This window comes from Haliotis cracherodii, unplaced genomic scaffold (assembly GCF_022045235.1).
Source record: "Haliotis cracherodii isolate W230 unplaced genomic scaffold, xgHalCrac1.p SCAF_26, whole genome shotgun sequence".
NCBI classification, from domain to species: Eukaryota; Metazoa; Mollusca; class Gastropoda; order Lepetellida; family Haliotidae; genus Haliotis; species Haliotis cracherodii.
The window spans coordinates 6,105,593-6,174,096 of record NW_027266282.1 but is presented as its reverse complement, the minus strand read 5'-3'; the positions used below and the strand labels follow the sequence as shown (position 1 = coordinate 6,174,096).

The following is a 68,504-nucleotide window of genomic DNA, read 5'->3' as shown; positions in this document are numbered from 1 at the left end:
GAGTGAGTAAGTGAGTGAGTGAGTGAGTGAGTGAGTGAGTGAGTGAGTGAGTGAGTGAGTGAGTGAGTGAGTGAGTGAGTGAGTGAGTGAGTGAGTGAGTGTGTCAAAAGTTGTGCCTTGGACTTGACCACCCGTGCCTGCAGAGAGAATCATAGTGTGTTAGACAGGGTCACTCAATCCTGCAGTCAATAGTAGTTTGTTAGACAGGGCCACTCCATCCTGCACAGTCAATAGTAGTGCCTTAGACTGGGCCACTCCATCCTGCCCAGTCAATAGTAGAATGTTAGACAGGGCCACTCCATCCTACAGTCAATAGTAAGTGTTAGACAGGGCCACTCCATCCTGCACAGTCAATAGTAGTATGTTAGACAGGGCCACTCCATCCTGCACAGTCAATAGTAGTGCCTTAGACAGGGCCACTCCATCCTGCACAGTCAATAGTAGTGCCTCAGACGGGGCCACTCCATCCTGCACAGTCAATAGTGTGGTCCTTAGACAGGGCCACTCCATCCTGCACAGTCAATAGTAGTTTGTTAGACAGGGCCTCTCCATCCTGCAAAGTCAATAGTGTGGTCCTTAGACAGGGCCACTCCATCCTGCACAGTCAATAGTAGTTTGTTAGACAGGGCCTCTCCATCCTGCACAGTCAAAAGTAGTGCCTTAGAAAGGGCCATTCCATCCTGCACAGTCAATAGTAGTATGTTAGACAGGGCCACTCCATCCTGCACAGTCAATAGTAGTATGTTAGACAGTGCCACTCCATCCTGCACAGTCAATAGTAGTATGTTAGACAGGGCCATTCCATCCTGCACAGTCAATAGTAGTATGTTAGACAGGGCCACTCCATCCTGCACAGTCAATTGTAGTGCCTTAGACAGGGCCACTCCATCCTGCACAGTCAATAGTAGTGTTAGACAGGGCCATTCCATCCTGCACAGTCAATAGTAGTATGTTAGACAGGGCCACTCCATCCTGCACAGTCAATTGTAGTGCCTTAGACAGGGCCACTCCATCCTGCACAGTCAATAGTAGTGTTAGACAGGGCCACTCCATCCTGCACAGTCAATTGTAGTGCCTTAGACAGGGCCACTCCATCCTACAGTCAATAGTAAGTGTTAGACAGGGCCATTCCATCCTGCACAGTCAATAGTAGTATGTTAGACAGGGCCACTCCATCCTGCACAGTCAATTGTAGTGCCTTAGACAGGGCCACTCCATCCTGCACAGTCAATAGTAGTGCCTCAGACGGGGCCGCTCCATCCTGCACAGTTAATAGTAGTGCCTCAGACGGGGCCTCTCCATCCTGCACAGTTAATAGTAGTGCCTCAGACAGGGCCGCTCCATCCTGCACAGTCAATAGTAGTGCCTCAGACTGGGCCACTCCACCCTGCACAGTAAATAGTAGTGTTAGACAGGGCCATTCCATCCTGCACAGTCAATAGTAGTATGTTAGACAGTGCCACTCCATCCTGCACAGTCAATAGTAGTGCCTTAGACAGGGCCGCTCCATCCTGCACAGTCAATAGTAGTGTGTTAGACAGGGCCACAGCATCCTGCAGAGTCAATATTGGTGCCTCAGACGGGGCCACACCATCCTGCACAGTCAATAGTAGTATGTTAGACAGTGCCACTCCATCCTGCACAGTCAATAGTAGTATGTTACACAGTGCCACTCCATCCTGCACAGTCAATAGTAGTATGTTAGACAGTGCCACTCCATCCTGCACAGTCAATACTAGTGCCTTAGACAGGGCCATTCCATCCTGCACAGTCAATAGTAGTATGTTAGACAGTGCCACTCCATCCTGCACAGTCAATTGTAGTGCCTTAGACAGGGCCACTCCATCCTGCACAGTCAATAGTAGTGCCTTAGACAGTGCCACTCCATCCTGCACAGTCAATAGTAGTGCCTTAGACAGTGCCACTCCATCCTGCACAGTCAATAGTAGTGTTAGACGGGGCCACTCCATCTTGCACAGTCAATAGTAGTGTTAGACAGGGCCACTCCATCCTGCACAGTCAATAGTAGTATGTTAGACAGTGCCACTCCATCCTGCACAGTCAATAGTAGTGTTAGACAGGGCCACTCCATCCTGCACAGTCAATAGTAGTGTTAGACAGGGCCACTCCATCCTGCAAAGTCAATAGTGGTGTGTCAGACTGGGCCATCTGTGCCGCAAATGTTGTTCAGCAAATATTGTCATATGAGCTATAAATAAGCAACTAGTTGTTGTAGGAAAACATTAACATTTTAATATACATGTACAGTTACATCAATGAGCTCATTGACAAAGTGAAAATATTGTCATTCCTGTAACCTGCACATATTTCCCACAGAACCTCTTTCTCCTAGCAATGCCCAGATCTTCCAGACAAAATGAGACTGAAATTATATCATGACAAAATAAACAATTGGTCACATACATACAAGCACAAAACAGTTAATATTGCTTTACAACCATAATACACAATGGTATAAACCCTTGGAATGTTGAAAATCACATATTTTTGATTATATTATAAAAAATAGCCCTGGAAAACACAAAGCATAGAATAGGTACTCTAAAACAAGTCTATTCTGTATTAATGTTCAGACAAACTTCATCTGTTTCTGTTTACAAAATGTCATTCTCATCCTGAATTGCTGAAACAAAAAAGTGATACAGGTCTCAGACGTTCACCACACTAGTGAAACCCACAGGCACGGGTATGGTGCTGAAAAACCTAAGAACATAATCGCTGCAAACCGGGATTTGAACCCATAATCATAGGTTTCTGGCATGCCTAAGTAAGCAACTCTGCACAGCTAATTGTGGGGCCTTGGTAGGCCACCCGTGCCCTGTGTTTTCAAAAGATACAGGGGAGTTCTGATTGCATAAAAAAAAGAAAAGTTGTCACTTATTTTTTCTCAAGGTGTGCACAGATATCTGTGAGTGAGTGAGTGAGTGAGTGAGTGAGTGAGTGAGTGAGTGAGTTGTGTATAACGCTGCTTTTAACATTATTCCAGTTATATCACTGTGTGTCAGCTTAATGTGGGAGGAAAGAAGTGATGCAGGTCTCAGACGTTTACAACTTCGGTGAAACCCATGAGCACGGGTATGGTGCTGACCAACCTAGAAACATAATTGGGGAGAACCGGGATTCAAACCCACAATCATAGGTATCTGGCATGCCCAAGGGATGCAACAATGCACAGCAAATCGCAGCACCTTAGACAACTTGGCCACCTGTGGCCCCCCTTTGACTAGAAGTGTTGCAAAAGAACTGGTAGAACTGGTGCAAAACAACAATTAGAACAGATAAACTTGCAAACACAATTGCAGTTTCACTGACATGGCAAGCTAGACCCTTGGTATCACAATTATTATTTAATAATGCTGAATTATTCAAACTTACTTTGTACAGCCCTTGAGAGGGGAGGTAACTCTGTCAAACTCAAAATTTGTGACCTTCACAGAACAATACCATGTTCAGACTGAACTATATCAGCACTACAAAAGTGAGTGAGTGAGTTGGGTTTAACGCCGGTTTTAACAGCATTGCAGTCATATCGCGGCGTGGCAGCTTAATGTGGGAGAAAAGTCAGAAGTGATGCAGGTCTCAGTTACCACTTCGGTGAAACCCACGAGCATGGGTATGGTGCTGACAAACCTAGAACCCACAATCATAGGTTTCTGGCGTGCCCAAGGGACGCAACTCTGCACATTGAATCGCGGCGCCTTAGACGACTGGGCCACCTGTGCCCCCTCGCCTCTTACAACATGCAGGGGTTCCTGATGACCAATCTTTCCTAGCATGCTGCCATCCAAACGGGTTATTCCTCCTCCAGTTCCAGACATCACAGCTTTGGACATGGGAAGAGCTCAGAAACAACCAGCTGTAAGAAGTGTCACAGAAGCCAGGATAAGTTTTGTTCATCAGACCAGACCAACTTAATTACCGTATTCGACATAATAAGCGCCCCGCTCTAATAAGCGCCCACGGCGATATTTGCTGATATATTAGAAGTGAACAATACCAATTATCACCCCTTCCGATTGATCAATGTACACAAGACTTATTTATTCGTGTATAATGCGCACTCGTGTGTTATATGCACCCTTAATCATGTTAATTATGGGCAATTAATTTTTGGAAAATGTATCTGTCGTGTATAATACGCACAGACTTTTCCTTTGTTTCATTTCAGGCTGTTAGCATAAACCATGAAATTTACGATCTTTCAACTCTGTTTTTTTTTCACCAAAATTATATTTTAATAAGAGCCCCCTATTTCTAATTTTGAGAGCGCCCTGGGCGCTTATTACGTCGAATACGGTACTTGTTTTACAGAGACAAAAATCTGTAAACAAGTATTTGAACTGTTACGGCCTTATCTCTATAAAGTCTAAATAACCATTTATTTCACTTGATTGCAATATGTTTGGTATTACCAACACTAAACAAGGTGAAAAAGAACAAAATATGCCAACCTGGCTAATCGTGATGACTGAAAAAGAAACACAGTGAAGAAGGGTTATTAAAAAAAAAATGTATCCTATTTTAGTTTAACATAAACAATCCAGGCCCCCACTGTGCCAAAATGGTATTGTAACCATGGTAACATTTAATTTAACTCACACTTTGCAAATCTCTCAGAAAATGGTATGTAGCTGTGACTAAAGGGAGGTAACTCCATCTCTGACTTGATGCCTCATTTATTTTGCAGAGCTCCAGATAAGCTGCGTATCTGCGTAAAATACGCATCAGAAATGCAGAAATATGCAGTAAAATATAATCCAAGCGTATCAAATATGCAACGAACATTACAGATACGCTACAAAAATAAAACTTGTGCGTATCATCAAAATATTGTGAAGTAACCCTGCGTATTTGATTAGCAAATCAGCAACTTATTTTCAAATTATAAACGGGCATTCCGTCAACCTTGCCAAACTCCTCGATGACAGTCACATAATGATCATTTGCCATCATACCTTCTTGTGGAAGTATCGTGGTATTTTTTAGTCCTATAAAGCTCTCGAACCCACAAGACACCAGTTTGCAGGGACTAGATGAATAGTGTTTTTAAATATTTAACTTAAATACCCACATGTGTAAAAACTAGTGGGTAACAGAAATGTGAATACTCAGATAGAATTACTGATCCCCTATGATTTTAAAATGCATGTGTAAAATACCCACAACACCAAAAGCATATCTTGAGCTCTGATTTATGTAAATTTCTATACAGATAATTGAAACCATCCAGTGGAATAAACTTAGTCATTCGTCATCACTCGCCCTCTTCCGTAACATGCAAGTAGACTCTTGGCGCAGGGGGTGCGGTTGAGTTAATGTAAAGACGTCTAACATATATTTGTTAAACCCCAATCCCTCCCCCCTCCCCCCTACCCACACACATTTAACATTTTATCACAACACCCCATCCCACAAATCCCCAGTCCATAAATAATGTTCAAATTTATATTTGGAAGACCTAAAAAAAATGTGACTTCAATGTCTTTCAGCACACAACACTCATGTAGTAAGTACAAGCCAGGGCTTCGCACGGACAGACATGGCAACTTGTCCATTACTCCGAGACTAGTGACAATCCATACTCCAGTAACCATACTCCATAACTACTCGTCCAAGACAAAAATTCTGCAGAGATTAGTGTAACCCTTCCTGGAGAAAAACAAACTTTGTTGTAAGTTTCCAGATGGTAGAATGACAGTGAGATGGACTCTAAGGTCACATTATGAAGAAGACACTGGTAGCAACGTATTTGATTTCCAACTATCATAAAATAACACTTGGTCGAAATATCAACAGATAACACTTGGTCCACCTATCACCAGATAACACTTGGTCCACCTATCAGTGAATAACACTCCGTCCACCTATCTCCAGATAACACTTGGTCCACCTATCAGCAAATAACACTTGGTCCACCTATCAGCGAATAACACTTGGTCCACCTATCACCAGAAAACACTTGGTCCACCTATCACCAGATAACACTTGGTCCACCTATCACCAGATAACACTTGGTCCACCTATCACCAGATAACAGTTGGTCCACCTAACATCAGATAACACTTGGTCCACCTATCACCAGATAACACTTGGTCCACCTATCACCAGATAACACTTGGTCCACCAAACATCAGAAAACACTTGGTCCACCTATCACCAGATAACACTTGGTCCACCTAACATCAGATAACACTTGGTCCAACTATCAGCAGATAACACTTGGTCCAACAATCACCAGATAACAAGTGGTCCACTGATCACAATTGGTCCAGGCTTCCTAAGCTTGTTACAACTGATCGTAACATCTCCAGCTATCCAATGGTCCAAACACATTCACACAACACTTGGTCCAACTATCACCAGATAATACTTGGTCCAACAACCTCAGAATATCCTCTCAAAGTGTTGTGTCTGAGCCACAGGTTTATTTGGCAGAGGCTGTGGAATTGGCCCCCTGCGTCTCGGCGGTGCCAGATACTCAAACATTGACGTTGTATGCCTCGACAACATGGGCATCAAGTCCGCAGGCATCGGGTCCATCCAAAAGAAGTCGTGATTCAGAGACGTATCGCTATCAATCCTCTTTGAGGGGTCAAGGTTCATAAGTTTATCCAAAAGGTCAAGGGCATATTGATCCTTTACATACGACTTCAACCTCTCCTTCACCTTGCGTTTCTGAGTCTTTGGTAGCTCGAGCTTATCATACAGCTCGAGCTTCTCAACGCCTGGCCAGACTTCGGGCGAGATGGACCCACATAGCTGGGTAATTAACAACAGCTGGTGTTGCTCTGTGTTCCCTTGCATGATCGGACTCCGAGTCCACATTTCCGCCATGATACAACCTGCCCCCCACATGTCGATGGCCGGACCGTAGTTCCTCTCCCCGAGCAACAGCTCCGGGGGTCGGTACCACAGCGTGACCACCCTGTTGGTATACCGGTTGGGCTGGCCAGGTTTAGTGGCACTGAAGGCTCTGGCGAGGCCGAAGTCGGTCAGCTTCAAGATGCCAGTTTTGGTGATGAGGATGTTGGCTGCCTTCATGTCGCGGTGGAGGATCTTATTGCTGTGGATGAAGTAGAGGCCGTTGAGGAGCTGCTGCATGACCTTCTTGACCTCACCGAGGGTGAACTTGACATTGGCATTGCTCAACAAGCCCGCAAGGTCGTGTTCACAGAACTCAAACACAAGGTAGAACGTACTCTTGAATCTGTTGTAGGGGGATACTGGAAATAAAGACATTGAGTTATTGTCTTGTTCTTATTTCAGTGTCTGTACCAAATGCACACACAGAGGCAAATGCCTATAATTTGTTTGTTTGTTTGTGGTTTAACGCTGCTCTCAGCAATATTCCAGCTATATGACGGTGGTCTGTAAATAATCGAGTCTGGACCAGACAATCAGTGACTGACCCATGAGCATTGATCCACGCAATAGGGATACGATGACATGCATCAACCAAGTCAGCGAGCCTGACCACCCGATCCCGTTAGTCGCCTCTTACGACAAGCATAGTCGCCTTTTAAGGCAAGTATGGGTTGCTGAAGACCTATTCTAACCTGGGTCTTCACGGATCAGCACCAAATGTACACATAGAGGCAAATGCCTATAAGCGACTTCTGGGTGAGTGAGTGAGTGAGTGAGTGAGTGAGTGAGTGAGTGAGTGAGTGAGTGAGAGAGATTTGGATTTTACGCTGCTTTTAGCAATATTCCAACAATATCACAGTGGGGGACACCAGAAATGAGCTTTACACATTGTACTCATGTGGGGAATCAAACCCAACCCCCTCAGCAAGACGAGTGAACGCTTCAACCACTATGCTACCCCACTGCCCCAGCGACTTCTGAACATGCTGAAACATATTCAAATATCTTGAGGGAGATTGATCTGTATAGTTTCCAGTGTTCCCATTTACCGGTAATTACCAGTTTTTTACCAATAAAATTAGGCTAGGACCGGTAATTCAGGTGACTGCCAGTCCCTGAAGACCGGCAAATAGAGTACCTTATAAATCTTGAACAAAACATCGGCAATATTCATAAATAATAAGTCTGTTTTTCGAATGAAGTCAGCTTGCCTGTTACATTCAGGGTTTCCCTTTGTCAATTTTAGTGCAAGGAAATAACATTGTGCCTTGCTTACGAGTTTAAATATTTATTTTTAGCGACTTAGTCTCGAAATATTAAAAAACGGAGAAATTCGTCATTGGAGGTGAGGTGAAATTGGGTTTAACGTCGCGTCCAAGATTATTGCACTTATAGAGCGACATGCATGCATGTGTGTGTGTGTGTGTGTGTGTGTGTGTGTGGCTGCTTGTACTAGTCCGGACTGATGCCGATTTATAGTGCTAGCTCACTGAGATACCATGCCGCAGTTTAACATGAATACCCCACTCAGACACAGTATACTGACTCCAAGCCGACCAGTCCTTGTTTTAGCCCCTTAATGCCAAGCGCCAGACAGGGTAACAACAAGTACCATCTTTTAACATCTTTTGGTATGATGCGGTCGGGGATCGAACCCCGGACCTACCGCTCTCTGGGCAGACGCTCTACTAGACCACGGAGACCGTCCTTCGTCATTGGACTTTGTGTAAAGGATGTGTAGATCTAACTAAGTTACTTCTTTAGAGTTGGCAGTCCACCAGGACTGGCGGTTTCAAAAGCCAGCGGGAACACTGGGTTCACTAACGTAATCATAAAGCTGATTCTCTGCCAATAATAATCAAAGCGCTAAATTATCACCCCCGTCAATGGATCAGTTGCACTCGACTTTCATTCTCAACTCCCTGGAGAGTATACATCCAAAGCTATCTGTGAGGCCCTAGGAGGTTTATAGTCACATTAATTCTCATCCTACCGGGTACCCATTCCTAAAGAGAGGCACATTTCGAAGAAAGTCACTTGCCTGAGGAGATACCACTAGAGATTAATATATATTAGTGTGTGCCCACTGGAACTTAAGAGTGCCAACAAGAGGAATACTTTTGATCCATATTCCAACCCAGTGAATGTCATTTCCTCATCATATTTAACACCTTCCTTTTCATTGAGATTAACAGCCCCAGGTTTATTTCAAGGATTCTGCTATGCAGTTGTTAACATCCATTATCACTTCCAGTAACTGGAGTTATCTAGTGTTATCTCCCTTTGACCATAAGATGGTTACAACTTACAGTGAATATGTATGCATATGTAGCGGCCATAAAATTTCCGAGTCCTGTGATGGGACGGACCTTCTGATCAGAGGTCGGACACCCTGTCGACATGACCAAAGATGACTCCACGCCCTGCTACACATACATTTCAAATGTTTGCTTAAATAGCTGGAGATTATTTATTGGTGGCTTAGTAAATTTCAGTTATATAATACCATGTCAGCTTGGTGTGGGAGGAAAAGCCGAAGTTTTGCAGGTCTAAGACGTTTATCACTTTGGTGTAACCAGGTAGCATGAGTATGGGTCCGACAAACCTAGAAACATGGTTTGGTTTGTTTGTTGTTTAACGCCACACTCAGCAATATTCCAGCTATATGATGGCGGTCTGTAACTAATCAAATCTGAACCAGACAATCCAGTGATTGAAAACATGCGCATCGAACCACACAACTGGGATATGATGACATGTATCAACCAAGTCAGCAAGCTGTCCACTCTATCCTGTTAGTTGCCTAGAAACATGAACAGGACATGACTGGATCCATTACTTTGGTTCTCCAATCTCAAATTACCTGCCAGACCAACCAATGGTTGGTCCAAACCATTGGACATGCCGACACAATCAGCCAGGTACCACAGTTAAACCTGAAAGGTTTGGCTCTTTAACAAAGATGGGACACCTGGAGCCATGCACAGCTACGGGGTACACGGGCCGCCGAGTCATCTAAGGCACTGAGATTTCCTGTGCAGAGTTGCGTCCCTTTGGCACGCCAGAAACCTATGATTGTGGGTTCAAATCCTGGTCCGCCCCGATTATGTTTCTAGGTTTGTAAGCACCATACCCATGCTCATGGGTTTCACCGAAGTGGTAAACGTCTGAGACCTGCATCACTTCGGGGTTTCCTCCCACATTAAGCTGACACGCCGCGATATACCTGGAATACTGTTAAAAGCGGCGTTAAACCCAACTCACACACTAACTTACCACATCTCTAGCAACCTACGAAACTCAAGAAATTGGAAATCTTTAAAGAACGAGGCAGGAGAAGTGCCATTTGGAAAGTTGGGAATTAATGGAAAACATTGAAATTTAGTGAAAGTTTAAGATCTATTCTGACATGAACGAATGCTTGTTTTGCACTCCTGACATGATCAAATACTTGTTTTGCACTCCTGACATGATTGAATACTTGTTTTGCACTTCTGACATGATCGAATACTTGTTTTGCACTCCTGACATGATCAAATACTTGTTTTGCACTCCTGACATGATCAAATACTTGTTTTGCACTTCTGACATGATCGAATACTTGTTTTGCACTCCTGACATGATCGAATACCGTATATCGCTGTGTATAAGGCGAGTTTTTAGTACCTAAAATGAGGGGGCTAAGAAGGGGGGTCGTCTTATACACGGAGTCGAAGATCTCACATTTTTTTCCACTGGCGATGTCAACCGGCGTCCGATAGCCAGCCCAGCATTTGACAATAAAACTTCGCATTTCGTCCTAAATAACTGTTCCAATAACTATTTCCATACATAAACATGATTTGTATCTCTTTTCCTTGAATAAAGTTTAATAATTTCTGCAAATAAAGTTGAAATGACCCTCGCCTCGATGCAGATTGTCAAACCACCTGACACGGTAAAACAATCAACATCCGTGAGCAGAGAGCCGGAAGTACCGGTAAGCATTTGCATATTGCACATGTGACCTAACATGTGATAACCGGTGAAGCTGAAATCAATTCCCGCTGTTTTTACAGTTGTATTAACAAGTGTTGGAGACGGTGTGTACAAGTGATTGTGGAATAAACACGCTGAATGTGAAGCAAACATAAGCCTAGTTAGTTACAACATAGTTAATTGGCCATTAAATTACTCACCATTGTCTCTTATATGTTATTACTTCATAAATGAATTTTATTTTACGGGCACCAATTTGGTGTCGTACCGTGTAAACACAAAATGGCGACGTGTGCTGGAGTTACACACGCGACCTATCATTGTAGAAAAAAAACAACGCAAGATAAACATATTTTTATTGCATATATAATGTTTGTGTGCGCACTTGTTGATGTGTGCGAAATACGCATCAGTCGGAAAGCGCACATTAAATCTCCAAAGTAACCAAAGAACTAACTTGTGATGTCCGTGTGCGAAATACGCTACAGTCAGAAAGCGCACGTTAAATTGTCTATATCAGTCAGACTTGTGATCTTTTTCATTCCCGGTCGCCTTATACACGGAGTATAGGATTTTGGGTTGATTTTTAAGGCGTGTACAGGGGGGTCGTCTTATACGTGGGGTCGCCTTATACACAGCGATATACGGTACTTGTTTTGCACTCCTGACATGATCAAATACTTGTTTTGCACTCCTGACATGATCGAATACTTGTTTTGCACTCCTGACATGATCGAATACTTGTTTTGCATTCCTGACATGATCAAATACTTGTTTTGCACTCCTGACATGATCGAATACGTGTTTTGCACTCCTGACATGATCAAATACTTGTTTTGCACTCCTGACATGATCGAATACTTGTTTTGCACTTCTGACATGATCAAATACTTGTTTTGCACTTCTGACATGATCGAATACTTGTTTTGCACTCCTGACATGATTAAATACTTGTTTTGCACTTCTGACATGATCGAATACTTGTTTTGCACTCCTGACATGATCAAATACTTGTTTTGCACTCCTGACATGATTGAATACTTGTTTTGCACTCCTGACATGATCAAATACTTGTTTTGCACTTCTGACATGATCAAATACTTGTTTTGCACTCCTGACATGATCAAATACTTGTTTTGCACTTCTGACATGATCGAATACTTGTTTTGCACTCCTGACATGATCGAATACTTGTTTTGCACTCCTGACATGATCAAATACTTGTTTTGCACTTCTGACAAGATCAAACACTTGTTTTGCACTCCTGACATGATCAAATACTTGTTTTGCACTTCTGACATGATCGAATTAGGAGATAAACCTCGCGCTAAAGCGCTTTAGCATGAGGTTCCAAATTATAATAAAGAGGTATCTATTCTACAGAGGGACTACATCAAATTTTATAACACAGTAGGTTTATCTCCATTCTACCATGACGGCTTTGAAAACGGCGCACTCTTGCAATGCGTAATGACACAGGTGCACAGGTCTGCAATCTTAGAACTTTCCGAAAAGTGGTCACAGGTAGTTATATATGTAACAATTATTACTAAAGTTCAAGATTAAAAACACCATAATCGTGAGTAGTTCATAATAAGTGTTCAAAACACATAGTTTTTCAAAAGATGTTGACAATTAACACTCCTTTTGCGAGAGAGGTCATTTGTTGGAAATCGAACATGCCATCATTTCTATTGTAGACGTGACGGGTAATAGAAAATCATGAGCATCGATCTATGCGATTGGGATATGCTGACATGCATCAACCAAGTCAGCGAACCTGACCACCTGATCCCGTTAGTCGCCTCTTACAACAAGCATGGGTTGCTGAAGACCTATTCTCCACCGGATCTTCACGGGGATGTGTATTTATGGCATAGGCGTAATAAATGACTACCTTTTGTCCGGCAGATCTCAATGAGACTGACGACATTCTCATTCTTCAGAAGTTGCAGGATTTTGATTTCTCTGATGGCTGTGATTGGGAACTGAAACAAAGAATATGAGTGAGTGAGTGAGTGAGTGAGTGAGTGAGTGAGTGAGTGAGTGAGTGAGTGAGTGAGTGAGTGAGTGAGTGAGTGAGTGAGTGAGTGAGTGATTAAATGATTGATTGAGTGAGTGAGTGAGAGAGAGTGTGAGTGTGTGAGTATGGTTTTACGCCGCTTTTAGCAATATGCCAGCAATATCACGGCAGGGGACACCAGAAATGGGCTTCACACATTGTACCCATAACAGGAATCGAACACGGGTCTTCACCATGACGAGTGAACGCTTTAACCACTAGGCTACCCGACCGCCCCGAGGTGAAATGGAGTTTAATGTCGCCCCCCTGACTATTGCACATATATAGTGACATACATACACTTGTGTGTGTGTGGCTGCTTGAACTAGTCCGGACTGTCGGTTTTATAGTGCTAGCACACTGAGATACCATGCCGCAGATTAACATGGATACCCGACTCAGACACAGAATACTGACTCCGAGCAAACCAGTCCTTGTTTTAGTTCCTCAATGCCGAGGACCAGGCAGGGTAACAACAAGTACCATCTCCTAACATTTTGGTATGACGAGGTAGGGAATCGAACCACTGACCTGCTCCCCGGGCTGACGCTCTATCCACTAGACCACGGAGGCGGTCACTTTCTGAATGAAATGCTGACATGCCAAGGGTTTCAAATGATAATAACGTACTCCCTCTTTTTCATTTTCCATCAGCACTTTCTTCATGGCCACAAGTCGTTTCGTCTTTTTGTCTTTGGCCTTAAAAACCTCACTGAAAAGAAAAACCAATGAATGTAGAGAAATATCATGAGTCAGTGAGTGAGTTGGGTTTAACGCTGCTTTCACCAGTATTCCAGTTATATCATGGCGTGTCAGCTTGATGTGGGAGAGCCCGAAGTGATGCAGGTCTCAGACGTTTACCACTTCGGTGAAACCCACGAAGATGGGTATGGTGCTGACAAAACTAGAAACATAATTGAGGGGAACTTGGATTCAAACCCACAATTATAGGTTTCTGCGTGTCCAAGGGATGCACATCGGGAACAACCAGATTATCATGGTTGGTTGGTTTGTTGTTTAACGCCGCACTCAGCAATATTCCAGCTATATGACGGTGGTCTGTAAATAATCGAGTCTGGACCAGACAATCCAGTGATTAATGTCATGAGTATCGATCGACGCAATTGGGATCGATGACAGGCATCAACCAAGTCAGCAACCACCTCATCCCGTTAGCCGCCTTTTACGACAAGCATAATCGCATTTCACGGCAAGCATGGGTTGCTGAAGACCTATTCTACCCCGGAATCTTCACGGGTGCAGATTAACATGAGTGAACACAGGTATTAAATCTTTAAGTGGGGTTGAACTTTGCTATGAACAGTACTTCTGTCATATCACAGTGTGCCAGTTTAATGTGGGACGAAAGCCAGAAGTAAAAAGTTTTATAGTAAAGCATTGCATGGCATGAGCACAAGGAAGAATGTTTTGTTTGTTTAAATTTTGTTTAATGCCGCACTCAGCAATATTCCATCTATATAATGGCGGTCTGTAAATAATCGAGTCTGGACCAGACAATCCAGTGATTGACGTCATGAACATCGATCCACACAATTGGGATCGATGACATGCATCAACCAAGTCAGCAGCCTGACCACCTGATCCCATTAGTCGCCTCTTACGACAAGTATAGTCGCCTTTTATGGCAAGCATGGGTTGCTGAAGACCTATTCTACCCCGGAATCTTCACGGGTCCCCACTTTTGTAAGTCAATGTAAAAACCCGACTAATCTTCCAAGCTCAAATTTGTAACCTGTAACTTCATGGTTACACTACCAGTCACTAATGTTCGCATTTCTTTCTTACTATTCACGCATTTCTTCTGACTAAAGCTCCTGTCAACTTAAGTGTATGCATGACGAGATCAGTCTAAATACTTTTTGCCAGGGCTGGAGAACAAAATTACCAATCAGACATTTTGTACCCAACTCTTGAAACCTACAGTAGGTATCCAGGTAGGGTCGTGTAATAGGGGGTCGGGTACCCGTGCATTAAATTTGGACTAGTCCAAGCCCTACTTGGAGGCCACTTGGGTCAGAATCTCTTTATTTATGCTCAATGTAGGACTAGGAAGAAAGCTTCACAAGTGAAACAGGCCTGAGAATGAATCAGTGAGTAAATAACTGCATTGAAATATATTTCAGTTATATCATGGCATATTGGCTTGGTGTTGAAGGAAAGCTTGAAGTGAAGCAGGTCTTAGAAGTTTACAACCGTGGTCTCGCTCACAAGCTTTGTTTGTTTTTTTTGCTTGGGTGTTTGTTGTTTAATGCCGCACTCAGCAATATTCCAGCTATATGATGGCAGCCTGTAAAAATATCGAGTCTGGACCAGACAATCCAGTGATTGACTTCATGAGCATTGATCCATGCAATTGGGATATGATGACATGCATCAACGAAGTCAGAGAGCCTGACCCTCTGATCCCGTTAGTCGTCTCTTACGACAAGCATAGTCGCCTATTACGACAAGCATGGGTTGCTGAAGACCTATTTTAACCCGGATCTTGGCATGGAACTGTGTGATTGATTTAGTTCCATTTGTAGTGGCTTTGAGCCATATTCCAACAATTCCATAAGAATGGACTCCACATGTTAAGCATCTCAACCCTGTCTTCAATTTGATGAGTGAACACTTGAAGTTCAAGTGACTCCACTGTCAACCAGTTATACCGACAACTGAGTGAGTATCGTTTTACGCTTCTTTTAACAACATTCCAACAAATTACAATGTCATGCAGGGTGACCAGAAATGGGCTTTACACATTGTAACCATGTAGGGAATCGATCCTGGGCCTTCGGCTTGAGGAGCCACCCTTTTAACCACTAGGCTACCCCAACGCCCCCTATGGACCACTGAAAAAATAATACAGCTCAATAAAACACAGGGTTACATTGACACATGTTCAAGGACATTGACTGATTTTCACCAAAAATAGTTCTTGATATTATTTTCAAATTTAGTAATGACAGAGGACATGTATCAAAAGTTGATAAAATTATCAAAAAGTCCTTAAAATTATCTAAAGCTATATCACCAATTATTTATATTCGGGAACAAATTGCTATTAAATATTTAGCGATGTTGGTCTGAAATACAATGTACGATAATAAAATGTGATAAAATTTAAGTGTTCCTTTCAACATCTGTTCGGTGTTCATTCATAGCATGCAAACAAAAGCCTACAGAATAAAAAAAAATACAGCTTATCACTGAATAATATATTTTACCCGAATGTACCCTGTCCAATTTTCGCAAGTTTTTCATATTTTGTTTCATCTTCGCAATAGGGGAATACTAAGTCTTCGTATTTGCTCATTGGTAATGAAGCAGAAATATTTATTTCGTATTTGACAGTTCACACCGACCGGCACCTGGCCATGCGCTTCCGGGTCTGACGTCATCAAAGTTTTGCCTCGCTTGCAACAAAATAAAATCAATAAACATGTTTCTTGAATCAGTATCTGTGAAAAACGTTGCAAGTACACACAACAACGTACACCTTATTTGTCAAAATTGATCCTACTGGTCGTCGATTTGAGATGCGTTTATTGTCAATGTCTCCCGGCATTGATGGGGATGGTATCACCAACACTTTAGAGAAATTACACTTCGCATTTTTTTTGGGGAAATGCAAAACAAGAAAACTTTGAAGCAAGGTATCGACACGGCGGCAACAAATAATCATGTCTTAATCAAAATGGCAAACAAATCAGATTTCCAATGAAGTAATTCGCCCAAAATGTTTAATCCGCATAGGCAATATATGAACAATAATGGTTTCAATTCATTCCCTGTTTTAAGTCGTGAATTTTGACTACTATGCGATTACCTCCCTTACATACTGAATTTGAAAAACATCGTCTTTCAACAGTAAACGAGTAGCCTATTCAGGTCACATCTGTCGCGATCAAGCACCACGTGGGCACTCTCTCCCTCCCATTGTTGCCTCCTCCCATTAAATTTTCAAATGTCATGCATTTCTGAGTTCAAATAGAAATAACTCTGAACAACTAACAACACATGAAATAGACGAAATATGACATGTTATAAACAATTAATTATTGTTTCAAAAAACATGCATGCATTTTGTATTAAATTACCCATAAGTCCTCTCGGTTACTCATAAGTCATTTTCAGGAAAACTATTACAAACAGCCCACAGCGGGAACATACGATGAACGCTTTTAAAATGAATTTGAAACAAAGAAGAAACAAGTACGAGAGAATACGATCTTAAGTCAGTGCGGTAAAACTGAATGTCAATATTATACAAAACACCTAAGTCTAAGTGTGTCAGTACAACCTGAAAACGCATACTCTTTCACGTTTTAATGAGACGTCATTATTAGATTGATTTCAAGAGCGAAGGATGGATGTCAATATTTTAAAAAATCAAATGATTTTTTTTTTAAAATTATTCTCATGAAAAATGTAAAAGTGTTGGTTGGATAAAATAAATAATACATACGAAAGAGCCATGTTGTGAATAGCTCTCAAAGAGTTAATCACTGTTATTTCTTTTTATATATTGATTTACTTTAATGTTTTCACATTGTTAAACTTAGTTAACGTCTTTGGCGGGAAGAAAAATGAAATGTTCTCAAATTTGAGTTAGAATTGGATAATTTTTATGTCGGTGGTTATGTAAACCATGCAATGTAAAAAAAGATAATTGTTGTTGAGTGAGTTAAGTTTACCGCCACCGATGACAGCCCAGTCATCACAACCAGACTGAATCTAGTCTTCGAAACTACGATCATAGGATCACGTCACATCCAAGGGACGCAACTCTTCACATTTGTGGCACCCGGCCTCTCGCCCAACGGCAAAGTTGGTTGGTTGGTTGGTTTATTGTTTAATGCCACACTCAGCAATATTCCAGCTATATGACGGCGGTCTGTAAATAATCGAGTCTGGACCAGACAATCCAGTGATTGATATCATGAGCATCGATCCAGCAATTGGGATCGATTACATGCATCAACCAAATCAGCGAGCCTAACCACCCGATCCCGTTAATCGCCTTTTACGACAAGCATAGTCACCTTTTACGGCAAGCATGTGATGCTGAAGACCTATTCGTCCCTGGAATCTTCACGGGTCCCAACAGCAAAGTAGTCACCCAATGATTGTATAAAGGTCAAAACAGAAAAAAAACCGGACACGGATTCGAAGCATTAGGTGTCTATTGACGAACCGAGGTTCCTTGTCGACTGATGGTGAGAGTCGTGTTTGGAGACGTCAGTGGACTTGTTTTGAATGAAAGATTAAACCCAGATACTGACTTGACCTGTTTCATCTGTGGGAAAAACGTGGACGTCATGTTTGCCAACGTTGTGCATCACCGTCGTCTCTCAGAGGTGTGGCTCCAGAGATCAAGATCTACCACCAGAATCCTCATCCAGAGCATCTGCAAACAATGTTACACACTTGTCCTTTATGAAAGGGCTGAAATGTTGATACCATGCATTCACAGGTCCATCCTTGATATTTCATGGCTGTCACCATTGATTTCTAATTACACTGAGTGATTAATGAGTGATTGCAAGTTGGGTGTGTCGGCGTCAGTTTCCATCATTTGTGTCGGAGAAAGTGAGTGAGTGAGTTTGGTTTAACGCCGCTTTTAACAGTATTCCAGTTACATCACGGCGTGTCAACTTAATGCCAGAGGAGAGCCCAAAGTGATGCAGGTCTCAGACGTTTACCACTTCGGTGAAACCCACAAGCATGGGTATGGTGCTGACAAACCTAGAAACATAATCCGGGCGAACCGGGATTCGAACCCACAATCATAGGTTTCTGCCGTCCCAAGGGAGACAACTCGGCACAGTGAATCGCGCCGCCTTAGACAACTGGGCTACTCGTGCCCTTGTGTCGGATAAAGCCGATTGTCGGATTAACGAGTGTCGTATAAACGAGACGATTGCAATTCTATTAAATTAATGCGATTCCTTATGTTTTCCATAGGCATGCCCCTTCCTATGATAAATAGGATATTGCAGCTATTTATAGGATATGCTTTAGTCAGAAAGGTGAATTAACGATAGCTGTATCAACGGTGTAGTAAGAGAGACTGAAAAAATTGTGGAACACGAGTTTCATTTTCTGCTTGTGTGTCCTGCACATGATCATTTACGACAGATTCCTTCTTTATGTCCAAGAGCGGTCGGGTAGTCTAGTGGTTAAAGCGTTCGCTCGTCACGCCGAAGACCCGGGTTCGATTCCCGACATGGGTACAATGTGTGAAGCCCATTGCTGGTGTCCCCCGCCGTGATTTTGCTGGAATTTTGCTAAAAGCGGCGTAAAACCACACTCAATCACTCCAAGCGCGTACGTTTTTGTCCTCGGATGTTTTGTGGACGACGGAAGACAAAACTCAATGTTTCCGGGGCTGAGACCTACTCTGTCACTTGCGCAAAGGCAGGAAGTCGGACTGCGAATCTTCATGACATTGTCGTTTGTGTGGCGACGGTCTTAGCCGACGCCAAGACTAAACGTACATTCCGTACGCTTCTGTCGTTGATCTGGGCTCGTCCTCTGAATGTCAGTCAGGTTTGTAGATAGAGGAATAACGTAGCATGGTTCAAGGTCAGTGAACCACGTGCATGTACATACGTAACATCCGGCGTCGTAAGGAGTTTTAATTGGGCCTGTGCTCATCTGGCCTACACCTCATATCGCCTACACTACTATCAAAACAAATTTATGGATGAGTGCACATCACACTTGTACCCTTATCCCTTAACTAAAATGAACTCTTCCAACAAGATAACAAAGAATGTAAATGACTTTTGATACTGTAATTTCATTTTGTATATGAGATCATCTTCACAACTCAAATGTTTTCGCAACATCAAATATCATAAATACACATGTATTATCACAGCACTGTACATTTATATCCATCATTTTAATGTTTTATAACATTAGCACTACATCATTACTAGCAAAATTACTGTAATTTTATGAAATGTCTAACTGCATCCAGAAACTGGATCACTGATCTTCTGCCAGTAGCAAGCTGCTGCTTCAGTCTCTCGATCCTTGCATCTCGGTCTCTGTCAGCACGAGCACGAGGTCTCATGGCACCACCAAGTCCAATCTTGACCGTCTATCTGCTGTCTCGATCTTCTTGAGTTCTTTGACAAACTGGAAGATGTTGGGTGTAGGCCAGATGAGGTCAAGCCTTTAATTGACATTTATAGATAGCGCTGGAGATTAAGGGTCCTGCCCCGAGGGGGGTTATGATTAGAGGGGATACGCTGAATGTTTGATGAATACAAAGAGGGTAGAATTTCGGTGCACTTTGGAAACATATTGAATCAATTAGGTATTTTGGATAAATGGAATTTTAAAGAGAAGTATTGAAATGGTTTGCACTATAACACTTATACCACATGCATCCGAACATCCATCAATTTAATGGTCTCCGATCGCGATCTTCTACAAATAGAAATTGTTTTTGTTAATCTTTCTAAATTCTTATTCTACAGTAAACGACAACAAGCCTGTGCATGGTCACTGTGACCTTGACCCTATTTATTATGCTCTGTTCACCCATCAGTGAAGGGGTACCCGGTAGGACGAGATGGTGAAGTGCATGTATTAATATCATTATTATTATGATGATGATGATGATGATGGTTATTATTATTATTACCCCCTGGGTCAAACTGCTTACGTGATGACTGTAAAGGAAGGTGTGGGTCAAGGCTTGCACAGGCACGGCTCGTCCCAGATAGATAAGGCGACAGAGCGGACCGCCACGTCACACGTAGTACTTCGGCATTGTTCATGTAAGTATGTATCCTGGGTTTTCAAAATAGCAACATGTATGTTTTCATACATGGAAGCCATAAATTAAAACCTACAACCGCTGCTGGGCATTAAGACCAATTCTGTCTTTTATCGATGTGCAACAATACTTCGTGATGCAGTGGATGTGATAAGCTCAGTTAAAAAGTTGTTTGTGTGCTTTTTACTTTGTGTGTTTGTTGTTTCAAGCCGCTTAGCAGTATTCCAGCTATTTGTCGGCGATCTGCAAATATTCGAGTCTAGACCAGACAATACAGTGATTGATATCATGAGCATCGATCCTCGCTATTTGGATACGATGACATGCATCAACAAAGACAGCGAGCCTGGCCACCCGATCCCGTTAGTCGCTTCTTACGACAAAGCATAGCCGTCACCTTTTACGGCAAGCATGGGTTGCTTAAGCACTAAAAAAGTGATTCATAATTCTAGAGACTCTTTTCAAACGTATCTGATTTCTTGAGTACGTAAACATACTTATGCAAACTATAAATGTAAACTTCCTTTTAACACGCAAAGGGGATTGTTTTAAAGTTAAAAAAATAAATGCTTTCCAGGAAGTTACAAAAACTTACAAGATTAGTATAACAAATTCTGATACTTTTATCGACTGTTCTGAGAGATTTGGCAAATGATTGGAATACAGTGAGTGAACGAGTCTGTTTTTTACGCCGCTTTCAGCAATATTCCAGCAATATCAGGGCGAGGGACACCAGAAATGGGCTTCACATATTGTACCCATGTCGGAAATCGAACCCGGGTCTTCGGCGTTACTAGCGAACGCTTCAACCACTAGGCCCCGGTTGGAATAGAAAAAAATATGGAGACAGAGAATTCCAGAAATAACCCGAAAGTAACTTTACATTGCGAGTGAGTGAGTGAGTGAGTGAGTGGGTGAGTGGGTGAGTGAGTGAGTGAGTGAGTGAGTGGTTTTAGTACTATTTCAGGTACACCAGGGCAGAGGGCACCAATAATTATCTTTCACAGCAAACTCACCTGGGAATCGAACCAGATTTTGTTTGCATGATCAGCGAACCCCTTTCCTAGGCCAATAAATGATAAACTTTTAATTAACTTGCGTACAGAAACGCATGCATTCAAAGAAAAGCTAAAATGTATTAAAACAGCACGCGTAAATACAAAATGAAGCTTTTTCAGCATGCGTACAAGGAACTAATTTCCGAAACCCAATTACGAGCTAATTTACTTTCCGATTCAAGCCTATATATTTAAAACAGTTATATACATCTAAAACATTAAAAAAAAAAATTCTTAAAATGTTCACTAATTTTGGGGAAAAAACCCAATAGGGTGATGAATAAATGAGTGACAATCTCATTAAAATCAGATCTAAGTTCTTGCTGCCCCCAAACAAGAATCTGAGGACATCCCATTACGGGTCACGTCAGGAACGACCTTTCGCGAACTTTGACCGCCCACTGAAATGACTAACAAGAAGTCGACATCAGTCAGTTAGAAAGCAGCTTTCTCGAGCTTTACGGCACTCGTTTCAACCTCCATTTCAGACTACGCTTACAGTTCTCGATTAAAATTTTTAAAACTGAACAAACGAAAATTCCGGAACGTCTTATATATGGTTGAGATTGTATGGCAGTGCTTCCCAAGTACTGTGCAACGCCTCCTCCGTTCAAAAGTTTATCCTACGCAAGCGAGAGACAGACGATAATCTTGTCGGAATCAGTCGTACGGGCCGTAACTGTCGTTAGGAATACCCCGTGTTAACGTTTTCGAGGTTGCATGATTAGAAAACACACTCAGCCTGTCACTTTCATGATCTGGTAAGCGACGCATTGATTGGTCAGATGAAATGTTGTTTTGACGTGACCCGTAATGGGATGTCCTCAGATCTTTGTTTAGCGGTAGCGAGAACTGAGATCTGATTTAAATGAGATTGAGATGAGTGAAAAGATATTGGTTACCCTATGAAAACTGTGATAACCCAATCAAAATAGAAAACCTAGAGTAAAAATTCAATTGCTCAAAAAGTTATCTGGTGCTCTGTAAACATCTATTTAATAACAGACCGCCTCCGTGTTCTAATGGTAGAGCCTCCACCCGGAGAGCGGAAGGTTCGGGGTTCGATCCACAGCCGTGTCATACCAAAAGACGTTAAAAGATGGTACTTGTTGTTACCCTGTCTGGCGCTCGGCATTAAGGAGCTAAAACAAGGACTGGTCGGCTCGGAGTCAGTATACTGTGTCTGAGTTAAACTGCGGCATGGTGTCTCAGAGGGCTAGCTCTATAAATCGGCATCAGTCCGGACTAGTACAAGCAGCCACACATAATAAGTGCACACAGTGCAATAATCTTGGACGACGTTAAACCCCATTTCATCTCACCTCACCTATTTAATACAGGTGGACAGAGTGATGTCAAGTACACTGTACTCTGTTACAGTTTAAAGCACATAATGTCCAATCTTAGACCTCCCACGATGGCTCATCGTTATGTTTTATTATGATGATACTTTTCCTTGCAGAGTATTTTTTGCAACCGCAATGGCAAGATCAGGTGATTATCGATTTTTTGTTTTCATAATGGTTGTTATTGATCTTCTCGCTATTATTATCAATGCTAATGTTGATCGTGAACAAGTCATAATATTGATTGACACGTGAACAGAACTTGCCCTAGAATGAGTGAGTAAGGGAGTATGGTTTTACGCCGCTTATAGCAATATTCCAGCAATATCACGGCGGGGGACACCAGAAATGGACTTCACACATTGTACCCATGTCGGGAATCGAAACCGGTCTTCGGCGTGACGAGCGAACGCTTTAACCACTAGGCTACCCGACCGCCCCTGCCCAAGAATGAGTGAGTGAATTGGCTTAACGCTGCTTTAAAAAAGCATTTGTATGTCACGTTCGAATTTCCACCTTGTGAATCTGGGATACCAAATGTACAAATCCATTTTGTGTAGCTCCCTCCGAAGGAGTGATTGAGTGAGTTGGGTTTAACGCTGTTTTGATCAGTATTCTGGTTATATCAGCTGAATGTGGAAAGAAAACCGCACGTAATGCAGGTCCTTGACGTATACCACTTTGGGTAAACCCACGTGCACGGTATGGCGCTGATGTATCTAGAACCATAATCGGGGCTAACGGGGATTCGAACCCACGACCATAGGTTTCTGATGTGGCAAGGAATTCAACTGTGTACAGCGATAAAGGCGCCTTAGACGAATGGACCACCAGTTTCGCCTCACAGCTACGGATCAGTAGGGGAAAAGCCTTTAACAAACGATAAACAATGACATACAAGTATATTTGTATTCCGACAGTTTGTACAACATTATGTGCAAGGAGAAAGTGTTGATTGTTTTCAGTCTTATAAAACAATACTCGTATACGTAAACATCAAAGTTTTACTTCAAAAGCACTCTTAATGTTTCAAATAAGTATATCAATATATCAGAGTGTTTACATAGTGACATTTCGTCCTTGTTTATGCAAATGTGTATCATATATATGACAAAGAAGATGTTTTCTTGAGCTAATTTGTTTAATAAACATAATTACGTTTTTTAGAGTTCAACTACAAAGCCCCATTTAAAGTTACTGAAGAAATGAAAGAATCGTTTGACGAAAAAGGCTATGTTCTTATAAGGTAGGTTGTACTTTAGAAAGACGCATTTAAAGATGCATAACGACATTTGAGGGTTCTCTTTGACTGACTCTTTTTTATAAGTGGTATGTCGCTTCTCTATTGTTGTGTCCAAGACTCCATTTGGAGCCGAAGACAGTGTCGGCGAATTGAGTGAGTGAGTGAGTATGGTTTTAGGCCGCTTTCAGCAACATTCCCGCAACTTCACGGCGGGGGACACCAGAAAGGGGCTTCACACATTGTACCCATGTCGGGAATTGAACCCGGGTCTTCGGCGTGACGAGCTAACCCTTTAACCACTAGACTACCCGACCGCCCCTGTTGGCGAATTGAAGTCAATCATTACGTTAACAAGATTTTACACATGTAAGCCTGTCCCTGAAGCTTTTGTTCACGGTTTTACTCATGTAAGTCTGTCCGTGAAGCTTTTGTTCACGGTTTTACTCATGTAAGTCTGTCCGTGAAGCTTTTGTTCACGGTTTTACTCATGTAAGTCTGTCCATTATGATTCTTTTAAAAAACATATTGTTCCCAGAGTTATACAGTATTCCGTCAAAAAACATATTGCGGATTGCATCGAAAGACACAATACATTCTTAAAATTTTTAAGAAACATTGTCACATTTCAAACCCAAAAAGGTTGCAACACACAATCAGACTCAAACATAACATGTATAAACGGAGAGCTAAGAATCAAATGCTGAGAATAAAAGTGACCATTTTTTGTTAAAGTTATTTTTTCATCCTTTTTTTTTATAACAATAAATGTCTCGATTGAATATATGTTTTAAGTAGTTTTAAAGCATATCTTTATTGGTTTTGATTCCTTTGATTCCATATACATGGACATATGTTTTTTTCCAATAAAGGTATATGATTGATTAAAATTGTTTAGTTTCATTACATTCCCCATTTGGCTGATGTCCTCACTGACAGCATTACAAAAGCTACAAACTTATTCATGGTTTTACTAATGTAAGTCTGTCCATGATGTTTTTGTTTATGGTTTTACTAATGTAAGTCTGTCCATGATGTTTTTGTTTATGGTTTTACTGATGTAAGTCTGTCCATGATGTTTTTGTTTATGGTTTTACTGATGTAAGTCTGTCCATGATGTTTTTGTTTATGGTTTTACTGATGTAAGTCTGTCCATGATGTTTTTGTTTATGGTTTTACTAATGTAAGTCTGTCCATGATGTTTTTGTTTATGGTTTTACTAATGTAAGTCTGTCCATGATGTTTTTGGTCACGCTTTACACATGTAAGCGAGTCCTTGGTGTCATTGTTTATGGTTTTACACATGTGAGTCTGTTCCTTATGGTGTTACTCATGTATGCTTCCTCGTGATGTTTTTGAGCATTGTTTTACAGGGGCCTTCTGGAGAAGGACGAACTACAGAAAATCCAATCAGTGTTTGAAGATAACGAAGAAATAAAAAGAAACTCCTTTATTGTGAGTTTATAAAGTTGTTCAATTTTAGTTCATGAACGGGACAAAAGAACAAGATAAGGTGTTTTGGCCTGGATACGTTTGAGGCTGTATACGGACCTATTCCAATGAATTTGGTATTTTATCAATTTCCATGACGGCCTCTACATATTCCGGGTCGTACCATGGATGGACCTCTGTGTCAAAACCACAAGCATGGCGAAGGCGGAAATAGAATGATTGAGCCACTCGGTCATGTCGCTTAAGATACCGTGTTTGTGCCAAAGCTGGGCATCCACTTACAATGTGTTGGACAGTCTAATTAAATTCATTACATAATCTACATTCCATATTTACATTTTGATGCAAAATCACACATTGACGGTTTCGAGTGGGAAGTGACTGGTCCTGAGCAGCAAACAGAAAGCCTTCTGTTTCACTTTTCAGGCCAGCCGACTTCATCTAACCGAGGACTCTACAGGGTTGCTGACCATCTCAACACACTGCACATAAACTCGATGCAGTGGTCGTTCAGATAGCCTCGCTTTGAAAAACTGAGTCTAGCCTGATTTGATATGGCACTTCGCTTGGTTGACACTCATTTCCGTACCGCCCATCAGTACAGAACCATCAACAAAATCAACACTGACATTGTGATTATGTCCCACATAATCATCATTTAAGCAAACTATGGAATGCCTTGTTTTCATTATGAGCCTTGACATGCTTCACAAGAGGATCATCAGACAAATAAATGTGTACAAAAGTCCAAACCACGCCCTCCCATCATGATTTGTGAAGATCGAAGATGGAAGAGCGAGGGTGGTGGGATCTATTGTCTGACATGATTCTATTATTATTATTATTATTATTAAAGAAGGTTTTAGGATTAATATCACTTGCAAGTGTATCCAGCGATGTGTGACGTCTAACCCACAGACTGATGACAACGAGGGGAGGAAAAGCCGCGTAACAATCTGGAGTCAACCAGGAAATGACGTCACGGGAATGCTGTCCCGAAGTCAAAGAATTGCCGGAACCTGCGCCGAAGTAAGAAAATTCGAAATAATTTTATTGAATTGTAAATAATCTTAATATTAAAAATAAATAAATTATGATATTACATAAACGAGAAATTAAAGCATATCAAAGCTTTTACTTTATGTAAGGATGTACAGGATGGGAGCAACTTTTTACGGAATATTAATTTGTTATTGGCACTATTAAAATTTTAAATATTGGCATGATAAAAATTTAAAGATGTTCAAGATGATGGCTCCACAAGGCCTGTTTTCATAGCGTACTCTTATTTCCCACGATCGTTTTTTACGAACTCCTTTTGTGGCTACAACATCCTCGCTAATTCAGTGTATTATATCGCCTCTCAACTGATAAATACCCGCTACAACAACGCGAGCCCTATTTTAATGAAATAGTGCGAGGGAATCGCCAACGGTGTGTTTGTGATGTAGATGGTGACGTCACGTTTCAACGAAGCTTTGGTGGCGACTGTGTCCAGGGTATTTATCGTAAAAGCATGGAGATATAATAGCCTGGACCACCGAGGATGGATTATACGGAACTTGAAAATCCGTGTTAATCAGTATGTGCAGAAAACATTGCTCTCTATTTAAAGGGGCAACAGGTGGGTATTCGTCGTCATGCTTAATGTGCGGAGTTATGTCCCTTACCTGTTCGTGGGTTCGAATCCCGATTGATGATGGTCTGTCTGCACCACAAACTTAATGTGCAGGGTATGTGTTCAGCTGACAGGATCCCTGGGCTGGAAAAAGTGCTTCATTTATTATAATAGCTTTGGAGCCGGGGTGGTTAAAGCACGTCTTGCTGTGGACCCGGCCCCGGCTTCAATTCCCCAAATGGGTAAAATGTGTGTGAAGTCTGGTGTTCCCCCTCGTGATATAGTTGGTATATTGCAAAATATGATGTAAATCCTCACAGACACTCCACACAACTGAAGGAATCAGCTACTGAGTGTGTGAGTGAGTGAGTGAGTGAGCGAGTGAGTGAGTATGGTTTACGCCGCTTTTAGCAGTATTTCAGCAATATAACGGCGGGAGACACCAGAAATTGGCTTCACACATTGTACCCATGTTGGGAATCGAACCCGGGGTTCGGCTTAACGACCGAACGCTTTAACCACTAGGCTACCTCACCGCCCCGCTACTATCTGAAAAATACTCCGACACAGTATACTGACTCCGAGCTGGCCACTCCTTGCTTTAGCCCTAAATGCCGAGCGCCAGGGTAACAACAAGTACCATCTTTAAACGTTTTACCAACACCAAAAGCGGCCAGGGATCGAACCACCTACCTTCCTCTCCGGGCAGACGCTCTATCCACTAGACCAAGGAGGCAGGGTAACAACAAGCACCATCTTTCAATGTCTCACTAAAAGAAACGGCCAAGGGATCGAACCACCTGCCTTCCGGTCTCAAGTCAGACGCTCTATCCACTAGACCAAGGAGGCAGGGTAACAAGTACCATCCTTTAACGTCTTACTAAAAGAGGCGGCCAGGGGATCGAACCATCTGCCTTCCAGGTCTCCGGACAGACGCTCTATCCACTAGAGGAGGCAGGATAACAACAAGGTTAACGTCTTATTAAAAGAAGCGGCCAGGGGATCGAACCACAAGCATAGTCGCCTTTTACAGCAAGCATGGGTTGCTGAAGACCTATTCTAACCCGGATCTTCACGGGTCACTGTGATATACACTGGGTCCACATGTACTCTATTTTGGGTTTCAGCTGCTGGGAGGCGAGGTGTATCACTACCACTCTAAACTCATGATGAAGGAGGCAAGGACTGGTGGCCGATTTGTCTGGCATCAGGATTACGGGTTTGTTTGTTTGTTTGTTCTTTTAACGCTGCACTCACCAATATTTCAACTAACTAACTAACTAACCAACTAACCAACAAACCAACCAACTAACCAAACAACTAACTAACTAAATAAATAAATCAGGACTAGACAATCCAGGGCTTGACACCATGAGCATCAAGGGATACGATAGCATGCATCAAACCGTTAGTCTCCTCTTACGACAAGCATGGGTTGCGAAGAACAGTTCTAACCAGGATCTTCAAGAGGGTAATTGTCCAAGAGATGCGATCACTATTTTGCAGCTGTCTTGGATTCGAACCCTTACACATCGCATGACATTTCTCAAATGATTCTCAGCTCGCTACCATTTTGGCCACTGAAGCCTTAAAACAGTTTACAAATGTTTATAAGTTATGCTTTTATATTTTGTTAAAAAATAGTGGCAGCGTAGGATACAATAAAATTGTTTTGTTTTTGGTAAGACAATTATCATCAACTGCTATATGAACGTCGATTATTGATTGTGCACGTGTAAGATAATGGTACACATGAGGTACATGTATGTATCTTACAGGTACTGGTACAAAAATGGGATCCTTTTCCCTGACATGATGAGTGTGTTTGTCGCCATCGACAAGTGTGAGAAAGCTAATGGATGTTTACAGGTAAAAACAAAATTAGTTTTTGTTTTGTTTACTCCACCGTCAGCAATATTGCCGGTAAATAATCGAGTCAGGTCCACAAAAACCATTGTTTGATATCTTGAGCAACGACCCAAGATACGCAGACAACGAAGTCTTTGGTGACGTTTCATTAGATCTAATTTCATTGTCTCTTCCCGAAGCCGGAAACTATTCCAAACCGGGGTCATACAGGATGAACAGTCAAAATAATTGACCCATAACGCGATTTAAACAAAAACATTCATTTGTAAGTAATTTCATGACCGTTAACAGCGTCAGTACATTACCAAATGTACGGTTTCATCTTTAAGATTCTGGAAGGTTCTCACAAGTGCGGTCGTATCGAACACGGCATGGTCGGAGGTCAGACAGGGGCGGATGTAGACAGGGTGGAACAGCTCAAGTCAAGACTGCCTCTGAAATATGTGGAGTTGAATGCAGGTATTGTCACACGACAGCTTCTTCAAAAGATAGATTAAATTAGATCTGACAAGTTATACTAGATCTACAGCACTCAAACCTATGGCCGAGTAAAACTGACGCGATCAAAGGGCATTCTGCAAAATTATGGAGAAATTATATATCAACCATAACTTGGTTTAAGTCGGAGAAGGGGGCACAGGTAACCCTGTCGTCTAAGGCGCCGCCATTCGCTGTGCAGTGTTGCGTCCCTCGGGCACGCCAGAAACCTATGATTGTGGGTTCGAATCCCAGTTCGCTCCAATTATGTTTCCAGGTTTGTCAGCACCATACCCGTGCTCCTGGGTTTCACCGAAGTGGTAAACGTCTGAGACCTGCATCACTTCGGGCTTTCCTCCCACATTAAGCTCACACGCCGTGATATAACTGGAAAACTATTAAAAGCGGCTTTAAAACAAACTCACTCACTCACCTAAGTCGGAGAAATCACTCAGATTGATTCCGGAAGTGGAACTCCTCAACTGATGCCACCATCTCCTTTCCCTGACGGCAAAAAGTTTAAGGTGATGTCATCTTCTTTCACAGTCTACAACTCCTTTACAGGTGACGTCACCATCTTTTACATAATACAACTCCTTTACAGGTGACGTCACCATCTTTTACATAATACAACTCCTTTACAGGTGACGTCACCTTCGTTCACAGTCTACAACTCCTTTACAGGTTACGACACCATCTTTTACATAATACAACTCCTTTACAGGTGACGTCACCATCGTTTACATAATACGACTCCTTTACAGGTGACGTCACCTTCGTTCACAGTCTACAACTCCTTTACAGGTGACGTCACCATCTTTTACATAATACAACTCCTTTACAGGTGACGCAATCTTCTTTCACTGCAACGTTCTCCACACCAGCAACGCCAATCTGAGCGACAACAGACGCTGGGTGTTCATCGCCTGCTACAACAAAGCCAGCAACGACCCCGTTGTCGAGCATCACTTCCCTCGTTATAACAAGCTGGATATCGTAAGAAATATTTTCAATAGAAACTTAGTTACATATATTGTTGCGCGTCTTCGCTATATGCATAAACGTTGTATTTTATAAGTGGCTTTTTTCTAAGAAAGTGTATTTAAGTAAATAGGGTAACCATAAGATTTAAGAAAATGCCCGCTTGCAGAGACAGCTACCATTACATCACGCCTTTTCTTGCAGGTGAGCGATACTGCAATCCGTGAGTGCACTAACTTCACGAACATGGATGGCAAAGCATTCATGAACCCTGCTGACAATAAGACAATCATAGCTTCCAGAGGATAGGGCTTCCCTAGAGATGCTTCTACGTTGCTTCATGACTGCTACATTGTTGCTTCATGGCTGCTACATTGTTGCTTCATGGCTGCTACATTGTTGCTTCATGACTGCTACACTGTTGCTTCATGGCTGCTACATTGTTGCTTCGTGACTGCTACATTGTTGCTTCATGACTGCTACATAGTTGCTTCATGACTGCTACATTGTTGCTTCATGGCTGCTACATTGTTGCTTCATGACTGCTACATTGTTGCTTCATGAATGCTTTAATGTTGCTTCAATACCGCTTCATGACTGCTACATTATTGCTTCATGGCTGCTACATTGTTGCTTCATAACTGCTACATTGTTGCTTCATGACTGCTCCATTGTTGCTTCATGGATGCTTTAATGCTGCTTCAATGCCGCTTTATGAATCCTTCTCTGCTGCTTAATCTTCATAAAAATCAAATAAAGTTTTTGATGAAATGCAATTATCCTTGTCCCGAAGATGATGAGAAATGTACTATTCGTTTTCTGAAGACACATTTGGGTGTCCGGTAAATCGTTCATTTTCTCGCCATAACACCCCTTGTGATATGGGCATGGTGGATGTATTTACCCTTGACATCATGTCGAATAAAGCCGGAAAGTGGTGTAGTGAGTGAGTGAGTTGGGTTCAATACTTCAATGAGTATTTTAACAGTATTACAGTTATATCGCGGCGTGTCAGCTTAATGTGGGAGGAAAGCAAGAAAGGATGCGAGTCTCAGACGTTTACCACGTCGGTGAGTACCCAGCACGGGTATGGTGCTGACAAACCTAGAAACATAATCGGGGCGAACCGGGATTCGAACCCACAATCATAGGTTTCTGGCGTGCCCAAGAGTCGCAACTCTGCACAGCGAGTCGCGGCGCCTTAGACGACTGGGCCACCCGTGCCCCCGCATTTGATGGAAGATAAGGCAACCATCTAGCACTCATTCAAAGCGCTGCTTAATCCCCGGATGAGTGCTAGTACGCCTCTATGCATTTATCCTTTGTGGGAGGTTGTATTGTGTAGCAAGGGAATTCAATACTAGTGTGACGATGGGTGGCGATGTATGGCTTCCTTTAAAGGAATTTTCATACTCCTGGTGGATACTCATATCGGACTTGATCAAATTTGAGACCTTTCAAAACCTTTTTTAAGGCAATGATAAAAAAATTGAAGAAAAAGTAACGCCCCAGTGTGCTTTCAAACAGATTTATCTTACTTTTTTAAATCTCATAATTACAATGAAATACACTTTTACACATCAGTGTTTTTTAATTATTTATGGAGCAAGATACACACATTATCACACATTAATAAATACTAATTATTTAACAGCAGAGTAAACAATGGCTGCCAAACTCAAGGCATTTTCGAATTTTAAGGCCTAATCAGGGTTGAATCAACTGTAAGGTAGTTTCAAGGTGGGAGTGGCAAACTTAAAGCTCATTTAAAGTTTATAGGTGAGGTGACGTGAAATGGGGTTTAACGTCGCGTCCAAGATTATTGTACTTTTATAACGACGTACGTGTGTGTTTGTGTGGCTGCTTGTACTAGTTCGGACTGATGCCGATTTGTAGTGCCAGCTCAATGAGATACCATGCCGCAGTTTAACATGAATACCCCACTCAGACACAGTAGACTGACTCCGAGCCGACAGTTTTCAGTGCCTTTGTACAACGTCAATATGTGACTATCGAACTCCAAGATTTCATATTTGTATCTATGATATTAAATGAAATATATCGACTTTATTAAGTACAATAAATTTACTAAAAATCTACCTGTGCGTTTCTTTTTTTTAAGAGTGTATAATCAAATATCTGCTTAAAGAGTCTGTATTATGGAGAGGTGAAATGGGGTTTAATGTCGCGTCCAAGATTATTGCACTTATATAGCGACGTGCATGTACGTGTGTGTGTTTGTGTGGCTGCTTGTACTAGTCCGGACTGATGCCGATTTATAGTGCTAGCCCACTGAGATACCCCACTCAGACACAGTATACTGACTCCGAGCCGACCAGTCCTTGTTTTAGCCCCTTGATGCCGAGCGCCAGGCAGGGTAACAACAAGTACATGTACCATCTTTTAACGTCTTTTGGTATGACGCGGCCGGGGATCGAAACCTGGACCTTCCGCTCTCCGGGCGGACGCTGTACCACAAGACCACGGATCTTAAAAAATGGAATTTATTTACTTGAAGTTATAGAATCTCGGGGCAAAAGTATAAATTGAAATAGAATTTACATTCGCAAATCAGCAGGACTTTTGTTTCTAAGAAAGGATTTCGGAACGTAATGTGTGTGTGTGAGAGAGAGAGAGAGAGAGAGAGAGAGAGAGAGAGAGAGAGAGAGAGAGAGAGAGAGAGAGAGAGAAAATTTGAAATGACATAAATGAAGCTGTAATTAGTTCGGATCTGTAATGCCAACGTAGTCAATTTGAACTGAATCTGTATTGACCGTGGCATCGATCAAAAGCCTGCTTCTTTTTGCAAACTGTGCGAGCGGTGATCGTTAATACTTTTACTTCTCCATCCTCAAAGTTTGAGAAGAATGATTTAAACATGATATCCTCTAATGTGTATTGAGAGAAAACACACATGAAACATGAATCGGACATACTGCTGGGATTGGCAAAGTCAGAACATCGTTCAATAATTGTGAAATAGCCAACTGAATTAGAAATATATTATCCCCGCTTCATTTTCTTCATGTATATATTTCGGTATTTGAGACATCCAAGTTCGATACAACGAGTGTATGTATAATTATGTTCGACTGTACGTAAACTACGACAAGCACGGGCTGCTGAAAACCAAATTCGAACTCGATTCTGGGGCGGTCGGGTAGCCTCATGGTTAAAGCGTTCGCTCGTCACGCCGAAGACCCGGGTTCGATTCCCGACATGGTTACAATTTGTGAAGCCCATTTCTGTTGTCCCCCGCCGTGATATTGCTGGAATATTGCTAAAAGCGGCGTAAAACCTCACTCACTCACTCACTAACTCGAATCTCCGCGGGATGATTGTCATGAACTGACTGAACAAATGATATGTTGTTTGACCTAGATGGTCAGGAACAGTCGCGAAAACAATACGGTTGTTAGAAACTGTAACTCGTTCCCTATCTATTACCAAATATGGCTGTCAAGGTCTAGAGTTACAATTTCATATACAGTTGAACCAAACGTGCAAGAGCACATAATATGGATGTTGTCACGAGGACACGGTTTCATCATGCGGTGGTCTTACTGTAAAAAGATAGCCGTCAACACGATAACGTAACACGTGTCTATTGTCCCACTGTCTCTCGTTAGGCCACAGAAACAAATTCCTGTTTCTCATCATTTCTTGAAAGTAAATGTCAAAGTAGGTCAAATAATATTCATATTTATGACGTTTTTTTTAACTATTCACCTTAAATTCAGATTACCAACCGAGAGCGAGGTTATTAAGGAGTATTGATAGAGGATAACCTTTATTAGAATATATACGATAGCTACGAGATAAATCGCAACGAACAACTAAGAACGAAGCGTGGTTTATTTCACGAAAAAAAAAAAATCTTTTATGACGTCATTTCTGGAGATTCGAACATGGGCCCGAAACATGATGACGTCGTATGTTTGACGACGTTGTTTTGAGAGGGGAGTGTCAAGTGATTCGTTCCCCATAGATGTACCAGGGCAACGCAGATAAACGCGAAGGCCGAACGATCGCGTCCAAAACTTGGAGAGATATGACAATCGGTATTGGGAAAATAAGTACAGGCAATCGACGTTATTCGATTGTGAGAATATACGGGGAAACCCACTTGTGCATAAAATGGATTCTATTTATACAGTCATAATCATTTAAATAGGGGTTAGTATTTTAAAGCTTGTGCATTTTATCAACATCCTTAAAGAGGCTGTACATAATGTTTATATCTCATGTTTTTCACGACATTGTTTGTGTCTTTTATTAGCAAGCAAAGAAAAACAACAAATAGGACTAATTATTTTGCTCGATGACAAAAAACGATATATGTACATGGGCGGATACAGCTTTTTTGAAAAGGGGGGCTGCACAATTAAGATCTATTTATTGTCTTTGGTGGTAATTTATGCAGAAATAAAGATTTTTTTCAAAATAAAAAGGGGGGGGGGTGTGCGCAACCCCCCCCCCCCCCCCCCCCCCCCCACACACACACACACACACACACCCCACCCTCTGTATCCGCCCATGATGTGACCCACCAGGAGAAAAGGGACCCTATGGGAGCAAGGATGCAAACGTGCTGTGACGTCATAAGAAAGACGTTTGACGTCAACTTACTTCCGTCGAAAATGCCATGTGTGGTACAAAAATATCGTTTTTTCTCTCGTTAGTTCGTAATGTAATAAAAACATAATTTCAAAGCATTTCAGCATACATGTCGGCTTTCAATTAATCAGACAGCATATCTTAAAACTGTAATTATTACATATACAGTCATAAGTCCGAAAATGGGACTTTGTAGAAAATGAGTCCAAATGTTTGATGCCAAATGTATCTGTAATAAGTATGAATTTAAACTTATAAATTGTACTTTTTTGGCCTTAAGATACTTTTGTTTTAAAATATAAGTCAAAAGTTGATTTTTTACCCATAAGGTCCCTTATCTTATGGTTGTCACATATTTTTTATGTGTCCTAAACTTGTCCTTGACCCCCAATTCAGGTGGATCATTTTGCTGTTGTGTGAGTTTTAACCTTCATTGACCATGTCGGCAGGTACGTGAAACGCTTTTTAGTTTATGAGATTCAGTGAACTGCGTATGTTGAATGAACTGAAATATGAATGTCGTTAGTGCAGTTGATAAGTGACTCGATGAACAATATATCAAATATTTCTTGACAGCTTTGTTAGAGGAAGACGAAGCGGTGCATAGACGTTTATGCAGAAACTCTGTCAAACGTGGAAGGTTTGCTGTAAAATAGACTACTACTACTACCACCACCACCACCACTACTACTACTACTACTACTACTACTACTACTACTACGTCGTCGTAAGATGATCGGGTGGTCAGGCTCGCTGACTTGGTTGATACATTTCATCGTATCCCAATTGCGTGGATCGATGCTCAGTCTATCACTGGACTGTCTGGTCCAAACTAGATTATTTACAGACCGCCGTCAAAGCTAGAATATTGCTGAGTTCGACGTTAAACAACAAACAAACTACTACTAACACTACCGAAACTACTACCACTACTACTACTACTACTACTACTACTACTACTACTACTATAACCACAACTACTACTACTATTACTACTGCTGATGCTACTACTACTGTTGTTACCACAACCACTACAACTACTTCTACTACCATTACGACGACTACTACGTTAGCCTCCATACACTCAATGCATGTTCAAAGTTTTGCATTATTACCCCGGTCTTTCGATCAATGCGCACTCGTTTTCCATTCTCAGCTCCCTGGGGAGTATATAACCAAATCTGGGCTAGAAGGTTCACAATCTCCATCTCATCCTCCCTGACGCCAATTCACTGTGGGTGGTCAGAGTCATGTTAGGATCGAAGCACTTGCCTCAAGAACTACATGTACTTCAGTGTGTGGAAATACCGAAGCCCTTGACACTCTAGATATATATAGATATCTTGTTAGCCTTGTTTTCTGCGTTGTCTTGTTATGCCGAATGCACGAGTCCATTCCCGACATGGTATCCGTTGTTGTGTTTATGACGAATATCTTTTGATATACACGCCAGCTCCTAGTGCTACATATATAGTAGCAGTATCCGAGCAGTATCACGGCGGGGGACACCAGAAATGGGCTTCACACATTGTACCCATGACGGGAATCGAACCGGCGTGACGAGCGAACGCTTTAACCACGAGGCTACCCCTCCGACCCTAGAGCCTATTACATGTATGTGACCTTGTTGACATTGTCATCATGATCATGATCATCATCATCATCATCATCATCATCATCATCATTATTATATAATGAACCTCGGATCCTAGTACGTATAAGGGACGGAACTCTGCACAGCGCATTGCGGCTCCATAAATACCTCTCGTGAGAAATGGGCAGACGTGACAATTGTATTTAACACATAAACGTTTTTCTCAGAATTCCAGTACGATGAGGCGTTTGATGTCACTGACGACGTGAAAAGGGTCTATGATGAACATGGCTATATTCTTATCAGGTAGTGTTTTTGTTTGGTTTGTTGTCTAACGCGCCACTAAGCAATATATCAGCGGTATGACGGCGATCTGTAAATGATCGAGTCTGGACTAGACAATCCAATGGTTGACATCATGAGCATCTTTTCACGCAATTGGCATACGATGACTTCCATCAACCAAGTCAGCGAGCCTGACCACCCGATCCCGTTAGTCGCCTCTTAAAACATACGACAAGCATGGGTTGATGAAGACCAGGATCTTCACTGGTATTGAACAAATACATATATCTATGTCAAAACATCGGCTTATTATAGATATCTTGGGTTGTTATTTTCTAATCGATTGTGTTCCAAGGGAATTAACTCACCTGTACATAAGGCAAACAAATGGTAATTTGTTAATCAATGCGGCGCCGGGTTTAACTGTTCTTCTCAAAGCTTCGTTGGGATAACGATATACACTCTTCAAAAAATGAAACGCACAGGAAGATTTTTAGTAAATTTATATATTGAATTTAATATCATAGATACAAATATGAAATTTTGAAGCTCGATAGTCACATGTTGTCGTTGTACAAAGGCATTGAAAACTGTTTCATGTCATGTCATATAAGGCCACAAGGTGGCACTGTACGTGCTTTGCAAATCCTGCAATCGGCCAAAATCTACACGACAGTTTACTGACCGGATTTCGATTTCGTTGCGCGATTTTGATTGGACTATGCATAGACTCTTTAGTCCAGCCAAAATGTAACTCCATAATACCAGCCTAGTCCGGCAAGGGTGGAAACTGGACTTTTATAGTCAGTTAACTCTCTTGCCCCAGGAAGATGCTAGACCCCAGAGGAGGTACTCTTTTATGTCACAGAACTTTGTATGTGAAAAGAGAAATTTCAATATTGACCAACATGGTCTACATGCGGCATATGGTACTATTATAGCTATGTTTCAAGTTTTATCTGTTGAAACACTATACCCTCAATTCAGAGGACTTTTGGACTCTGAGGAAACGGCACATCTCAAGAAGTCCGTGGAAGAATCGGATGCATTTACCAAGCATTCACAAGGGGTAAGAGTGAGTGAGTGAGTAGGTTGGGTTTAACGCCTCTTTTAACAGTATTCCAGTTATATCGCGGCGTGTCAGCTTAAAGTGGGAGGAAAGCCCGAAATGTTGCAGGTCTCAGACGTTTACCATTTCGGTGAAACTCACGAGCACGGGTATGGTGCTGACAAACGTAATCGGGGCGAACCGGGATTCGAACCCACGATCATAGGTTTCTGGCGTGCCCAAGGGACGCAATCTATGCCCAGCGAATCGCGGCGCCTTAGATGACTGGGCTACCCGAGACCCCGCAAGGGGGGAGACGTCTGGAGGGGTATATACTGAAACTTACTCAGAGGACATGACAGTTTTAAAATGTAAATTTGATTTAAAGTGTTTCGGATCCCCTGCCTTAACTCCGGACATAATGAGTGGGGAGGTGGGTGGTTAAGTGGATGGTTGTTTGGGTTAGTGGGTAGGTGGTTAAGTGAGTGGGTGGGTGGATGGTTATACGAGTGGGTGAGTGGGTGGGTGCATGGTTATATGAGTGGGTAGGTGGGTGGTTAAGTGAGTGAGTGGTTGTTTGGGGTTCGTGGGTAGGTGGTTATGTGAGTGAGTGGGCAGGCGGATGGTTATATGAGTGGGTGGGTGGATGGTTATATGAGGGTGAGTGGGTGGATGGATGGTTATATATGAGTGGGTGGGTGGATGGTTATATGAGTGGGTGGGTGGATGGTTATATGAGTGGGTGAGAGGGTGGGTGGATGGTTATATGAGAGGGTGGGTGGATGGTTATATGAGTGGGTGAGAAGGTGGGTGGATGGTTATATGAGAGTAGGTGGGTGGGTGGGTGAAGGTTTTATGAGTGGGTAGGTGGGTGGGTGGATGTTCATGTGAGGGTGAGTGGGTGGGTGGATGGTTATATGAGGGTGAGAGGTTGGGTGGATGGTTATATGAGAGAGTAGGTGGGTGGGTGGGTGGATGGTTTTATGAGTGGGTAGGTGGGTGGGTGGATGGTCATATGAGGGTGAGTGGGTGGGTGGATGGTTATATGAGGGTGAGAGGTTGGGTGGATGGTTATGTGAATGGGTGGGTTGTTAAGTGAGTTATGTTTGGGTGGTTGAGTGAGTGGGTGGTTAAGTGAGTAGGTGGGTGGTTATGTGAGTTGGTGGGTGTTTGGGTTAGTGGTCTGATGGGCGGGCGGGTGAGTGAGTGGGTGGGCGGGTGATCTGGTTGGTGGATGGGTTGGCAAAAGGGCGGGTAATTGAGTGTTTTACGGGTGTTTTACGTGGATAAGTGAGTATTTGGTTAGATGGTGAGTGAGTGGTTGGATGGATGAGTGGGTGTGTCAGTTGGTGAGTGAGTGAGTGTGTCGGCGGGTGGGAGCGAGTTTTGATTGTGAGTGAGTTTGTTTATTTGTTTTGTTTACCTCCGTTAGCTCTATATGTTTACCTTTTTTAACCCTATGTTTTCCTCCCTTAGCCCAATGTTAACGTTTGTTAACCCTTTTTCGCCTTATGGACCCTACATTACCTCTAGCAACCCTATGCTACTTATTTTCACCCTGTGTTAACTCTAAAGTAGAATAGGTGTTCAGCAACCCATGTTTGCCGTAAAAGGCGACTATGCTTGTCGTAAAAGGCGACTAACGGGATCGGGTGGTCAGGCTCGCTGACTTGGTTTGATGCATGTCATCCATCCCACTTGCGTGGATCGATGCACATGATGTCAATCACTGGATTGTCTGGTCCAGACTCGATTATTTTACAAACCGCCGTCATATAGCTGGAATATTGCTGAGTGCGGCGTTAAACAACAAACAAACAAGCAAACAAACCTCGTTAATCATTACGTTTCACCCATGTTTAGCCTCTGACATCCTATATGTTAACTGATTAACCATTGTTAAGCATCTGCTGACCCTGTATATTTCAAGGTTTCAGACGGTGACGACAGGTCAAGCAAACTGGCCATATGGCGTCATCCCGGAAATGACGTCACAGGAATGGTCACGCGGTGTGATAAAGTGGCTGGGTTCAGTGACAAGGTAATTTTATTCGTCTTATGACAGGCATCGGTGCGTGTATGTGTGCGCACCCGCGTCGAACCCTTACGGACCCGTGAAGCTCCGAGATATAATAGGTCTTCAGCAACCCAAGCTTGCTGTAAAAGACGACCCTTCTTGTCGTAAGAGGCGACTAACGGGATCGGTTGGTCAGGCTCGTTGTCTTGGTTGATGCATGTCATCGTATTCCATTTTTGTGGATCGGTGCTCATGATATCAATCACAGGATTGTCTGGTCCAGACTCGATTATTGACAGACCGCCGTCATTTCGCTTGAATATATTGCTGAGTGCGACGTTAAACAACAATCAAACAAACACACTGAACCCATACGCAACAATTCGATGAATGTTTCAATAAGGTCATGCCCGCGAGGAGATTATGTGCAGCGAACTATGGTTATAACGAACACAAAGGGACCACTAATTTTAGTTCGTAATAACCGTTACGGTAGTTCGTTATAAGCATAAACACAGCATATATACAACAAATTGCCGGGAGTAAAAAATAAGTTGGTTATATCGGTCAGTTCGTTATAAGCGTGTTCGTTATAAACGTAGTTTACTGTACCTACCTATCACTTCGTTACTCCTGGGTCACAATTCCAAATCAGCCCCTCCATTCATTCCTCTGGTTTCAGAAAAATATTTGTCTTCATGTTCCATACAATAAACGACTGAGCATCTGAAGAGCTTTTAGAACTTAAAGACAATGAAGAGTACACAAGTACCATCATTTAACGTCTTTGGTATGACGCGACCGGGATCGAACCCCTGATATTCCGCTCTCCGGTTAGACGTTGTATCCACTAGACCATGGAAAAAAGGTTGCAGCCAAGAGTGAGTGAGTGAGTTGGGTTTAACGCCGCTTTTATTAGTATTCCAGTTATAGCGCGGCGTGTCAGCTTAATGTCGGAGGAAAGCCCAAAGTGATGCATATCTCAGACGTTTACTACTTCGGTGAAACCCACGAGCACGGGTATGGTGCTGATAAAACCTAGAAACATAATCGGGGCGAACCGGGATTCGAACCCACAATCATAGGTTTTTGGCGTGCCCAAGGGACGCAACTCTGCACAGCGAAACGCGGCGCCTTAAACGACTGGGACACCCGTGCCCCCTGTAGCCAAGAACAGACACGATGGTTATGTGTTGCTGTTATTTTCTTCTTCATCCAGCTGCTGGGAGGGGAAAGCTACATCTATCACTGCAAGCTGATGATGAAGGAACCCCTGACTGGAGGCAAGTTCCTCTGGCATCAAGACTATGGGTAAATATTTATGATTTTATTATTTATTATTTTCCCTTTTTCGTGACTTGGAATTACAAAAATTCGTTCCTATCATGATATCAACTTACGTTTACTTTTATTGTCGATCGAGGTGCCAAAAGCACCGAATCGTGTTGTTGAGAGTTGCATCCCTTGGTTTCCGGGATCCTCCAATTGTGGGTTCGAATCCAATTTTCGCCCAGATTTTTATTTTGGGTCTATTCAGCACTGAACCCTACTCGTCAGTGTAACGAAAATGGTAAACGCCAACGACACGCATCTCTTTTTCATTCTTTAACATTATGATACATTTTGCGATATAATACGTTAGAAGCGTCGTAACCAGCTCAGTCACTCACGACCTGTTTCATCATATTTCGCTCATGCTATTAACCACTGGACCTGTTGGTGTTTAAACAAGGACGATGGGGAGCCTTGTGATTTAACTGTTCGCTCTTTACGCCAAAGACCAGGGTTCGATTCCCCAAATGAATGCAATGAGCGACGCCAAATTGTCCGTTTTCCCAATCTCATTAAAATCAGATGTTAGTTCTCGCTACCGCTAAACAAAGATCTGAGGACATCCAATTAGGGGTAACGTCAGAACGACCTTTCACCCGACCATTCAGAGCGGCGCTTACCAGATCATGAAAGTGACAGTCGGAATGTGATTTCTTATCATGCAACCCTGAAAACTTTTTACACGGGGTATTCCGAACGATAGTTACGGGGTTAACGACTGAATCCATTCAATCTAGACCATCTATTAGCCATTCCAGAATGTTCTTTTATTCAGGTTTCAAATTTTTAATCGAGAATTTGTCAAAATATGTTTCGAAGCGTATACGTAGTCGCCAATTTGAAATTAGTGCCGTAATGCACGAGTAAGCTGCCTTCTGATTGGCTAATGTCGACGTCTCATCAGTCATTCCATTGGTCGATCAAAGTTCGCGCAAGGTCGGTATGACATGACCCGTAATGGGATGTCCTCAGATCTTTGTTTAGCGGTAGCGAGAACTAGGATCTGATTTTAATGAGATTGTGGTTTTCCCTACCGTGATATTGTGAAATGTTATCAAAAGCGGCGTAAAATCATACTCCCTAACTTGTGTTTTCACAGGCCACCGTACTCTAGCTGTGATATTGATGATGGGGCGTTTTAAAAATACTCTTCCTGTTTTCAGCTACTGGTACAAAAACTGCTGCCTATTTCCTGACATGCTCAGTGTCTTCCTTCCGGTTGACCGTTCTGTGAAAGAAAATGGCTGCCTAGAAGTAAGATATATATGCTTCCGTGAAGATATTACTCTTGGCTGGATATGAAATATGAGCCAAAGCCTTATTAGCCATGTTGAAAAAGACATGGTCAGTTTTAATTACTTGATGGACGTGCATTTCAAAAACATAAAAATCTTCCACAAAATTATCCAATCACAGATGATTTAATTTGCACTGAAGGCTGCATACAAAAACTGCTTGTTGAACGACTGATTCTGATTGGGTGTAATAAAACCTATAGAGCAAGTGATATTTCTTAATCGTTGTCTTTATTTCTGTCAACGTCAGATCCTGGAGGGGTCCCATCGATGTGGGCGTGTCGAGCATCTGATGGTGGGGGGCCAGACGGGTGCTGATGTTGAGAGGGTTGCGGAAATCAGGAAGAAGTGCACGCACAGATATGTGGAGATGGAACCAGGTGATAAGCATGTGAAGAGTGAGTGAGTGAGTATAGTTTTACGCCGCTTTTAGCAATATTCCAGCAATATCACGGCGGGGGACAACAGCAATGGGCTTCACACAATGTACCCATGTCGGGAATCGAACCCGGGTCTTCGGCGTAACGAGCCAACGCTTTGGTTGAATCTGATTGGTCAATAGGAGAGGCATGGAAAGGACATAACTCGTAATAGCCACTGGTGGCGCTACGATCGAACCCAGGAATTCCAGCCTAGTTCGGCAAGGGTGGAAACTTGACTTTTAAAGTCAGTTAACTCTCTTGCCTCGGGAAGATGAATTAATGAAGCCAGATGTAAAGTAATGATAACAAATAGCACACAGGTAAAGAAGCACACAGGTGATGAAGCTAGATGTACAACTGTTTAATCCTTTTAATCCATATCCTTACTATTGTGGTCAATCTTAATCCAGTGCTCATCACACCATGTCATGCATATATACCTCTCGACACTTGGTTATTGTGACTCCAGTTTGATAATGGTGTACGTGTATACACCGAAACGTTCCTACATTCAATAAACCAGAAATCGTTATCCATAAATGTGTAGGTTTTCTTAGTTTCTCACCAACGTCTAGAATGCCAATCAAACAGTTAGAAAACTAATGAGTGAGTGAGTTGGGTTTAACGCCGCTTTTAACAGTATTCCAGTCATATCACGGCGTGTCAGCTTAATGTGGGAGAAAAACCCGAAGTGATGCAGGTCTCAGACGTTTACCACTTCAGTGAAACAAAACCAAGCAAACCTAGAAAGATAATCGGGTCGAACCGGGATTCGAACCCACAATCATAGGTTTCTGGCGTGCCCAAGGGACGCAACTCTGCACAGCGAATCGCGTCGCCTTAGACGACTGGGCCACCCGTGCCCCCAGAATGCTAATGGGATTGAATGGTTACATACCACGCCGCCTGTCTGGGCCCTAGTTAGTGTACGATACTGATCGTATGTAGTCATTTTCGTTAGAGCTTATGAAAGAGTATTGGATGGTTACATATATGATTGCATAGGTCTTCAACACATGCATGGTCAGGCTCAGGGACTTGCTTGATTGCGTGTCATCGTACCCCGACGGCGTCGAATGCTGGTCGTAATATCAATCACACGTTTCCCGTTCCAGTCTTATTAAAATCAGATCTTAGTTCTCGCTATCGCTAAACATAGATCTGAGGACACCCCATTACGGGTCACGTCAGAAGGAACTTTCATCCAACCAATCAGACCGTCGCTTACAGATCATTAAAGTGACAGTCGGAATGTGTTTTCTAATCATGCAACCTCGAAATATTTAACAGAGGGTATTCCGAACGACAGTTGCGGGTTTTATGATTATAACCATACATTCTAGGTCATCTATAAGCCATTCCAGAATGTTCTTTTTATCAGTTTTAATTTTTTTCAATCGAGAATACGTCAAAATATGTTTCGAAGTCGCCAGTTTCAAACAAGTGTCGTAACGCTCGAGAAAGCTGCCTTCTGATTGGCTAATGTCGATTTCTTGTCAGTCATTTCATTGGTCGGTCAAAGTTTGCGAAAGGTCCTTCTGACGTGACCCTTAATGGGATTACCTCAGATCTTTGTTTAGCGGTAGCGAAAACTAAGATCTGATTTTAATGAGATTGTTCCCGCCCCAGCCACAGTGACATAGATGGAATATTTCTGACTGCGGCGTAACATTATTATGTAGCCTGACAGATTATGTGTTATCGTTCCAGTCAGAGTGGATCTGTTTCATGTTATAAATAATTGGGATTTTCTCTGGCCTAAATTCGCTTTACCACATTAACTTTACTTTGTGTGTTGTTTAACGCAGCACTCAGCAATATTCCAGCTGTATAACGGCGGTCTATAAATTATCGAGTCTGAACCAGGATATCTAGTGATTGACATCATGAGCATCGGTCTACTCAACTGGGAAGCGATGACATGCATCAACCAAGTCAGCGAGCCTGACCACCCGATCCCGTTAGTTGCCTCGTACGACAAGCATGGGCTGCTGAAGATCAATTCTAACGCTGCTCTTCACCGGATTCACAAGATCAACGTTGTTTGTTTGATGTGATAATACTGACTAATATTTAATATTCACTCAATCACTCAAAACGGCGATGAACATGTTACTTTCCCGATTAATTAATAAGATAACAGTCTAATCTGGACAACTACCGATTAATCTCATTCTGTAAATATAAAGAGATTTCTTTAACACAACATATAAAGTAAAATCTCGTTAGTACGGACACTCCTCATTCCGACGGTTGATGGAGGCAAATCTCAACACACATGACTTCATGGTTAGGCAACTTGTTATACCGGCCTGAGTAACGGGCTGTTTTACATGTGTGCGTTATTTCTAGGTGACGCCCTCTTCTTCCACTGCAACCTTCTACACAGCAGCGGCATCAACAACAGCAACATGAGACGCTGGGTACTCATCTGTGCCTTCAACAAGGCCACCAACAACCCGGTGTATGAACACGAGTACCCACAGTACACTAAACTGAACAAGGTATGAACATGAGTACCCGCAGTACACTAAACTGAACAAGGTATGAACACGAGTACCCGCAGAACACTAAACTGAACAAGGAATGAACACGAGTATCCACAGTACACTAACTGAACAAGGTATGACACGAGTACCCACAGTACACGAAACTAAACAAGGTATGAACACGAGTACCAACAGTACACTAAACTGAACAAGGTATGAACACGAGTACCCACTATATACTAAACTGAACAAGGTATGAACACGAGTACCCGCAGAACACTAAGCTGAACAAGCAATGACCACGAGTATCCACAGTACACTAACTGAACAAGGTATGACACGAGTACCCACAGTACACGAAACTAAACAAGGTATGAACACGAGTACCCACAGTACACTAAACTAAACAAGGTATGAACACGAACACCAACACTACACTAAACTGAACAAGGTATGAACACGAGTACCAACAGTACACTAAACTGAACAAGGTATGAACACGATTACCAACGGTACACGAAACTAAACAAGGTATGAACACGAGTACCCACAGTACACTAAACTAAACAAGGTATGAACACGAACACCAACACTACACCAAACTGAACAAGGTATGAACACGATTACCAACAGTACACTAAACTGAACAAGGTATGAACACGATTACCAACAGTACACTAAACTGAACAAGGTATGGACACGAGTACAAGCAGTACACTAAACTTAACAAGGTATGAACACGAACACCAACACTACACCAAACTGAACAAGGTATGAACACGATCACCAACAGTACACTAAACTGAACAAGGTATGAACACGATTACCAACAGTACACTAAACTGAACAAGGTATGGACACGGGTACAAGCAGTACACTAAACTAAACAAGGTATGAAGACGAGTACCTGCAGTACACTAAACTAAACAAGGTATGAACACCAGCATCCACAGTACACTAAACTAAACAAGGTATGAACACGGGTACAAGCAGTACACTAAACTGAACAAGGTATGAACACGGGTACAAGCAGTACACTAAACTAAACAAGGTATGAACACGGGTACAAGCAGTACACTAAACTAAACAAGGTATGAACACGAGTACCCGCAGAACACTAAACTGAACAAGGAATGAACACGAGTATCCACAGTACACTAACTGAACAAGGTATGACACGAGTACCCACAGTACACGAAACTAAACAAGGTATGAACACGAGTACCAACAGTACACTAAACTGAACAAGGTATGAACACGAGTACCCACTATATACTAAACTGAACAAGGTATGAACACGAGTACCCGCAGAACACTAAACTGAACAAGGAATGACCACGAGTATCCACAGTTCACTAACTGAACAAGGTATGACACGAGTACCCACAGTACACGAAACTAAACAAGGTATGAACACGAGTACCCACAGTACACTAAACTAAACAAGGTATGAACACGAACACAAACACTACACTAAACTGAACAAGGTATGAACACGAGTACCAACAATACACTAAACTGAACAAGGTATGAACACGATTACCAATGGTACACGAAACTAAACTAGGTATGAACACGATTACCAACAGTACACTAAACTGAACAAGGTATGAACACGATTACCAACAGTACACTAAACTGAACAAGGTATGAACACGATTACCAACAGTACACTAAACTGAACAAGGTATGGACACAAGTACAAGCAGTACACTAAACTAAACAAGGTATGAACACGAACACCAACACTACACCAAACTGAACAAGGTATGAACACGATTACCAACAGTACACTAAACTGAACAAGGTATGAACACGATTACCAACAGTACACTAAACTGAACAAGGTATGAAGACGAGTACCTGCAGTACACTAAACTAAACAAGGTATGAACACCAGCATCCACAGTACACTAAACTAAACAAGGTATGAACACGGGTACAAGCAGTACACTAAACTGAACAAGGTATGAACACGGGTACAAGCAGTACACTAAACTGAACAAGGTATGAACACGGGTACAAGCAGTACACTAAACTGAACAAGGTATGAACACGAGTACCCGCAGAACACTAAACTGAACAAGGAATGAACACGAGTATCCACAGTACACTAACTGAACAAGGTATGACACGAGTACCCACAGTACACGAAACTAAACAAGGTATGAACACGAGTACCCACAGTACACTAAACTAAACAAGGTATGAACACGAGTACCCACTATATACTAAACTGAACAAGGTATGAACACGAGTACCCGCAGAACACTAAGCTGAACAAGCAATGACCACGAGTATCCACAGTACACTAACTGAACAAGGTATGACACGAGTACCCACAGTACACTAAACTAAACAAGGTATGAACACGAACACCAACACTACACTAAACTGAACAAGGTATGAACACGATTACCAACAGTACACTAAACTGAACAAGGTATGAACACGATTACCAACAGTACACTAAACTTAACAAGGTATGAACACCAGCACCCACAGTACACTAAACTAAACAAGGTATGAACACGGGTACCCACAGTACATTTAACTGAACAAGGTATGAACACCAGCACCCAAGGTATTCTAAGCTGCGCAAGGAAGTACTTGACAGTTGCTGATCGCCTGGCGCTGTCGCATCAACGCTGCCTGCACCCTACCCCATCTCTAAGAGGCGCATCACGTCGAAGGCCCGGTCCGATTTCCGACATGGGTTAAATTTGTGAAGCCCATTTTCCGGTGTCCCCCGCCGTGATATTGCTGGAATACTGCTAAAAGCGGCGCAAAACCACACTCACTCACTCACTCACTCACTAAAAGACGCAGCAGTTGGTTTGTAAAATGGTCACGTATTTTTTCAGATAAACACTTGACTTGCCTTTGCATGTGTTTGTGACGGGTGCCACAGATGAGGCGGGATACACTCATATTTTAGCGAACACCTGGTCCTGTCACTATTTGATGGTGGTTTATAAACATATGCTTGGGATATACATGAAGTCGAAATCTTACAATGGGCTCTTTTATTAGCAGGGATTACTTAGTTAGGAAACAAACTTACCTTTCCACGCAAATTGTGTGGCGGGTACTACAGGTAGAGTAGGACAGGCTTGCCCTTTTGGCGAACACCTGGTGTCATCACTGAATTCTATATAAACGTTAATCACTTTTTGCGTCAATTTTTGTCCTTTTTCTTCTTGTCACCGCTATGTCCGTGCTCGTGGGTTTCACCAAAGTACTAAACGTCTTAGATCTGCATCACTTCGGGCTTTCCTCCCACATAACGTTGACACGCCGTCATATAACTGGAATACTGTTGAAAGTAGCGTTACAACAAACAACAATCTCAATATCGTAGGTGGAGAATTCAATGGTGTTAAGTCATGTCGTGATGGGGGTGTTTCAGGTTCCCAACAGCGCCATCCGAGACTGCAACAGCAACTTCACCGACGTTACGGGCAAAAATTTTGTTGACCTCCGGAAGGACAAAACGGTCAAAGTTGCAGAACAGTAGAAGGTCTAGGTCAAGGTCAAGGTCAAGGCACAGGACGCAAAGAGCTCAAGTCACAGTGACGTTCAAACTATGTTGTTCTAATCTATTGTGAATGTCGGGTCATAACTTAGCATCTGAGTTCGATTTCGTAGCTATGTGATAGCGAACAGTGACTATCGCATAAATAAACAGAAGACGCATATATATCTTGTCACCAGAAGGTTTTTTTTAATGTTTAATCATCATCATCACCATCATCATCATCATCGTCGTCATCGTCGTCGTCGAAGCAAAGAGGGTTTTGGTGATCCTGGCACAGTCAGGCTGGTTAGGCTCATCATCAGCTCAGGGTTCTTGCCCCCTCTACCTGCAGCCCAGACAGCAAATGGGACTTCTCCCAGGAAGCGCTGCCTAGTCAAACCTACCCAGAACTTTTCCGAGAATGTGAAGTCTCCCCAACACTGCAGCCTTCTGCATTACCCAGATTGTCAGAAGGGCTGTATTCCTGGTAGCAAACCCGGGTACTCTCCCAATTTCAGCCAACAGATTGGGAAGTACCAAACCTAAGGCACCGAGAACAATGGGGAGTCGGACAACTTGGTACTTGTGATGCAAGCGTGACATTTCGTAAGCGAGTACCGCATATTTGCTGTTTTTCCTGAATCTTGTCAATCACATTAGTGTCAAAAGGGACAGAGAATTCAATCATATAAATGATGTCATTGGATTATCAAAAAGAACAAGATAAGCTTTGTTGGCCTGGATCTGAGGTTGTATAGGGATCTATTCCAAAGAATTTTTTATCTAAAATTTTCCATGACGCCCTCTACATATGCTGGGTCGTACCATGGATGGAGCTCTGTGTCAAAACCACAAGCATGGCGAACAGGATCGATCCACTCCACCATGTCGCTATATATTATGAAGCTGGGACTTAACATGCGTGACAGGTGGCATGTCGCTTTTGGCGCATCTTCCCGAGGCAAGTGAGTTAACTGACTATAGAAGTCCAGTTTCCACCCTTGTCGAACAAGGCTGGTATTATGGAGTTACATTTAGGCTGGACTAACGAGTCTCTGCATAGTCCAATCAAAATCGCGCACCGAAATCGATATCCGGTTCGTAAAGTGTCATGCAGATTTCCATCGACTGCAGCATTTGCAAAACATGTGCACCGCTAACTCGTTGTCAACGAATATTTTCTCAATCTTTTCATGTTTTTAATCAAGTTGCTCACGCAGATTTCGGTCGACTGCAGCATTTGCAAAACATGTGCACCGCTAACTCGTTGTCAACGAATATTTTCTAAATCTTTTCATGTTTTTAATCAAGGTGCTCAAGTGATTTGATGCACTTCGCGATGTAAGACTCGTTTTATCACAATATAGATCTTGATTATCGATCAGATCGTCTTGACTGGGCGGCACCGTTTTGTTTGAAGCAAATGCATGTGATGCATTAGGAATAAACATTGTATTAAGCGAGCCTTGGCGAGCTAAATACATAGTGCTTATTCCTAATACAGGATATTTACCATCCCCAAACACACAAGCGTGATAACCTCTTTATCATATAATGTCTTTCTTCAATTCTGTGCTTGAAAATCGCTTCCCCTCACTCACAAACATTACCTAAACATTGCGAGTTTTCCTGGAATGCGCGCATTAATATTTATTACGTCACAGGGTAAGTGATGTGTCAGTCGGACAATGACAGTAGCCAATATAGTTCCAAGTGAAATCTGTTTCTTATACATTGGCGAAGCAACATATACGCAAAACAACAATTACTTTTACTGGCCTTTCGCGGCAATCCAGTCCGCTAGAGTAACTGCCCTTTGTCAAAGGGAAGCTACTCTAACCCTAGTCTATGAGACATCACGGCCGCGTTCAGACGTTGTTGACAGTCGGCCTGTTTTGTCAAAACGTTAACAAGTTCAGTCAGATGTACACACAGCGCCAAAACGAAACGAGGTAACAATTCATACATATTTCGCCTAAATCCAACTATTTTTATTTGTGGAAAAGGTTTCAAGTCGCAGAGGTCTACAAGCACAGATATGGCTACTGATCCCGCTTGATCCCTCGCAAAATTGTTTCGAAATTTATGTCTCCAAAGTTGCCAAAACTTATAAAATGCCTTAGTTACGTCGCAGATAGACACTGATTTTCAGTAGATAAGACTGTTTTTTTATATAATTATAGCAATTATCCCAGTGGTTTATCCACATTCAGGATGGTTAATTATGAATGACAAGTGCGGCGCCATGTTTGTTTATAAACACTGAAAGTAGTCCCTACTTGACCTTTTATATTTGCATCTCTATCTGCATATGACCCCAACGGATATCGTTTTTATCCGTTGGCTTTATCCTGCCGAGAAACCTACCCATTATATGATAAATGTATAAGTGTGCCATGTGTGGTGCTTTTAACCCAAAGTGCACAATTTTAGCCTTAACCGCCCAACTAAAAGTGGTACTGGTGAGTGAGTGAGTGAGTGAGTGAGTTTCAAGTTAACGTTGCATCGGCACTATTTCAGCCATATTGCGACGATTGAACTCTGAACAAGCGATATACCCTTACATACACAGACACACAATAACCTTGGTCAAGAGCTTAATAACCATCGCACGCATGTTGCGACAATAAACAAAAGCAATTTGGACAAACCGTTTACAATAATCATGTCTTACAGATTCTAAATATGCGCTAAACGAGGCAATACACACGACCAACGGCTCCACTTACAAAACCATCCTCCACACGTGATGATTATAATCAGCAGATTGTGTCAGCAGTCCTTTGGTTGAACTGATTAAAACAATAATATTTGCTAATTATACCTGTATGATCCTCCCTCTTCGTGTTCGTGTCTCTTTATAATTAACGCGTTATTAACAATCTCTAACGCGTTTCTGCCCAGGCACAACGATCAGTGCAATACTGTAGTTAAACTGTGCAAGATGCTTTCGACACGGTTAGCTGTTTGCCTCATCTGTTTTTTAGTTTGCGATCCTGAAGTTTTAAGTGAAAAAGGTAAGTTAAGTTTATTTATAAGAATATTTCATCTCTCGCATTTTTTTGGATTCACATACAACGGTTATGAAATTGAGTACTTGTAATAATTTGTAAAATGCTTTTTGTTGATTGTTTGACGCTTCAGTAACTTTCGGAATGTACGGAATGAATGAATGAATATTGTTTTACGCCGCATCATTCTGTATGTACGGAAACCACGTTTTCGATACTTTTAGGAACGTTTAAAATATACAAATACAATATTATACAATATAAAATATTGTACAATATTACGCCTAAGGTACCACAATTTATTGTGAAGAGGTGCGAGTTGCGTTCTGGACACGCCAGAAACCTATGATCGTGGGTTCGAATCCTGGTTCGACCCAATTATGTTTCTTGGTTTGTCAGCACAATACCTATGTTCTTGGGTTTCAACAAAGAGATAAACGTCTGAGACCTGCATCACTTCGGGCTTTCCTCTCAGATCAAGCTGACACGCCATGATATAACTGGAAAAATGTTAAACGCGGTGCTAAAACCCACTTCACTTGCTAACTTACCTTGGAAAAGTACAGAAAAATAATTATTTTATTCCAAAAACCGATTTGCTGCATGGGTCTTATTACCAACACTTACCAAAGCTGTAGATTTCAAATACAAACGTATTCAACATTGCGTTATTTGGTGAAATGAAATATATTTCAGTGGAACCCGCCTTTGTAAAATGGTCCACCTTGAGTACAAACACGTGCCTCCTTCCGAATGAACTCTCCGTGACGATTTCAACAGGAGAGTTAGAACAGACCTTTACACTGAAACTATCTCAGCTCCCCGAGGAAGATACCCCCGTGTACACTGTACATGGAAAAGAGGAAGGTAGAATCGTGACGGAGGAACAACATTCTCAGCAGGTATCCAGGATAATAACGTTCAGTTGACGCTTGCGATGTAATAACGATATTCAATCATTATTGATGGGTAGGATATGGTTGGGTACAGAGAGGGCAGGGGTGACCCTGTCGTCTAAGACGCCGCGATTTGCTTTGCAGAGTTGCGTCCCTTGAGCACGCCAGAAACCTATGATTGTGGGCTCGAATCCTGATTCGACCCGATTATGTTTCTAGGTTTGTCAGCACCATACCCGTGCTCGTGGGTTTCACCGAGGTGGTAAACATCTGAGACCTGCATCCCTGGGGCTTTCCTCGCACATTAAGCTGACACGCCGTGATATAACTGTAATATTGTTGAAACCCAACTCACTCACTCACTATGGCTTGGTGTGACTGTCAAAACAAAGGGGCAAAAGTATACCGAGTTTGCTTTTTATGTAATTGGAAATGGAAAGACCTCCTTTAGATTTGGTTCTTCATTCCTTCATCTCGCTGTGATATAACTGGAATACTGTTCAAAGCGGCTTTAAAGTCAAGCCACGATCACATCACACTCACTCATTCCTGCAACAGTTTCTAAAAAGTATACTGTGACTGGGTAGTTTTGTGTAAAAATAAATTTGAATTTTCAACAGATGACCCCTACATGTTTTAAATGTTTTAATTTCGTCCCGAATGTTTTTATTGATTATCAAAGATAAAATTCAACGATTCCCATGAGCTGTTGTGCACTATGCGTTTTTAAATCAATTTATAAACGTACATTTGTAAATCTGGAAATTAATGCGTCTCCAAATTAATGCGACTGCTGACCCGTAGCCAAAAATGCGACTCAAAATCAATGCGACTCTTCCCTTCCCCAGTGGAATGATACATATCCTAACCTTAATCCAATAAAAAATACAACAGCACGCTGTTGGCTGGCATTAAGGGAGTTCAAAGGCAATAAAAAAATTAAACCAACAACAGTTCACTGATTGGTATGCGGAGAAGGTGTCAACAAGTTTGACACGAGTGGGTAGAACTCTTGACCTCAGCAGTGATAACTCACCGGATGCCTATTGTGTATTTCCTATTCTTTAAAGGAAATTGTTGTGTACTTGTTACAACTGCTGCTCAATAAACCGTGTTTATGTTTATTTTCAAGTTGGTATTTCCGCTATCCAACGTGTGCATAGAGGCCGTCTTATTGTTGGTAGTCATTTTGGAGACATAAATGCAAAGTTAATTAATGCGATCAAAGACCGCTCGTATTTTTGGCATTTAATTCACGCTTGCGTTAATTTCAGGATTTACAGTATGCTTTAAAAATACAACCATGTATAAGTATTCTCTGCAGCGAAGAATTCAAACAGGAAAAAATGCTTATGCCTAAGATCTCAAAACGGCCGCAAAGCAAGCATCTGGTATACAATATACCATTTACTGTGACAGAGTTTCATGATGCGATACAACATAGAAAAGGCATAGCACCTGGTCTTGACACAACCAGCTACGAGATATTGAAAAACCTACCTGATCAAACCAAAGGCTTACTCACTGAGTTGCGGTTATCCCGCTGCTAAAGCAAGGGAAAGAAGAAGCCCTACCAAACTCTTATCGACCGATCTCACTCACCTCAAACATGTGCAAAGCCATGGAAGCCATGGTTACAAAAAGGCTCATGCATCATCTTGAAACTGGCAATCACATAAAACCTGACCAAAGTGGCTTCAGGAAGGGACACTCGTGTCTAGATCATATTCTAAGACTGGAAAATGAAATAAAAAAAAGCCCAATTAAACAGACAATACCTAGCCGCAGTATTTCTGGACTTCAGCAAAGCCTTCGATATGGTATGGCATGACGGACTCCTCTCAAAACTATCACAAAATGGAGTTGAAGGGAACATGGCAAACTTCATAGACAGCTTCTTGCAAGACAGGTCGCTATCAGTTAAAATAGGGAACAATCGATCGGATCCTATGGCACTGGACAATGGCACGCCACAAGGCAGCATCATAAGCCCAACCCTGTTTAATATCATGATCAATGATCTTTTTGACCATGTCAACTCTCCTACCCAAACTTCTAAGTTCGCTGATGACGGAGCAATATGGGTAAAGCACAGAGATATCTCACAAATCAGAAAAAAACTCCAGTCGAGCAATGGTGCAATAAATGGGGATTCACCCTTTCAAGTGAAAAAACGGTTGGAGTTCTATTCAAACGCCGGGGGAAAGATGCTATGATACCCCGTGTCTCCATAAAAGGCAAACCTATCAAATTCGAAAAATCTGCAATATTTCTTGGAGTTATCCTTGATCAACACCTCACTTGGCGCAAGCATATAGAATATGTGGAAAACAGATGTCAAAAAGACCTGAACGTATTACGGGCAATTTCAGGCACATCTTGGGGCACATCGAGGGACACTCAGCTGGACCTCTACACAGCTCTTATCAGATCAAAAATTGACTATGGTTGTGAGGCTTTTCACTCAGCATCAAATACTGTCTTGAGGCGCCTAGACAGAATACAATACAAAGCCCTAATGCTGGCCACAGGCGCAGCGACAGGCACCTCACTAGAAGCACTACAAGTAGAAACGGGAGAACTCCCATTGAAACTAAGAAGAGAGCAGGCAATATTATCGTTCTGGGGACGAACATCAAACCCTTTGGTTAAAAAGATATGGCAAGACAAAAACGCTCGAGATGAAGCCCTAGCTCGAAAAAATCCCTCACTAAAGCCATCTGGGATATTAGTGCGTGAACTCATTCGAAGTCACAATTGCGATGACATTCAGCCTCCAGAAAGTCACTACAAAGGGTTACACCCTTCCTGGACTTTACAAACTCCCAAAGTTGACACTGCTTTAACATCAGAAGTCACTAAAAGAGAAAACCCAACCCTACTACGATCAGTAGCTATCACTAAAATTCAAACTACCTGGGACAGCTGGGCCCATATATACACTGATGGATCCAAGAATCCTATCAACAACAGTGCTGGTTACGGGATCCATATCCACAGCTCCAAACCCCAAGCACATTCAGTTCGCTTGCCTGATGGTCAGTCAGTATTCACGGCTGAATTGGAGGCAATTCATCATGCACTCAAACTCATACCGGAACTCCCGGAAGCAAAGGCAGTCGTCCTATCAGACTCGCTAAGTGCACTTCAGGCCATCAGTGGGAGAAACTCAAACTCCAGGCCAAACACAGTCAACAATATTCTATACGAATATACAAAACTATCGGACCAAGGGCAACAGGTGGAGCTGTGTTGGATCCCCTCTCACATAGATATTCATGGAAATGAAAAAGCAGACTCACTGGCGAAGCTAGCTCTAGACAAAGCGGATATACAGCCTATTCCCTTTAGTAAACTAGAGATAAAAAGCAAAATCAAAGCCTCCATAGCAAAAAGATGGCAAGCCCAATGGGACGCAAGTAAGATCGGCAGATGGCTATACAAAATTCAACCCAAGGTCCAACAAAAGCCAAACTCATACTCAAATGAAAGGATAATTGAAACTGCTATCTCACGCCTCAGACTTGGTCACAAAAAGCACTATGACAAGGTTTGTTCATCTTGCAATCAGGCTGAAACCATTGACCACCTGTTACTAGAATGTCAAGACCATGCCCCAGCCCGGGCTAGGTTAAAACAAGAATTGCAGTTAGATCCGCTATCTGTCATAGATCTCCTAAAGCCAAGAGATGCAATAGCGAAGGCCAAACTAACTCTATTTCTGAGAGATGGGCAGCTGCTCGAACGTATATAAACAGAGCAGCCAAGGATAAAAATGAAATCATATCAATATAAGAAAATAGAAATCATATCAATGCAAAAACAGAAATTATGTGAACACCGAAATCACAATAGATATGTGAACCCTTCTCACACACAGGAGTCCCAAAGAGGGACAGGTCAGCCGAAATTGCCTAGGCAGAAGGCGACCTCTTAAACACCTAATGCAACAACAAGTATTCTCTGCGTGCTGACTCTCAATAGCTCAAACAACTTAACTAAGGTAGGTAAACAAATAGAGTTCATTTGATCCCCGCCCACGTAGGAATCTTTGGAAATGAAAAGGCAGATAAAGCAGCAAAATTATCCCTTAAACTCCCAGAAATAAGCTTAAACTTACCCAGCTCAAAATCAGAAATCAAAAGTGTCACTAAACAAAAAATCAACAAAAAATGGCAAAATATATACCAAAACTCAAATAGCCAAATCAGGAAAGTACTCAAAAAAAACCTAAATAAACCCAAAATACTACACCCATCCAAAAAAATCGACAGAATAATTACCAAACTACAAACAGGCCATACCAAACTAAATAATCACCGTAAAATAGCTAAACTACACACAACAGGAAACTGCCCACATTGCAAACAACAAGAAACACCAGAACACGTTCTCATTCACTGCACACACTACCAAACACACCGAACAACACTACAGACCACCCTAAATCTTAAAACCGGACTTACACTAGAATCAATCCTAAATCCACAAAATAAATTAGAAAAATTCAAAGCCTTAGGCATATAACTAATAAAAACAGGACTAATTAGCCGCATTTAAAGCCCAAATAAAATATTAAAACCAAAACTACCTTATTTGATAACCACCCAACACACACAGCTCCCTTAGTTCGTCCCCCACCCACTCTTGGCATTCTTTCCAAATCTCAAAATTTCAAAATTACTATATAAGCAACCCCTAAAGCCCCCCTCCTGGGTTGCACAAACTCACTTTTCCCCTTTGTGGAAACACATTAAAAGGCCTGGCCGGGCCCGTGTGCGACATACGCTTGCAGTCGGAAAGTGCACGTTAAATCTCCAATATAAGTAAGTAAGTAAGACTGAGCGCCAGTTAACGTCGTTGTTTGGATATGATATCGCTAACTGAAGATATTTTCAATTGAAAATGAAACATTGGTGGATGTCTAATACCGCACCGAATCCTATCCAACATTGCTCCATCTTTTTAGTAACCCACCGATCCTTGTGTTTCCTAAAACATCGAAAAATATTCAGCTGCGTTATGTAGAAAATATAAAGCAACCGTTGTTATGTTGATGAAATGAATTACATACGTCATGAAAACCAACTGTGACACTTCTACCCGACAATCAATACTGTTCAATCGAATTTCAATAGCAATACATTTAATCTCGACCGACATATTTTTAAACGCGAAATGAAAATAATTTATTTTTGCGACCGATGTTAAAAACAATTTCTGATAAAGTGTGTACATGTTAAATGTGCGACGAGGAGGCCCACTCACCTGAGTCGCCGCAGGTCGTTGTGCAGAGTTGCGTCCCTTCGTCACGCCAGGAACCTAGGTTTGGGGGTTCGATTCCCGGTTCGCTCCAAATATGTTTGTAGGGTTGTCAGCATCCCCATGCTCATAGGTATCGCCAAAGTGGTAAACGTCTGAGACCTGCATCACTTCTGGCTTTCCTCTTACAGTAATTTCACACGGTGTGATATAACTGGAAAACTGTTCAAAGCGGCGTTAAACCCTACTTACTTACTCACTTTAGAATAAACGAAATATCGAGTTCATGAAACGCAACTGTACATACAAACTCTTGTCCTCGTCATTAACCCCAATTATCAATTGTTTTTCATATTTCAGTCTAACATGAGTGTGTGAGTGAGTTAGGTTTAACGCTGCGTTTAACAGTATTCCAGTTATATCACGGCGTGTCAGCTTAATGTGGGAGGAAAGCCCGAAGTGATGCAGGTCTCAGACGTTTACCACTTCGGTGAAACCCACGAGCACGGGTATGGTGCTGACAAACCTAGAAACATAATCGGGGCGAACCGGAATTCGAACCCACAATCATAGGTTTCTGGCGTGCCGAAGGGATGCAACTCTGCACAGCGAATCGTGGCGCCTTAAACGACTGGGCCACCCGTGCCCCCAAGTCTCACATGAAAGCACACAGTGATATACCATCTCCAAAACAATACATCCACGTATTCTAACCATCTATATATCCTTAATAGCCACAGTAATGTATGCTTCGTGACGACCCGCTATCATGGCGGTTATTATTGCATTTGGTAGTTGACTCAGCGGCAACAGCATTTCGTTGGTTTCAAGTTACTCTCGGTAAACATCAGCACGAGAAGCTGGTTTGTTGATAGACAATGGTTATCTTTGGACTTTGTGCGTTTGAAATATCTACAATAGGTATTCACTAATCCCACCTTCCAATTACGCTCTATACATGTACCAGTCTATTGTTATCGTTAAGTGGAGAGAGAGAGAGAGAGAGAGAGAGAGAGAGAGAGAGAGAGAGAGAGAGAGAGAGAGAGAGAGAGAGAGAGAGAGAGAGAGAGAGAGAATAAGTTTCCACCTTTTGTTATCTTATTACTTGTGTTGTTCTTACAGGTACATATATATGCTCTCTGTCTTATAGCATTTATTCGCCTGATAAAGGAGTAGGCATATACTCCGAAATGTTGTGTTCCTCATAATAAAGAAGTTGACATCCATAAGTTCTCTTCCTTCCTAGGTGTATTACTTCAAGACTTCGTATTGTAAAGATTCACATATATTCCCCCATATATCGTATATATTCCAGATGCTATTGAAAACACATCAAAACTTCCAGTATAATACAGTATGACTGAAAACTTTTCCTGTATCTTGGGTATATTTTTAAATGCAAGACATATGTAATAGAAAAAAAAATATTCGTGAGGGATTCTTTGACCGAAGTTCTTGAAGTCGTACGCGCATTCTGATTGGTTTGTCGTATTTTCGCACATAACATTCATCGTTAGGGGGACGAGTCTTCCAGTGGGTTACGGAAAGGGGAGAGTGGTGACGAATGACCATATGGTTTGTCATCGTGAAGTATGTAAAGGAAAATAATAGAAGTCCGGAGTTACATTACATTAGCTTGTTGCGTTAATTGATACCCCCCCCCCCCACACCGCCCCCCCCACACCCCCCCCCCCCAGTGACGTCATCCTATTGTTCTCCGGTCGAGTAAAATCTCATAAACAGGGATATTGTAAGGATCGCAGGATTTTATATCATATCCCTGGAATTCTTTTCATAATACAGGCATTTCTGCTATAAAATGTGTCACAATATTCCAGGTACTTTATTAATACAATTTCCGGTAAGAATTTAACATGCAATGAAATGTAAAATGACAATTTTTTTCCGAGGATCCATCACGCAACCTTCGGAACCAGTGAGTTTACCATTAGGCTACAGAGACGCTGATAAGTCACGACGCTTTTTAGAAATACGTCTTTTTCGAGAACCGCACGCCGGACAACAGATATTTTACGCTCGTTTCTTAAGGTTGTTAAATGATAAATGTTATTTTAAGTTTCTTTTGGTTTATAAGTAAGAAAAAAACACTTCCCCTCGGGTTTCACAGATGTTTAAAACCCTTATCCTAGGAATAAAACCTCACTTGTGTGCGTGTGGATGCCCTATTTGTTTTGCCCATGCTTCTAACCATCAAAAGAACCTTTTTCCTGATTGATTTCAGGAGTCTGGTTACTACGTTGACGGGAGCGGATCAACATCGTTGGAGGTTGTGTGTACTCTCCGCGGACAGAAGCCTCGTTTTGAAATGGTATGAACATATTCAAGTTATCATGACGCTATATGGCTATTCCTATACTGAGACGCCCCCTCATATAGATTCCTTCCGTGGAAGCAGACTTAAAGTATAGCATAGTGAGACCAACCCTAGATCGAGGCAGGGATACATTTTAATACCGCAGGTATCCAGGTACTACAGTCTGCAGTATTTGTTCATTTGTTTGATTTGTTCCCCGACCAGTGGATCCGTTTGCTTTCCAGCTACCATTCTCAACTCCCTGGGGAGTATACAACCCAAGTTGCCATCTCCATATCGGGTACCCTGCTGGGTGAACAGAGGCTCATTTGAACTAAGTCACTTGCCCAGGGTGACATCACACGTTTTGACACTTGTGTTTCGGGTGTATGTACGTATTCGTGTTTCCACCATCTGGTCATCTGCCATCGGACGAGTGGGTTCTTTTGAGTGCACAGGGTGGATGCAATGTACACTAGGGGTAGTGACAACACTTGTAAGGGCCTGTAAACATTGTTGGCCCCAAGGCTGAATAACAACCAGGGCTCTAGCGGGATACGATCTCAGCACCTGGCTCTATTGACCGCTTGCCCACTCCGCCCCTCGTTCGATTACCGACATAGGTACAATGTGTAAAGCCCAATTTTTGGCTTCCCCCGCCGAGATGTTGCTGGAATATATTTGGAAGCGGGGTAAAACCATACTCACTCACTTGCTCATTACGCTGTCAACTGAAACTGAATAAAAATGTTGTTTTTTTGGTTGTTTTAAGTTGAGGATTCAAGGATTTATTGTCATAAAGGCCAAAGATATTTACATACATGTTTAAGATCATGTGACTCACAGTGCGGGTAGGTGAGGTGAGCTGAAACGGGGTTTAACGTCGCGTCTAAGATTATTGCACTTATATAGCGACGTGCATGTACTTGTGTGTGTTTGTGTGGCTGCTTGTACTAGTCCGGACTGATGCCGATTTATAGTGCTAGCTCACTGAGATACCATGCCGCAGTTTAACATGAATACCCCACTCAGACACATAATACTGACTCCGAGCCGACCAGTCCTTGTTTTAGCCCCTTAATGCCGAGCGCCGGACAGAGTAAGTACCATCTTTTAACGTCTTTTGATATGACGCGGCCGGGGTTTGAACCGGATCAAATTAATAAGAAGCTGTTTATAGTTCTACTTTTCTCCTTAGAAAATGAGACCAACCGACTTCTCTGACGTTTTAATCATAACTATTTTCTCTGAGAAAAATAAGACCCCCTCTGATAGGAAACTCGTCATTTAATTAATTGCGATTCCTCTGAAAAAAGAGCCTCACCGTTTGTCTATAGCTCTATGCATCGGATACTTTATCAAAATTAATACATTTCGTACACCTTTCAAATAATTAGTTGATTAAACAATTGTTTCTTTTAATTCTTTCTGTCCAACTATGTCGTTTATATTTGCAGAGAGGTCACGTGGTCTTTTCCAATGGGAACATTTACGACCTTGAGCCCAGCACGGATCCGGATGTAGAGAGTGGCCTTGAACCTGAAGATGATGCACATGACCCCCGGCCACGAGAAAGGCGATATGCAGGTACACACTTGCATCTCTTGTCACCAGTAACTACTTGATATACGTTATGATTGTTATTGACCGACTACTACTACAACTACTACTACTACTATTACTACTACTACTGCTACTTCTACAACAACTCCTACTACTACTTCAACTACTACTACTACTACTACTACTACTACTACTACTACTACTACTACTACTACTACTACTACCTGTGAATTATGGTCATTGTGTGTCTCTCCCGAAATCCAATTTGGCATTACGTTATGCTATCTACTACTATTACTACTGCTGCAGCTACTACTACTACTACTGCTGCTACTGCTTCCGTTATTATTACTTCTACTACTACTACTTCTACTTCTACTACTGCTGCTGCTGCTACCACTACTACTAGTACAACTACTACTATTACTACTACTACTGCTACTTCTACAACGAATGCTCCTAGTACTACTACTACAACAACTACTACTACTACTACAACTACTACTTCTACTACTGCTGCTGCTGCTACCACTACACCCAACTACTACAACTACTACTACTACTATCACTACTACTACTACAGACAGCCGCCATGGACAGACTGTCTGCTCGGAGAGCGGAAGGTCGGGGCTTCGATGCCCGGCCGCATCATTCCAAAAGACGTTAAAAGATGGTACTTGTTAAAAGATGGTACTTGTTAAGAGATGGTACTTGTTAAAAGATGGTACCCTGCTTGGCCCTCGGCATTAAAGGGCTAAAACAAGGACTGGTCGGCTTGGAGTCAGTATACTGTGTCTGAGTGAGATATTCATGTTAAACTGCGGCATGGTATTTCAGTGGGCTATCACTAAGCACTAATTCGGCATTAGTATAAACAAGTACAAGCAGCCACACACACGACGTTAAACCCCATTCCACCACATACATGTCGATAAGAAAGTGCGAGTGGTTGATTGAGTGGTCGGTTGATTAGGAAGGGGGTGGTTGGTTGGTTGGTTGGTTGGTTGAGTGAGCGAGTGAGTGAGTGAGTGAGTGAGTGAGTGAGTGAGTGAGGGCGACTATGTAGCCGCACACCGACATCAGAAGCTACTGCACTCTTCGGAACGTTCGGGTAGCCTAGTGGTTAAAGCGTTCGCTCGCCACGCCGAAGGCACAGGTTCGATTCCCCACATGGGTACAATGACTGAAGCCCATTTATGGTGTCCCCAGCCGTGATATTGCTGGAATATTGCTAAAAGCGGCGTAAAACCATACTCACTCACTACCGCACTCTTCATATGATCAGTATGCTATTCCAGATGTTAATGTAACCTATCAACCAGGTCTTCACTATAACAGATGAATATTTTAAAAATATATTTTGAACACAGGTATACAAGCAACTCATACGTATACTAATACAGTTGGCAGATTAGCTATGTGTGAATTTATGTTCATATAAACGTATACTTATGATAAACAAGTACATATACCGTATTCGACGTAATAAGCACCCCGCTCTAAAAGCGCCCACAGTGACATTTGCTAATATATTGGCAAGTGAACAATCCCAATTAGCACCCCTTCCGATTGATCAATGTACACAAGACTTATTTATTCGCGTATAATACGCACTCATGTGTTACATGCTCCCTTAATTATGGAGAATTAAATCCTTGAAAAATATAAATGTCGTATATAAACATTTTAGGCTGTCAGCATAAACCACGAAATTTACGAACATTCAACTCTGTTTTTTTCTCTAAAATAATATCCCAATCAGAGCCCCCTATTTCTAATTTTGAGAGCGGCCTGGGCGTTTATTACGTCGAATACGGTAACCTTTCTTTGTCTTTGCATAACCAAACACATACACTAGATAGACGATCTACACAGTTAATACATGACACATACACCTACCAGGTCTGTGGGAATGGGTTCATCCAGTTCCTGGGTATGATGCTCAGCCAAGTATCAACACTATTGCTCGTCTGAAGAGAACATAATAATATACTCTTGAAAAAAAGAAACACAAAACGGATATTTTCGGCCATAAATGCAAAATTAGCGGGCAAAGAGGTGCAAGATGAAGAGGTTTAATGTTTTATAGTGTCTGTGACAATTTTCCCGGATCAAAATGATCACAACGAGGACATGCAAACCATTAGTAGGGAAACACGTACGATTCGGAAAAACACACCCGGTGCATTGACAAAAGGGCCATGGAGCTGCACGTACTGTACGTGCAGCAGCACTATGAGTTTTATTGCCTGGCACCTTCGTCAATTGAACAGTGACAGTTAACAACATGCCAAGATTAACAGAAGCGCAAAGAAACAACAACGCTTGCAGGCAGGGGAATCCCGATCAGTTGTAGCCAGGGTTTTCAATACAGTGCCCAGCACCATCACAAGGCTATGTGATCGGTTTCAACAGCATTGTTCAACACGTGATCGGCAACTTTCGCGACGACCAAGAGTAAACACCTCTGCCCAAAATCGCTACATCCGACTGCGCCACCTACGTGAAAGGTCGACCACAGCCACTTCAACAGCATCCCAAATACCCGAACTCCACCGAATCTCCGACCAGGCCATACGCAGTCTACGAGCATGCCGTCCTGTTCGACGCGTCATATTGAGTCGACAACATCGTCAACAACGACAACATTGTTTACGTCAACAAAAGGTATGGCCTCAACTGCGATGGAGAGATGTCTGGTTCAGCGACGAATCAAGATTTCTCCTCCGTCGAGGTGATGGAAGAGCACGGGTCTACAGACGTCGAGGAGAATGTTACGCCGCAAACTGCGTACAGGAAGTGGACAGGTTTGGTGGGGGTAGTGTTATGATGTGGGCGGATATCTCTCATCATGGCAGGACAGGGCAATCTTACGGCTCATGATACATCAACGCAATTTTCTACTACACGTCCTTGGCGTTGTTTCTGTCTGAGGTGTCTCCCCAAGTGGTCCTAAAGGTGTTCTTTTTGTTTGTTTTGTTTGTTGTTTAACGCCACACTCAGCAATATCCCAGCTGAAAGACGGCGGTCTGTAGATAATCGACTCTGGACAAGACAATCCGGTGACTGATGTCATGAGCATCGATCGACGCAATTGGGATACGATGGCATATATCAACCAAGTAAGCGAGCCTGGCAACCCGATCCCGTTTGTCGGCTTTCACGGCAAGCATGGGTTGCTGAAGACCTGTTCTACCCCGGATCTTCACGGGTCTATGGTGTTCGATGGGCGACTGGTCCTGGAAGGACGGCCAAGGCAGCAGAGGAATGTAATTTCCTTCACGAAAGTCTTGTGTCAGTGTGGCGGTATGGGTCTGGTGTTGTCCTGTTGGAGGAGAACACCCCGGGGTGGTTGATGAATGAATAGAACCGCGGGCCAAAGAACTCCAGCCCATTTTCAGGGCGATCATGTTGCCCCGTATGACGACAAGACAAGTCCTATCGCCACAGATCCATCTCCATACCATGATACCATCTCCATCAAAGCGCTGGACTTCGGAGGTCGATACAGTCACCCGCGGCCAACAGCATGGAGAAAGCTGAGTCTATTTTCATCTGTAAACAGTACACTCTGTCAATCACGCCGTTACCAACAACGTACAGTGCGGGACCAACGGAGTTTGTTCTGGCCATGAAGACGGGTCAATGTCAATCCACGGGGGGTTGGTAGGGTCGAATAAATACAGCCCGTAGTCTCCTAACCACAATGAAGGGGCTGATACGATGACCTTCCGCCGCCATGGCCGTCATTGTGAGTGACAAGTTGCGCAGATGTAATGTGCGCAGATAGCGGTCCTCACAGGGGGTTTTGTGACACGTGGTATGCCACTCATTGGCCTGTCCCTTGAGTTGACAAGCCACTGTCACCCGGTGGCAACCCAAGGTTTGTGCAATGTGGAACTGCGCCACGGCCATGGTAGCCATGCCAATTGCTCTCTCCCTTTCTTCTGCAGTTAATCTGAGCATTCTTGGCTTCTTGGATCGTTCTGCCTCACCTTCTGTACCTCTCGTGTGCATACTTCCTGATATTTGATAAAAACACGTATTTCCTACAAGAAGTGCGAAAATCAAACTCTCCAAAATGCTAAGACTTTGAGTCAACCACCATGTGCCCGCGTTATGACAATCGTTTCCAGGTACTTCAGGGTAAATGAAAATGAATAAAATCCGTTTCTCACTTGCTCTTGGCAGTTTTTGTTATGCAATGTCTACAGTCAGGTAATATATACATTGACGGAAAATTACACTTAATATGTAGATTGATTGATTCACTCAGATCCTATGAATAGTTCGGCAAGGGTGGAAACTGGACTTTGTCAGTTAACTCCCTTGCATCAGGAAGATGACGTGACATATGTTACAACAGACACCATAATGAGTCATTTTTTTAAAATCTTGTGGTGTCCTGTCAAACACATTTGTTTTTGTTTACAAAGTGATATGCTAATATTGAAATACTGTAACCGAAATCGAATATGACGTGACATGTGTTGTAAATATTCCATGTTATAGGTCTAATTAGTAGGATTTTCGTCAGGATAAAGCCAACGGATAAAAACGGTGAGTGAATGAGTGAGTGGGTGTATTCCAGTCATATCACAGCGTGTCAGCTTAATGCGGGAGGAAAGCCCGAAGTGATGCAGGTCTCAGACGTTTACCACTTCAGTGAAACCCACGAGCACGGGTATTGTGCTGACGAACCTAGAAACATTATCGGGGCGAACCGGGATTCGAACCCACGACCATAAGTTTCTGGCGTGCCCACAGTGATTGTGCCTTAGACGACTGGGCCACGCGTGTCCATTACGGATAACAATGTGACTATTGTATTGTCATTCAAAATCCCATGCATTTGATATAAACTAAGCGGCAAAAGAAAGTATAGCTTGGCAATTTGTACTTTTCCTAAAAACTGCGATAACTTGTGGAAGGTGGGTATTGGGAGTATGCCTACCCAGGAACAGGTACCCCGAAAACACCTCACCCGAATGCGCCTCCTTTGACGTGACAAAAAAATAGTGAAACAGGTTTCCCGCCTATGGCATAAACTGCACGTGCATAGGGTGCTGACATACCTAGAAACATAATTGGGGCGAACCGGGATTCGAACCCACAATCATAGGTTTCTGGCGTGTCCAAGGGACGACTGGGCCACCCGTGCCCCCGTACACAAAAGAAATACCACGACTGTCACAGGAGCAGAGAGAGAGAGAGAGAGCCATCGGTATGGCCGAAATGGGGGCAACACAGGTCCAAATTACCAGAAGGTTTGGTTGTACACCACTGACAGTAGCCAGGCTGATTCAACAGTACAGGCAGACAGGGAGGACACAGGACAGGCCTAGAACCGGACGACCCCGAGTGACAACACCACTGGAAGACGGTCAGATACGGCTCATTCACCTGCGGGGGCGGTCGAGTAGCCTAGTGGTTAAAGCGTTCGCTCGTCACGCCGAAGACCCGGGTTCGATTCCCGACATGGGTACAATGTGTGAAGCCCATTTCTGGTGTCCCCCGCCGTGATTTTGCTGGAATATTGCTAAAAGCGGCGTAAAACCATACTCGCTCACTCACTCACTCATTCACCTGCGAAACAGATTCGTAACGGCGACGGCGACGGCAGCAACAGCGTTGGGACATCCCATTAGCCAACGTACAGTACTACGACGACTTCGTGCTGCTGGAATTCGAGCGTGTCGTCCTTTCCGAGGAATGGTACTGACTGCTCAACATCGACGCCCGAGACTGTGATGGGCGAGGCATCACGCGTGGCCATCGGTGATCGGGGACCTGGGCAATTACATGGAAGATTACAATCATTTTCAAAATAAACTTACCACTGAGACGTATAGCTGAGTGTAGGCAGCTTTGGAGATATAAAATGCGAAAATATTTGGAGGTCGTGAATTTATTCCCCTGCCTTTGCTTATCGACCTTAGCCGCTTGTTGTTTTCCCCCGAACTAATACAGTTGGATTTGGCCGAAAATGTCCATTTGTTTAATTTTGTCGCTATTTTGGATATTTGACTGCATTTCGTAATTCCGTTGTTAAATGTCTGAAAGGCCAGGTTGACTCTT

The 68,504-nt window shown here is 42.4% G+C and overlaps 3 protein-coding genes across 3 annotated transcripts; 2 read left to right on the top strand and 1 right to left on the bottom strand.

Moving 5' to 3' along the window:
- Positions 1 to 5,457: 5,457 nt before the first annotated feature.
- On the bottom strand, positions 5,458 to 16,298 carry LOC139472996 (cyclin-dependent kinase 9-like). The gene is made up of 4 exons (XM_071255493.1): positions 16,156 to 16,298; positions 13,556 to 13,637; positions 12,761 to 12,851; positions 5,458 to 7,244 (listed from the first exon to the last, which is right to left on the bottom strand). The coding sequence occupies exons 1-4, from the start codon at positions 16,242 to 16,244 to the stop codon at positions 6,406 to 6,408; spliced, it is 1,101 nt and encodes a 366-aa protein (XP_071111594.1). The 5' UTR covers positions 16,245 to 16,298; the 3' UTR covers positions 5,458 to 6,405.
- Positions 16,299 to 23,254: 6,956 nt separating this feature from the next.
- LOC139473014 (L-proline trans-4-hydroxylase-like) lies at positions 23,255 to 32,863 on the top strand. The gene is made up of 9 exons (XM_071255517.1): positions 23,255 to 23,275; positions 24,295 to 24,373; positions 25,741 to 25,822; positions 26,738 to 26,848; positions 28,565 to 28,656; positions 29,216 to 29,306; positions 29,636 to 29,765; positions 30,628 to 30,779; positions 30,969 to 32,863. Exons 1-9 carry the CDS (start codon positions 23,263 to 23,265, stop codon positions 31,071 to 31,073), a joined length of 855 nt encoding a protein of 284 aa, XP_071111618.1. The 5' UTR covers positions 23,255 to 23,262; the 3' UTR covers positions 31,074 to 32,863.
- Positions 32,864 to 35,762: 2,899 nt separating this feature from the next.
- LOC139473019 (L-proline trans-4-hydroxylase-like) lies at positions 35,763 to 49,553 on the top strand. Its single transcript, XM_071255524.1, has 9 exons — positions 35,763 to 35,830; positions 37,203 to 37,281; positions 38,248 to 38,329; positions 40,239 to 40,349; positions 41,545 to 41,636; positions 42,821 to 42,911; positions 43,203 to 43,332; positions 45,727 to 45,878; positions 49,273 to 49,553. Exons 1-9 carry the CDS (start codon positions 35,821 to 35,823, stop codon positions 49,378 to 49,380), a joined length of 855 nt encoding a protein of 284 aa, XP_071111625.1. The 5' UTR covers positions 35,763 to 35,820; the 3' UTR covers positions 49,381 to 49,553.
- Positions 49,554 to 68,504: the final 18,951 nt, after the last annotated feature.

Bases quoted from the DNA above. Each gene is read 5' to 3' on its own strand.
- LOC139472996 (XM_071255493.1), bottom strand. From the start codon at position 16,244: ATGAGCAAATACGAAGACTTAGTATTCCCCTATTGCGAAGATGAAACA. The intron at 12,852-13,555 runs GTACGTTATTAT...TCTTTGTTTCAG, and splicing joins TGGAAAATGAAAAAGAGGGA to TTCCCAATCACAGCCATCAG. The intron at 7,245-12,760 runs GTAGTCATTTAT...CTTTATTTCCAG, and splicing joins TGAGATCTGCCGGACAAAAG to TATCCCCCTACAACAGATTC.
- LOC139473019 (XM_071255524.1), top strand. The intron at 42,912-43,202 runs GTAAGATATATA...TGTCAACGTCAG, and splicing joins AAGAAAATGGCTGCCTAGAA to ATCCTGGAGGGGTCCCATCG. The intron at 45,879-49,272 runs GTATGAACATGA...GGGGTGTTTCAG, and splicing joins AGTACACTAAACTGAACAAG to GTTCCCAACAGCGCCATCCG.
- LOC139473014 (XM_071255517.1), top strand. The intron at 28,657-29,215 runs GTTTGTTTGTTT...TGTATCTTACAG, and splicing joins GTCTGGCATCAGGATTACGG to GTACTGGTACAAAAATGGGA. The intron at 29,766-30,627 runs GTATTGTCACAC...ACTCCTTTACAG, and splicing joins ATATGTGGAGTTGAATGCAG to GTGACGCAATCTTCTTTCAC.